The following is a 52092-nucleotide window of genomic DNA, read 5'->3' as shown; positions in this document are numbered from 1 at the left end:
ACAATTAACATGTTGGTGGAAGGGTACCACGTACTATTATTTATCGGGAAAAAGAACGCTACCTGGTCATGTGGTCCGCTTGGTTCCTATGCGAAGATATAGAATCGTGCAAAAGTACCATGTTAATTTCATGGAAAGGCAAGAATCTCATCCAAATCAATGCTTGCACACACACACACACACACTCCCATTGGCCAGCGCGCATGCAGACTCTAGAGGTCTAGGTAGCGATCTTTTTCCCATTATTTATATATGACTTCACCATGCCTTTCTAGGAAGTGTGAATTTATTATTTCATAAATTCTTGTGGGTATTGGTTGGGTATGGATTATCGAAAAATAAAAAATTGGGTTTAGAATATACTATGAAATCTGATTTTTCTTTATTTCCTTGCTTCAGAATGCTTCTAGACCCAATGAGGGATAATATCTCGTCCATAAATGTTCAAGTCAAAACGCAATTCAAATTAGGGGAGGGTTTCCCACGATGCCATGATGCAAGAAGGATTTCACATGCTACACCAATAAGGGTATGGAGAATGGTATAATCCATATAGGGTCCACATAGACCCATATTTCCAGAATAGAAGAGAAAGAGTTAATGTTAAAGACAGCAAAACGGTAAAGATCGTCTTACCCTCGCTCGGACAGGGGTAAGACGGTCTTTTCACCACCCTGCTGTGTCTGAGACGCACATGGCAGTACCGGGTAGGCGGAAATAGAAGATCTCGATTCTGTTATTAAACCCAATGTTTATTATGTAAGAGGGGTATGTATATTAGGATCTGCATAAGAGCGGTGCAAAGCTCACCAACTCCCAATCCAACAACTGGTTTCAATACTTCTTATAACACATGATGATGAGGAAAGAGAAGCACCTTTCCTGTATCATTTGTCTTACCGACTTCTGTTATGTTTATTGCTGTTTTTAGAATACACAAAGGAAGAACTTCTCCCTTTCTACTTCTTTTCTTTAGCCTTATGTAGTGTGGAAATCATGATTTCCCGGTTCTCGGATAGAAAACAGAGTTAAAAAAGGAGAAATTTAGAACTCACTTGTTCTAGGTGAGACTGATTTCCCTTTTGAAAAATTTTACTATGAATTTCTTTTTGTCAGTAAATAGATCCAATATTTAGCATGACTTAACTAAGAGCATTGTTGAGATGTTGGGGAGTTATAAAATTATAGTTTGTTCGGGTCTTTGGTGCCTTCATATATTCAAAGAGTTCTCTTCACCTAATGTCTTGTAGTTTTGAGTTACACCCTTCAATATGGTATCAGAGTTTATATGTTCTTTTGTTATTTTCTCTCAATTGTCTATCACATGTGAGAAAGAATGTTTCTAATTCGTTAAGGTTTTGGGTTAGACCCTCTAACATGATCCACGTGCTTTTGTTATCTTCCCTAAATACAGAGTCAGATATGCCAAATTAAAGAAAGGGGGTGTTGATATGTCGAAAGCTCTATAATCTGACTTGGGTTGGTTCAATGCCTTCATAAGCAAGAAATAAGAATCCACCATCAACTCATTCATCATTCGGTAAACAAGTGGTGCGGCTAGAGAGTCAAAAACTCAATAATTAATCAACCACAAGTGCCCAATAGCCAATACCCTGCGGCAGTTAATTTTCACCTTCACCACGTAAGTTAATTTTGTGGAGTTGTGGGGTTTAGTTCTTTGTTAAACTAGCTTATAAGATGGATTAGTAACAGTAGTTGGGATCCACCTTGGCCTATTCAAATTGCCAAAACACAAATCTCTGTTTTACAGCAAAAGCAGATCAAACAAAGAAGCAGCTTTGGTCGGTCAACTGACTAGCTAGGCTTCACCGGTTTCATTCTTCTTTGTTATTTTATTTTATTTTATTTTTTCTCCTGCAAAAAGACAGATGGAGACAACTATTATAGATTCTTGGGAGTACCAGACAAATGTATATCCCCAAGTTAGAATTAGATGCATTTCTGTGCTAAAATGGGTGGTTATATTTCACTGATGCATCTTATAATATCTACTCTCTCAATCCAAGTCGCTATCATGCCACTATGAATTGGTTGGATGGCAGCATTCTATACTCAAAAGAAATGGGTAACTGTTGCCGTAAAAAACTGGATTAGCTTGACGTGGCGTGAATTAAGTTTGACACGAGAGAAGATCAGAGTGAGGTTCGGGGACTTTCCGATGTCTAAGTCAGTTTTTTAACAACAATGAATCGAACGAATAGAATAATAACAACACAGAGAAATTTGTGAATAGTGAATTCGATGTATATATGTGCAATTAATCGGGTACTTATATTTATGCGTATCAGTGATCTTTGGAAAGAGAAATGGAAAATAAAAATAAAGGAAAACTTGCTGCAGAGGAGAACTAATTAATGAGACTTAAATAGGAATGAACTAATGTAATTAGTTTAGGTGTGGGAGAACTTATGAGGCAGGAACATGGATTTGGGTATTGGTATTGTATGGACAGATACTGGTATAAATACGTTATCAATACGGATCGGTAGCATCGGTATTACCGTTCCAATTGACACCCCTATGCCACCAACCTTAGAAGCTTAATTGTCAGCTTCTCATGCTGGTGGGGAAAAGATTCCATCCAACATATTTCTTTGAATTCCAGTTTTCACCTCTTTTGCCTCTTAGAAGCAAGTTTGGTTTTTGGAAACCCAGAAATAGAAGTCAAATAAGCTTAGCCAAACGTGTCATTAGAGCATCAACCATGAATCTTGATTGCAATGCTCACTTTTGTTCTTTGTTCTTTTTGGAATACTTAAATATATTTATATCTTCACCTAATTTCATTTCTTTATCATCAAATTATTGAGCTTTCCCACATCTTCTTGCGGAAATTATTGAGCTTCACTCTCACACACACTTAAACTGAAACATATGGAGAGAGAGAGAGAGAAAGAGGTAACTAATGTCCAGTTTAAAGTAGTCTTTATATGGGAAAGTAGGTAACTGGGGTTTGAAACAACACAGACGACTTCAACAATACTATTGAGATGTGGCAGGCAATGGTGTCTTTTGCGTATTTCTTCCTTTTTATGTGGGAAAGTTGACAACTGGGGTTTGAACTTTGAAACAAAAACAGACTTCAACAATATAATGGAGTTAGGATTTGAAACAATAGAATTAAAAGTTGTATAACCTCAAATTCGTATAAAACATAACCCATCCAGCCCCACCCGGCCCCCAAAAACAAAAATAAAAAAATGAAAAACTATTTTGATAAGTGGCATGCAACCCACAGGCCACACCCAAAAATGGTGGGTGCATGTTTAGATCTGTGGGGTTAAAATTTTTTAGATAGGTAGACCCGGCCCAAAGCCACCTATTCATTTCTTAAGTTTAAGTCCAAACAAAATTTGACCACATGACAAAATGAAGTATGAAAAATTCAGTAACTACCAATAGGGTGCAGGAGATTATGAGGGGTACATAGATGGGAAGATAAATGATTAAATTTGAGTTTGAAATTTTATCTATGTATTGTAGAATAAAAAAACTTTTAGGGAAGAAGATACATGCATGGTTGCACGCAACCTGCGCCCAAACACAGAATTGTGCAAAATGTCTCCCCCACCCCTTGAAGTGAAAAAATCTGAACCCTGTTGATGCCCCACACGTGTTCTCATTGGTCCCGCACTTGTGCAGGGGCTACATAGCTTGGCAGCGATCTTTTTTTTTTTTTTTAAAACCCGAATATTACCTGGGACCCGGGCAAGCCCCTAGACTATTATTGATATCAAAGAATACACGGGAGGGACATACCGCCTTACCCCAGCCCTTGGAGCTGAACACTCTTTGTCCTGCCTCCACTCAAATCCCATACAAACCTGCCTTATCCTCCCTATGGATCACCTGTAGCACACCTCCGGGAAGGAAGCCCTGATGGAAGGTGCTAGACGAACCCGTATCACAAGCTAGCTTAGCTAGCCAATCAGTTGCCCTATTACTTTCGAGGAAAGGGAAGGCCACGGAGACCCGGCCATCTGAAACCAAAGACAAGACCTCCTGGAACCAGTACCATCACTTCCATAAGTTACACCTTTTCTAATTAACCATTCTAACAGTGGAAGCAGAGTCCGAGTTAACCACCACATCACTGAAGCCTAAGGCCTGGCAAAGGGCTAAACCATCCCTCAGGGCTCTCAGCTCAGTAGTCGAGTTCGTACAAATACCATAAAAATTAGAGAAGGCTGCCAGAACTTCTCCCTTCGAGTTCCTTACCACTCCCCCACCCCCTCCTAAACCGGGGTTGCCCCTGCAAGCGCCATCCACATTAAGCTTAACTGAGACAAAAAGGGGACACCAGTACACTGGAGTGGGGCGGGACTGCCTGGATGTAGGAGCCCCAAGGCCAAAACACTGAAGAATCAAGCCGTTTCTGACCGAACCTTGACAACTAAGCTTGGGAGGAAGTTGAATCTCTCTAACCCAGGCTTTAATGCACTCAATCACCGAGTTAGCAGTGCATCTCTTTTCCCCATGCCTTCTATAGTTTCTCTCCTTCCAAAGCTCCCATACGATCAAGGAAGGGAGGATGCCTGTAATATAAGCACAAACACTAGTACAGCTTGCCGACTCGTGCCAGTGTAAGATTCGACCATGGACATCCTGGGAAGGAATCACAGGGATGTCAAAGAGCCTAGAGAAGTACCCCCAAACCTTGGCAGCCATACCACCAGTCACAAGACAATGGTCAGAGGTCTCGCTCCGTGGATAACCACAACAGTTACACTTGGAAGCCAAGGGGATGCCAACCAACATTAAGGAATCATCTGTGGGCAGCGATCTTCTGCCCAAATTTTTACCAATAAAAAATAGAGAGATATACATGTTGTGTGCTTATATTGGTACCTTACACGCCAAATCAATAACAAATAACAAAACAATATACTTAATAAGCAGAGAGGAGGGCTCACATATTTAATGAGAGAGACTATGAGGGGGACGTAAACAATGTTCTTCTTCCTTTTCCATTAAACAAATTTGTTAGAAAGCCTAACTGAATTTTAATTTTTTATTGTATTATTTTTACTTTAAATGCTATTGTTCTAGTATTTTTTTTTTGGTAAAGATGTTATTGTTCTAGTATTGGTGACTATAATTTAAACACTTAGAAAACAAAAGAGTGCTTCAAGTATATAGAATGAGTCCTAATTATTCTGAATTGAATTTTTAAGCGAAAAAGAACCCAACTAACAACCAGAAGAGAAATCGTATGGATTGGGTTTCTAGTCTCGACTTCCTAAATTTTTGGGATATTACAGCACCCTTCATGCAATGCCCCAATACCCCCCCCTCCCTTCATTGGCCCACTATTGATGCAGAAAGGGCCACAGGATCCATCAGTAATTTTTTTCTTCCAAAAAAAGATCCCTCAATGTCAGAGTGGCATTCCTTTCCATTTCGGAATCAATCCTCTCCAGTGTAAAGTGTAAACCCCTCCAACGTGCATTCAACGGTTGAGAGCATCTGGGGATGACTACACCCCAAGAATCTCCAGCCATTGGATGCGCACTAGAGCGGTTGACACGTTGAAGAAGACCTATTCTACCCATATAATTAACCATGAGACCCATACTAACACTCTCTCCTCCTCATAAAAATTATAAACCTCTATCACATAAATTTATCTATTTTCCTCTCATTGGTGCAATGTTCCACTCTTAACATCTTTGAGAAATTTCTCACGCCACGCCCTCTCACGTAATTAACCACTGGGACCCACATTACCCCATCAGAATAATGTGAACCAAACCCCCCCTGGCGCCCGCCCCCTTGTTCGTTGTTCCCGCGGTTTCCTACTCTGACAGGTTTGGCCGTTTGGGCAACCTCGCTGCCCAATAATTTTCAAAGGGGGAAAAAGCGGCCACAGCGCCAGCTGCCAGCAGCTCAGGGGTATAATTTGTAAATTGAAATACAAAATCAAGTATATAAACATAGCCTAAAGACCGACGTTATGTCACGGCCTTAGACCTTACTAAGCAACCGCGCCGGCACTTAGCACTCACACTAGCACTAAGTCAGCCTTTCCACAACTCTAGCAAGGGACTTGGGAAGAAAACTTAGAGAACACAAGAGAGTTTGAGTGAATGGAACTTGTATTGCACTAGAAAGCTTGAGTACAAAGCTTGAATACTAACTTGCTTGATGCCTTGGCCAAATGAGGCCACCTCTATTTATAGGCAACCAAGCCTACAATGAATGGCTATGATATTTACATGTGTCCTCCATCCAACGGTGGAGAACCTTCTAGAATAGAGTCTAGAATAATCCTAGATATTTACAAGAATGCTCTAGAAGCTTGCTAGATCTTTCCTAGCTTCTAGAGGTTCTTCAATACTTCTAGAATGAGTCTAGCCTCTTCCAGTATGGAGAGTTCTAGACCTTGGTTCTTCCTTGGCCCAAGGTCCATGTCAATGGGCCTTGCAAGTCTTAGCCTTGGGCCATAATTAGGCGGGCTGTGACATTCTCCCCCCACCTAAGTTGGCGCGTCCTCGTCGCGTCCTCCTCGTGGAACCTTCGTATTTGCTCCCGAAACCGCCATAGAGAGTCCGCATGTTCCCAACTTGCTTCGCTCTCCGTAGCTCTTTCCACTTGACTAAGTACTCCCTACTAGGAGGTACTCCTCGCTTCGCGCACAACTCGGTCTGCGATCATGTACTCGACCTCCTTATCGTAGGAAGTTGTGACACTCATTGGTGCCCTCGTTGGCGTTCCACGGCTTGGTCTTCCATGTCTCCATGATAAGGCTTTAGCATGCTTGCATGAAAGACTGGATGGATCTTGAGCTTAGGAGGTAGGCTCACCTCATAAGACACCTTGCCTACCTTCCTTGTGATTTCAAATGGGCCCTCGTACCGACGAACCAGCCCCTTGTGTACCTTCCGTAGGGACTTGAATTGTTGAGGTAGAAGCTTCTGAAGTACCATGTCCCCAACTTCAAACCTTGCGGCCTGTGCTTGTCGCCCACTTCTTCATCTTCTTAGTGGCTTTGTCTAAGTATGACTTAGCCACATCCACCTTCTCTTGCCACTCCTTGGCAAACTTGAACGCCGATGGGCTCTTCCCTATATAGCTTTGTCATCACCGTATGTGGCGTTAAGGGTTCTTGTCTGTGGCAATCTCAAATGGACTTTGATTGGTTGCCTCGCTCCTTTGGAGATTGTAGGAGAATTGGGCTACATCAAGCAACTTAGCCCAATCTCGTTGGTTAGCACTCACGAAATGCCTCAAGTAAAGCTCCAACAAACTGTTGATGCGCTCCGTCTGTCCATCGGTTTGTGGATGGAAGCTTGTAGAGAAGTGTAGTGCCGACCCCATCAACTTGAACAGCTCCGTCCAAAACCTCCCTGTGAAGCGAGGATCTCGATCGCTGATGATCGATCGTGGCACACCCCAATACTTGACGACGTGCTTCAAGAATAGTCTTGCTGCCTCTTCCGCCGTGCAGTCTCTTGGTGCCGCCACAAGCGTGCCATACTTAGAAAATCTATCCACAACCACCATGATTGACCCACACCCTCGACTTGGGTAGGGCACTCGATGAAGTCCATGGAGACACTCTCCCATGCTCTCTCGGGTATTGGGAGTGGCTCCAACAATCCCCTAGGTGGTTCTTTGTTCCACCTTATCTTGTTGGCACACAAGACAAGTCTTCACATAGGCCTCTATGTCATCACGCATCCGAGGCCAATAGTACGCGCGCTTCTAACAATGCTCGCGTGCGCTGTGGTGCCACTGGGTGACCAGCCCATTTGGTGTCGTGGCATTCCCAACCAAATTTCTCCTCAAGTTGTTCCATTTAGGAACATATAGTCTTCTCTTCTTGGCGTAGAGCAAACCATCTTGCTCCCAAAACCTCCGTGTCTTGCCTTCTTTGGCAAGTGCAAGTAAGCTCTTAGCCACCGGTCATGTTGTAGACCTTCCTTGATCAAGCCCATGAGCTCTCCTTCCGGTTGGCTAAGGGAAGCTAACTCCGCCTTTCTACTTAGCGCATCAGCCACCTCGTTGGCCTTGCCCGCTTGTACTCGAAGACGAAGTCAAATTCCGCCAAGAAGTCTTGCCATCTAGCCTGCTGGGACTTAGCTTCTTACGGGTCGAAAGTAGCTAGTGGCAACATTGTCCGTCTTCACCACGAACCTCGACCCCAACAAGTAGTGTCGCCATGTTCTTAGGCAATGCACCACCGCGGTCATTTCCTTCTCGTGAATGATGTATCGCCGCTCCGTGTCATTGAGCTTGCGGCTCTCATATGCAATGGGGTGTCTTTCTTGCATCAATACCCCTCCAATTGCAAAGTCGGATGCATCCGTGATGCACCTCGAATGGCTTGCCATAGTCCGCAAGGCAAGCACTGGTTTCTCCATGATGGCCTTCTTGAGGATCATCAAAGGCATCCTGGCATGAGTCTGACCATTCCCATGCCTTGTTCTTCTTTAGAAGATCGGTGAGTGGAGCTGCCCTCTTTGAATACCCTTGAATGAACCGCCTATAGTAGTTCACCAGGCCAAGAAAAGACCTTAGCTCGGTAACCTTTGTAGGTGCCTCCCACTCCTGTATAGCCCGCACCTTACTCTCGTCCATCCTTAGTGTTCCACCCCCAATCTTATGCCCTAGGAACATCACCTCCTCTTGGGCAAAAGAACATTTCTCCTTCTTAACATATAACTGATTGTCTTTCAGCACCTTGAAGACAACCCTTAGATGTTGCACATGTTCCTCTAGGGTGTTACTATAGACCACGATGTCGTCTAAGTACACCACCACGAACTTGTCGAGGTAGGGATGGAAGACCTTGTTCATCAATGTGCAAAATGTGGCTGGTGCATTGGTGAGGCCAAAGGGCATAACCAAGAACTCATATGAGCCATACCGTGTCACACATGTGGTTTTGGCTTCATCTCCCTCAGCGATGCGGACTTGGTAGTAGCCCGACCGCAAGTCTAGCTTAGTAAAGTACCTTGCCCCACCAAGTCTATCAAATAGATCAGCTATCAAAGGAATGGGGTATTTGTTCTTGATGGTTACCTTGTTTAGCGCCCGATAGTCGATGCATAATCGGTGACCCATCATGCTTCCGTTGAAAGAGAAGCGGGCACCATATGGAGCTTTGGACGGGCGGACGAACCCGGCATCAAGTAAGTCCTTTAGTGCTTCCTTAGTTCCTCTAACTCTGGCGGCGACATTCGATAAGGTGCCATGGCCGGTGGCTTGGCACCGGGCTCCAACTTCGATCGCATGGTCCACCTCCCTCCTAGGTGGAAGTCTCTTTGGCGCTACGGTGGCATGACATCCTTGAACTCCTCAAGGACCTTCTCCCTTTGGCTTGGGCAACACCTCCGTGGGGCTATTCTCCTTTTCTTCAAGTAATGCCGCAAGGTAGGTGTCTTCCCCCTTTTTGACCCCTTTCTCCATTGCATAGCCGAGGTAGCTTGGGGCCTTCTTTGGTCCCTTGCACCGTGGGACCATGCATGGTGCACCTTCTTCCATGATGCACACGGTCTTTGATGAATGGCATGGGTATAGCCTTAACCCTTCTTAAGAACTCCATACCTAGCACCACTTGAAAATCATCCATAGGCACCACCGACAAGTTCACGGTGCCTTTCCACGTCCCGATGCTCATCTCGACCCCTCGGCGACACCTTGATGGGACGAGCTTGGGAGTTAACCGCCTTGAGCCATCCTCCCTCCTTGGACACCTTTAGTCCAAGCTTCTTTGCCCTCCTCCATTGAGACAAAGTTGTGTGTGGGCGCTGTGTCGACCATAGCTCGCGAGGGCTTCCCGTTGATGTGCACCTCCACATACATAAGCCCTTGCGAGAGGTAGTGGCCTTGACCTCCGTCGCCTTGGCCTTGATAGCACCAGGTTGTTGTAGAGACCCCATGTGTGCTTCCTCTTTACCCTTCTCAATAGGGCATTGAGAGCTTTTCTCTTGGGGCAATCCCTAGCCCGGTGTGGCCCGTCACACAAGAAGCACTTGTCCCTTGGAGTGAACTTATCCTTCTTGTCAAACTTGGCCTTACCCTCCTTGCTTGTGGTAGCCTTACTATTTCCTTCCTTGGGAGGGTATTTCTTGGGACCTTTCTCTCCCCACCATTTCCTCCATTGCTCTTCTTGGCCTTATCACATAAATTTATCTATTTTCCTCTCATTGGTGCAATGTTCCACTCTTAGAATCTTTGAGAAATTTCTCACGCCACGCCCTCTCACGTAATTAACCACTGGGACCCACATTACCCCATCAGAATAATGTGAACCAAACCCCGCCCCCTGGCGCCCGCCCCTTGTTCGTTGTTCCCGCGGTTTCCTACTCTGACAGGTTTGGCCGTTTGGGCAACCTCACTCGCCCAATAATTTTCAAAGGGGGAAAAAGCGGCCACAGCGCCAGCTGCCAGCAGCTCAGGGGTATAATTTGTAAATTGAAATACAAAATCAAGTATATAAACATAGCCTAAAGACCGACGTTAGCTGCTAAGTAGTAGCTCCAACCCAGTTTATGAATCTAAAGTTACCATTAAAGAGCAGAGCACCCTTCCACTGGTCTCTCTACACCAGATATCATCCATGAACGCAGTCACCGGGAGTCGATTCTTTCTATTGCTTCTCATAGCAAATGTATCCTTCTTCAGGTTCCTCTCAGCTTCAAAGCAACAGTACATCTCAGCCGTAGGGGACCCAGGAATGCGAAGGGATGGATTGAGAATAGCTTTCGAAGCCTGGAACTTCTGCAATGAAGTTGGTAAAGAAGCTCCTGGGATGGGAAGCCCAAGAGCTGCTGATTGTTTTGATTTGTTATCAAGTAAGCCCAAAGAAGAGTAGGAAAGAAATTTGGGTTTCTTTCACCTTCCGTCAGAACTGCATTCCTATTTCTTCTCCACTCATCTACGATTACAAAACCAAATCAGCAATCAAAACAAGGGCTTTTCTAATTGTCGATGCATTTAATCTGATAAACAATCAAAAATGGGTTTTTTTTTTTTTTTTTTTTTTTTTTGTTCTCTTTTCTGTATGTTGTCAATTTATGGGATTCTTCCTACTCATTCTAATGTCTCTTCTGTTGTTCTTCTCTTTGCACTGGGCAGGTTCTTCCTTGAAGCATAGAGTGACCAAAGCTGATAACCAACTGGGTACGGGAAAACCATTCCCGGGTTTGAGACCAAAAGCTCTGAAAAACCCAGATCTATATGCGGTGGAGAAAGAACTGTATCTGGGTTCTTTATGTGAAGTTGCAGATGCCGGCAATCCATGGCAGTATTGGATGGTGATGTTGAAAAATGGTAACTATGATACAATGTCTGGATTGTGTCCCCAGAATGGGAAAAATGTGAAGCCTTTTAAGGAGGGAAACTTCCCCTGCTTTGGTAATGGGTGCATGAACCAACCAATCCTATATCATAAAGAGACAGTAGTATCAGGAAAGGGCGAGATGAGAGGGAGTTTCAGTGGTACTTACGATCTGGGTTCTGATATCCGAGATGGGATAAACGGGATCTCCTATTTTGAGGTAGTTTGGGAGAAGAAAGTCGGAATTGGGAGCTGGACTTTCAGACATAAGCTCAAAACATCAAAGAAGTATCCATGGCTTATGCTGTATCTCAGAGCTGATGCAACCAAAGGTTTCTCCGGTGGATACCATTATGACACAAGAGGAATGCTGAAAACTGTAAGTGAGAAGACTACTGTTTTTTTCGTTTTTTTTTTTTTTTTTATCTCTTTTCCCTGACCTTAGGATTCGACAAATACGTATCTGCACGATTCTATTTCAAAACACCATGTTTTTAATTTTTTATTTGAAAAAAAAAAAAAAAGTGAAAAAATGCTAACCGGTGCTGTGCCTGGGCATGACATACCTGTTCACAGACACAGCTCGAAGTGAGAATGGTGCTGCCCCTGGTCCTTTTTGCCAGGACTAGAGGCAGTGTCAAGCTGTGTCTAGGTGCAGGTACACGTCCAAACACAGCACCGAATGTACCATATATTGGTTAGGTAAAGGTATTGGCTAATACGAATATGTATTGGTATTGATTAATCCCAATACAAATGATTTCTAAAACCGTGGCCAAGGTTAGAGGATGAGAATTAATGATAAAATTCATCTCATCAATAGTTCAATCATAAAATCACATCATGGTAGGCGAATAGATTCTCTCTCCATCCTACTTGACGAAAACTTTCTCCAATTTCCTTCTCTCTTTTTTCTACTTGCATTAGGTGTAACCAATCGAGCTTACACCTAACACCACCTTTTTTGTAAGAAAAATGGAAAATGCTCTAGAGACTCTCCTTTTTAATCTCCCCTTCATGTAATGTGAAAATATATTGGGGGACGAAATTCTCTCAGCCGCCAGGGTATGGTACATTTACACCCTCAATATCTATCTCTATCCTTCTCATTTAAAATGATCTCATTGCCCTCTCATACAGTTTTACCACACTTCATTGGTGCACTCCCATATGTTGCTTGCTCAATGAACGAAACATCACTCTCAGTGCACCACTAGAGGCTGACTGGATCTATTTTCTCTTGCTTCTCAGTCAAGAGTGAAGACACTTAGATGAGACCTTCATCAAATATGTATTATGTAGTGGATATGGGTTCTCACCTTCTCCCCAAGGGAGGGGGTTGTAATGGACCAGGTGTTATCTGGGACCGATCCCATGCTTTTTCCAATTTAATTATTCCTGAATCCGTATAAACAAGACTTGAGGACTATCCAATATGCTTTACTAAATATACACTTTGTAAGGGCATATATGTTTCAAGTCTTGGAAACTATGGAACTTAACAGGGATTATGCTGTCTTTTATGATAACCATAAAATGGAGCCACAAGTTGAACTTACGCCAGATGCCTTCTTATGTTAGTCTGATGTTTGAACAAGTACAATTAAAGAGTTACCCATCTCCCTCTCTATTTGTTAAGACCATACATCAATTGACCATCCATCTTAGATGCCAAAAAAGGAAAATAAGATAGTTCAATCTTAACAAACAAGAGCTTGAAAGACAATATCTTCTATCCTATTAGGATTCTTCTTTTTTTTGGGGGTGGGGGGGAGAGGAATTTGTGATGGTCCTGCGGCTCCTGCCCATTTAGTTACATCAATAAATACTTTTTACTTCCATCAAGTTGAACTGGCAGTTGAAGCAGAAAAACCAGAAAGCAGACTTACCTGTTCTGTTCTTTGGTCCCTGAACTCCTGAAGTATATCAGCCTAGAACATTGAGTTGATTCATTCAATTCCTCGTATTCATACGTAATAATCAAGGTTAACTAACTGATTCCCCTCTCTTACAGCTTCCAGAATCACCCAATTTCAAGGTCAAATTTTCTTTGGATGTGAAGCAAGGGGGAGGCCCAAAGAGCCAATTCTACCTAATAGACATTGGCAGCTGCTGGAAGAATAGTGGCGCTCCCTGTGATGGAGATGTGCTCACAGATGTTACCAGATACAGCGAAATGATCATCAACCCTGAAACACAAGCTTGGTGCAGCCCCACAAGTCTCGTCAATTGTCCACCATTCCATATCACCCCAGACGACAAAAAGATTTACAGGAACGATACTGCAAACTTCCCATATGCAGCTTATCACTACTATTGTGCTCCTGGGAATGCTCGTCACTTGGAGCAACCTGTCAGTCTCTGTGATCCTTACAGCAATCCTCAGGCACAAGAACTGGTACAGATACTTCCCCACCCAATATGGGCAGCATATGGGTATCCAACCAAACCCGGGGAAGGGTGGGTTGGGGATCCCAGGACTTGGGAGCTCAATGTCGGAGGTCTTTCTAGCAGACTCTACTTCTATCAGGTCAGTACTCAGAACACCCCAAACAAAACCAAAAAAAAGAAGAAAAAAAATGTATTTTAAATTTAGCTACCATTCTTCCTTTGCAGGATCCAGGTACCCCTCCTGCTAGAAGAATATGGCCTTCAATGGATGTGGGAACAGAAATATATGTCAGTGACAAAGATGAGATGGCTGAGTGGATTCTTGGCGACTTCAATGTTCTCCTTGCATCTGCAGCATCGTAATCCAAGTTTATGTACTTTCCATGTGTAACAGAGCTTTCATTAGTCCAGAAGAGGGGCACAAGAACCCATCTCTCTCTGCTGTATTTTCAACAGAAAATTGCAACATACAGTCACCTGATAAAAGTTTCAGAGATTAAGAGGCAAAAAAAAGGCCCAAAGGGTTGGCTTCTTCATCCTTGAGGATTGTGGTCATCATATAACTGACATTATGCTATATTCAAAAATATCAGGAAACTCAGAACGTAATGAATCAAGTTTGAATTTTTAATATTTGTAATTGCACATATTGCACTTTTTAAGAGTTGGACAGTTACAACCACATCCTTCAAGTTTCTCAATAGAATGGAAGCTTGCATTTACTTACACATTGATTCTGGCCAAAGCTGGTCGAAGGGCAACCAAGGGGAGGCTGTAGGACCTCTTCATTGTACTTGACTGATATAAGGCAGAGTCCTTGTGGAGGGGCAGATAAGGCATACTTTGCAAGTTCTTTCCGATCTCTAGTTAACAAAATTTTTTGGACAATATCAGGAGGAACTGCCTCCTTTCCAATTTGAAGCAGCAAAGCGACCTATAGGGAGGGGAAAGAAGAAGGTTTTCAGTTTTAACCATGTTCTAAACTTGAGGCTTTGACCTATTGTAACAAAAAGAGAATACAAATATCAAAATAACACACTGCTACCAAATTTATCACCACTGACTTAATCTGGTCATAATTAAAGGGAGTGTCTGAGTGAAACCTCTATAGGTGTACGTAGAACTAGACACCACCTTTTAATTACCCTTTGTCTTATCTCTCAAAAGGTTTTTAAGATGGGGGTATAAAAGGATTTTTAAAAAATAAGTTGAAAGTGACGTATCATTATGTCATTATCAAAAGTTGTCATTGTCATGCACATTTTTCGAGTATGCATGTGAAATGACACTATTACCCTCATTTGAGAAAAAATTGTGTCATACCAAAAGGGCAAAAAAGTAAGGTTACAAATTATTTGTCACCTTGAGGGGTAGCAATAAGAAAATCCCATTAAAGAAAGACATCGATGCAAGAAGGATAACAACAACGAAGAAAAAAAAGGAGGGAAGAAGGCAACAATAAGTTTTAGGGTAGATGTTAAAAAGGAGGGAAGAAAGATTGTTTACCATGTTCCGCACTTGTCTATACAAGAAACCAGAGCCTTCAACCTCAAGTTGTAGAAGAGCTCCCTAGAAAAAATAAATCAAGCATTGATTCAATAACCTATAGGCTATCCATCGAGAAAAAAAATTATAGGCCTCCTATAAACTATAAATTGGGCAATAAACTAAAAATTAGATGTAGAGACCATGAAACTTTCACTATTATTATCTAAGGTACAGCATTCTTATTGAGGGTATGTCCTCAAACATCTAGTATTCAATCAACTTCTAGGAACAGTACTGACCAGAGATTATCAACTGGCTGCATTGAATAATATTAGTTGATACAATTCAATTATATGGCCCCATCAAAGGTAGCATTTCAACTTCAAACAACCAAGGTCAAGTATACAGACCAACTGGTTCCTATTTCCTGATCACTGAAGACCACAACATGGTGCAGCAAGGACCCACATTAAACTAAAAATATTATACAGGGTTACAAAATTACCTTTTCGACAACATCAAAACGGAAAATACACTTCACAGGATCTGGCAATCGATCATTGTGGGATGCATTAGAGAAAGCAGAGAAGTCATGCTTTCCAATGAAATGCCTTGCAGCCTCCCTCATGACAATCGTGTTCAGTCTATAAGTGCTATGATATGCGTAGAACCGCTGTAATGGGTCCATAATGGTGTCATTATATATCTTATAGTGATAAACCTTGCTCTTCGCTGAAAATCGAGCATGGAAATCAGGTAGTGCTGGACTAATCTCTCTAACTCGGATATCAAAAGGAAGAAGACCATTAAGCGCTGCATGAATGCTCTCCAAACTGTTATAGTTGAAAGGAGTAACAAAGTGTGCCACCTGAAATCTTAAGAAAGCATATGTTTGTTCATTACATGCATAGCTTAGGACTAGTAACAAGTATGGCTTTTAATAGAGTTGATTGGAGAAAAAGGATCCATCTAGCCGACCCTATTTAGTAGGGATAAGGCTGAGCTGAGTTGAGTTGTATATGTTTGTTTATTGAGAGATACTTGTTCCAGTGTTCAGAAGGATGAGAAAGCCAGACCTGACCCCAGGCATGAACTCCAGTGTCTGTCCTACTTGCACCAACCAATCCAAGCTCCTTTCTTTCTAGCATTGTTATCTGAGTTAAAGCTCTTTCCACAAGGCACTGTACAGTTGGTGATGACTGCTGATATTGCCAGCCTGAAACACAAGAATAACATCAGCAATCAAATAATAAAAATCCCAAAAGACATCTTTGGAATCAGGGCAACCCAAGCAAAAATTCTGACACCTAGTCTTAGAAAAGCAGCTTTAAGTAAACAATGGAAAGCAGCAAGCAAGTTGTGCTCTTGTATTGTAGGAAATCTTAGGGTCTGAATGTTGTTTATGTCCTCTATTGGTTAATCAGAAACAGCATGTAGTTAAAAATTAGCTGAAAAACAAACAATTGTACATCTCTTGCATAAGAGATACTGAGATACTAATGTTTCTTTTTGTTTTATGTTATACCTTAACATGATCCAGTCTGCGTATCATTCTAGTCCATAATTTCCTTCAATTATTTCCTTAACTTGCTTTACTAACATGTTTTTTAGTAAGCTATACATGTTATACATGTATCTTTGTCCTTACTCTCACTCATAGTTCTGCTCTTAACGAACATAATATATCACATTCAAGACAAATGTGCAAGAACACGTGAGGAAAAAGAATAAGAAAACGTAAGAACAAAGACAAAACAATCATAATTAGGGCTTCTTTCACCTTTTAGTACGAACTTGGGATATAATGATTTGGAAATGGAGATGATCCATCAAATACCATATCCGTGGCCATGTTTCTGGATTCAGGAGATTGCTCTATCGGAGACTGCATGTCCATTGTCGACAACTGGCACTAGTGTTTGTGTGTCCATGATTAGAGCTCAATTAATAGAGGAATCTACCCAGTACTAGTATAAAAGGGTAATGGAGATTAAAAAGAGAAAAAAGGGAGTAGGTCATGTAGATACTCTTAGTACATCGTATAAAACGCATTCTCCTTCCTTCCCTGCTGTCCTCTACTCCTTTGACCAAACAGGCAACTTCCGGGAACTTTCAACGTCATTTTCTGAACTCAATGTCCAAGCATGCAGGGACAGGCCCAGAAGTTCACAGATCTCCAACAAAATGGCAAAACAGTGAATGGAAGAGATTACAGCTCTATCTTTGATGTGTCTCAGAAGAAGTTAAAAAATGCATAAAGAAATAACAGGGTGAAGAAAAAAGGAACTTTAAAAGAAGAATAAGGAAACAGAAAAATAGATAACCCATCCCACTCGACTCAAGAAAGAAAATAGAAAAGTTAGAGAATGTTAGAAGTATCGAGTGGGTCCCATTAGTGGGTCTCATGCGTTAATCCCAAGAGCCCCTATGGATCACGATGAGTATTTTATTATTTGGTTCTTTCCTTATTTGCCCCTATCCTTAATATATACTTCGTATCTCATTCATTATTCTTATTATTGAAGATTGTGGCTGCTGTTCCATTCTCTTCTTCTTCCTTTCTTCTCTTCTCATCTCTTCCCTTCTCTACCTTCATTATTTACATGGTATCAGAGCAGGGATATTAGGACTGGTACACAGCCGTGCGGACTTCTCCTTTTCTCTTTTTACTCTCTTTTTCTTTTCTCTTTTCTGCGATTTCTGGTTCTCCTAACCAGAGGTTTGCAATTCTAAGAACAGGGGTGTTTTTTTTCTTTTTTGGATGAGTAAAAATTCATTAACCAAAGGAAAGAAAAGAAGGGGGGGAGGGAAATACAAGCACGAGCCAAAGCCAAAGCCTTGCCTAATCAAGACAAGGACAAACAAAAAAAAGGGGAAGAACCCCAACAAAGAAAGAGCACTAAAGAAAGGGGAGAAACCAGAACAAAATGATCCAAAGCCAACCAAAGCGAGGAACTATCCAGGATCATTTGGCTCACAACAGAGAGCATGATCCCTGATAACCGAGCTTAGAGGCATAATCCTCTCCGGACAGGCCAAGGAATAGGCAATGTAAGGACAATTCTTAGGAAAAGGAGGGGAGCTAGGGTTACGGCGGCGAAAAACTCGAAGGGATGGGGGGGCAATAGGCTGGGGCACAGGGTGGGGGGACCCAGTATTGGAGATTAGGCCCGAATGAGGGTGAGCCGGGACAGAAGGGTTAGAGCAATGGGTCAAATTGCAAGAAGGAGCTGGCCCATTAAGGCCAGCAGGCCCATTAAGATCTGCAGGGTCAGCCAAAGAGGAGAGGTTGGTGGGCTGGGCCAAAGAAGGGGTAGGGACCACAGCGGATCGTGGGATTAAAAAGGGTTTGACAAGCCTTTTGAAGGAGGTAATCCCCAGGCTCAAAGGGTCATGCCTGGGGGAAAATGACAAAGGATGGCAGCTGGGGAGAGAGACGTCAAGGAGAGGGAGAGGGTCCCCAGACTGCAGAAAGGTTACAAGCTTTTGGGGCAGGGTAATATCAATCGCCAGAGAAGGAGATCCTGACGCAGAGGTCTCCTTTTCAAGATCGACAGCAGGGTTCTCCCCCAGATCGCGACTGGACAAGGCATAGTGATCAAAAGGAGAAACAAGGGAAGCGGAGGGCTCAGTGTCACCATCAGAGCTTGAGGCTAAAGCTGCAAAGCTGTTTCTTCCAAGAGGCAAAACAGAGTTTGGGTTTTGCCCAGCGGACAAACCAAAAGGAGAAGTCGAAGACGGAGATCTTCTCGGCCAATAGTGATTCCGACGATGTCTGGTTCTGGTTTTTCAACAGGAGGGCAATCTATGCACCGGAATGGTGCTTCGGTCTTTAGCAGAGCCTGGATGGGTCACCAAATCAGCGCCAGAAACAAGGATGCTATTAATGGTAGTGATTTCTTCAGGAACCAAAAGGGAGTGAGTTCTCCCACTGGGAAGCTGCCGATTCTGAGCAAGAGAGACTTCTGATACAGCGGTACCTTCAATGGTGGCTTCATCCCCAGCAACAGAGGCCTTTGGTTGGCAAAGAGAGGAGGCATGGCTGAAAGTTTTGCAGATCAGACAGTGGGGCGGAGACCAATCGTAGGCAACATGTTGCACAAAAGAGTGACCATCTTCAACAACGGTGATGGTTGAAGGGAGAGCTTCATCTGCAGAAACTTCAATGCAAATACGGGCGAAAGCAAGCCTATCCTTCCTACTGGTTCTGGCATCTGAATGCAGGGCGTACCAAGGATAGACCCGACCAAACGTAGGCCTTTGGTGCACCAGTAATGGAAGGGAAGCCCAGGGAAGGAGATCCAGAGTGGGATAGAGGAGAGGTCAACACGCTGGAGCTAGATATGTCGAGTCCATTGGCACAGCAAAAAAAAAAAAAAAATTGGTTTTCGACCCACCAGCCAAGGCCCTCCTTCCAGGACACGATTCTTATTCATGGAGTCAGAGAAAAGACCCTAGAGGTCTCCATTGTTTGGAAAGAGAGAGCTTTACAATGTGGAATGGAGGGCGTTATCAATGAAATGACCAACGATAGCATTTTCCCACAAGGAGGCTTCATCATCAAGGAGACCTGAAGGGCAGAGAGCAATCTTGGATCCATCGGCAAAGGAAGGGGAGATAAAGTACAGAGGGAGAACCTCTGAAGAAGAAGAGGGAGCTGGACCGAAAAGGGACTTCCAAGCGAGGCGAAGAGGGGAGGTAGAAGGGGCGTGGGATGGCTGTAGAGGTTGGGAAGGGAAGAGAGGAGAGGAGAAAGAGACCTGGCCAGAGGGGCCGGTCATGGAGGCCAAAGAAAGCAGGGGTCACATGACGGAAAGAGAGAGAACTCAATGAACAGGGGTGTTTTCACCCCTCCTTTTTGCTGGTTTGTTGGTTGCGGTTTTGAGGATTGAGATTATGGATTAAATTTGCTTTTATATATTAACATAAAAACAAAGTAGATTTTGGAAGGCTATTTTTGGTGATGTCTTGAGAGATTTGATGGTGGCAATGGATGAATTTGCTACTCTGAGAATTTTCTGATGATTTGATTGGTCCTTGCGATATTTGATTGGAGCAATTTGTGGCCGCCAGTGATTGTTTGTGGTGTTTCTCGATTTTTCTGTGGAGCTTGGTGTTTCCCAATTTTTCTGGTTTGTGGTGTTTATCGATTTTTTCTATGGAGCTTCCTGATTTTTTGTGAGTGGTGGAATTGAGGGTTTTTCACAACCTCACTATAGGTGATGAGAGTAAGAAGAATATGGTTACAGAAGTTGTTTCCTCATCCTCCAATCAACTCACGGAGAAGAAACTTGAAGGGGTCACAAATTTTCAACAGTGGAGGAAAATTGTGCACCTTGTGTTGACAGGTCGTGATCAGCAGGCACATCTGACGGGAAATAAACCTGCTGATGATACAACTTCGGAGACTATTGATGCTCGAATTCCTAGCCAGATGTTGAATTCGATGGAGAACCACATAGTTGATTTGGTTACTCACATCGACACTGTGAAGGAACTTTGGGAGTATCTAGGAGTTTTGTACTCTGGTCAGAATAACTTGTCTCGAATTTATGAACTATATCAGGACTTCTATTGGACAGCAAGGAAGGGGAGATCTATCACATAGTACTTTGCTGATTTTAAGAGAATGTATGAAGAGTTGAATTCTCTCCTTCCCATCTCCTCTAATGTGAAACAAATGCAGACTCAAAGGGAACAATTGGCAGTTATGGATTTTTTGGGAGGCCTTAGACAGGAATATGATTCAGTTAGATCACAAATTCTTGGGGGTGAGACTATTACATCCCTCACCGATACTTTTGCTCGAGTGCTTAGGGTATCTCGAGATAGCTCTCATGATGCTGCCCCTGTTGTTTAGAGTTCTGCTCTGGTCTCACAAACAGGGACTGGTGGTATTGGTCGTGGAGAAGGTGGAAGTCGTGGAGGAGGCCGTGGCCGTGGCCGTGGCCGTGGAGGGGGTCGTGGCACAGGAAGGGGTCAAAACCAGCAAGGTTTTGGCCAGTCTGGTACTACATCTGATGGTAATGTAAGGACTTGTCATATTGTGGTCAGCCTAGGCATATTCAGAGATTTTGTTGGAAGCTCCATGGGAAACCAGCTCAGCAGCAGCAGTTTGCTAACTCAGTCACTACTATGGAATCAGCCCCTCAGTCTCAACCATCTGAGGGTAAGGTAGTTGTCATGTCAGATGAGGAGTTTGCCCGGTACAATTAGTTCCAGATATCACAGCCCACTTCTTCCACTGCTACTTTGCGTGTCTCTTAGCTACATCTCGTCCCTAGATTATTGATTCAGGGGCATCTGATCACATGTCTGGCGTGTCAGGTATCTTTTCTTCTTTGTCCCCTTAATCTTCCAGTGTTACTTTAGCCGATGGATATTTAGCCAAGGTTAAAGGCACCGGTACTGTTGTTCCCAATTCGTCTCTATCCTTGCCTTTTGTCTTCTACCTTCCCAATTTTCTGTTTAATCTTATGTTTGTTAGCAAATTGACTAAAGCTTTAAATTGCTTAGTGACATTTTACCCTAACTCTCATGTCTTTTAGGATCTTGCTACGAAGAGGATGATTGGTAGAGGACGAAAGTCAAGGGGCTGTACTTACTTGAAGGTATTGGTTTGGTTAGCTCTGGTTCGGTTGCTTGCTCTAGTATTGCTTCTCATGATCAGATTCATTGTCGTCTTGGTCATCCCTCATTGGAGAGTCTTCAAAAATTAGATCCTAGTTTTGTTTCTATTTTTAGTCTTGAATGTGAGTCGTGTCAGTTTGGGAAACTTCACTGTGTGAGTTATCCCCCTAGAGTCCGTAAGCGTTTAGCTTTGCCTTTTTTTTTTAGTTCATTTTGATGTATGGGGTCCGTATCCTGTTACTTCCAACTTGGGATTCAAATATTTTGTTACTTTTGATAATGACCATTCAAAGATCACTTGGTTATATTTAATGAAAAATCGTTCTGAGTTGTTTTCTATTTCTATGCCTTTGTCTCTGAAATTCGCACTCAATTTGGTGTGTGTGAAAGTTTTGCGTAATGACAATGCTAAAGAATATTTTCCTGCACCCTTTTCGACATTTATGGTTCAGCATGGTATGGTTCATCAATCCTCCTATTCTAACACGCCTCAACAAAATGGTGTGGCAGAAAGGAAAAATCGCCATTTGTTGGAAGTTACCCGTTCTATGTTATTTAAGATGCAAGTTCCTAAAACCTTTTGGGTTGATGCTGTTATGACCGCCAATTATCTTATCAATCGTATGCCCTCATCCATCTTGAAAGGAGGGATTCCTCATTCTTTGCTATTTCCTAAAGAACAATTGTTTTCATTGCCTCCCCGTAGTTTTGGGTGTATGTGTTTTACTCGTGACCATCGGCCAGGTTTATCCAAGCTGGATCCAAAAACCATAAAATGTATTTTTCTTGGTTATTCTCGTACCCAGAGAGGATATCGTTGTTATTCACCTGTTTTGCGTAAATATTTTGTTACGGCTTATGTGCCTTTTTTTTAGTCCACCCCTTATCATGTTGAACCGGTTAATGCTTCTAAGTTGGATGATGGTTTTCCTATCTATATTGTTCAGCCTTCTTTGCCTCAGGGTCCTGCTCCAGCTGGTCCTATTCGTTAACCTCCTGTTATCAATGTTTACAATCGACACCTGAAGGTAGCTGCTGCCCCCCTGCTCTCACGGACACTGCCATGACTCCTCCAACTACAGATCCTAATGATAGTTCTTCTCCATCTGAACCTATTTTTTCTGATCTTGATATTCCCATTGCTCAACGAAAAGGTACTCGTAGTTGTACCAAACATTCTCTTTCTAACTTTGTTTCTTACTCGGGGTTGTCTTCCCCGTATCGTTCTTTTTTATCTACTGTTGAATCTCATCCCCTTCCCAAGTATGTGGCAGAGGCATTATCTAGTCCTGGCTAGAGGACAGCTATGGAGGAAGAATTATCAACTTTAGATGTGAATCAGACTTGGGAACTAGTTCCGCGTCCGCAAGGTAAGATGGCTATCGGTTGTAGATGGGTGTATGCAGTGAAGGTTAATCCTAATGGTTCTCTTGCTCATTTGAAAGCGAGACTTATGGCAAAGGATTATGCTCAAATGTACGGTGTTGATTATTTAGATACTTTCTAATGTAGTCATAGAATAGGAAATAATCCTCCTAGGAGCCAAGTAAAAATAAGGTATGGTCAAGCCTGCTGTTTGGGGCTGATTAGGGCAAAATTAGGGTTTAGAATGGGAATTTGGGAATGGGGTTTATATGGTTTTATTCTGCAGGTTTAGGGGGTCATTATGATATAAAAATATCTGGATTTGAAACAGTTTTGAATTCCTGCAGAAATTAGGGTTAGGGTTTCGGGTTTTGTAAATAAGAAAACAACTAAAATCTAGGTTCTTAATGGGATTTAAGGGCTGGAACCAAGGTCGAGTGTTCAGATGTATGGGAGGGAAATTCGATCCTGATATGGGGGGGGTTTTGCTGGTCAGAAGAGGGAAACCTAGAAATTTAAGGTTTTGGGGTTTGTGAGGAGCAATGGGGAATTAGGGTTTAGACTAATCAGATTAGCCTCAAAGCTGGATCGAGTGTGAGGGTTATTGCAAGGATGTCATGCCTGAAATTGGAGGGGATTTGGGTAAAAGGGTAGGGCTGGGCAGAACTTAGATGTTCTAGGGTTTATGAGAAAAGACAGAAATTAAAGGGAGATCGAATGGGGGAGGGAAGGAAACTAAAAACAGAAATTTAAATCTCAACTTACTATAGGATTCCACCGCAGTAAATTGAGGGATGAAGGATGAAATCTCCTTCGAAGAAAGACCCTCCCAGCCGTCACGGCATAAGGAGTCGCAGGATTCCACCCACCCTTCCACCTTGATAAGCCCACAAGGATGCAAACACTCTTGGAGAGCAAGGAGCAACAAGCAGCCACGAAAAACACTTTTTTTAAATTCAAATCTGTTGTGGGGGAGCCTCCCACGATTCTACTATTTATAATAATAAAGGGGGGCTAAAGGCCTTACAAATAATCAATCTAAAGCAAGTCCTAGTCAGACTAGGAGTGGGCAGTCCTAATCTGAGTCCTAATAATAAAGCATAAAACAGAAATAGACTTATACTCTGAATGGGAGTATAAGTTTAAAACAACAAACAATTAAAATACCTATCCCTCTAAAATCATGGAGGGGAACTAAGAGAAATAAAACATAATAAAAAGACTGTTTTGCCCTTCCTAAAAAAACTCTAAAAGGCTCCAACGAAATTCAGCCTAGTCAAGGCTGCTCTTCTTCTTCCTTCAGGGTTTCTTCTTCTTCTTCTTCCTTCTTGGAGCTGCATCACTTTCTCTCCTGTTGCCAAGCTTGCTTCCATTCGTATTTTGATATCTCTTGCTGCCTCCCATCGTTGGACTTTGTTTCAGCTAGATGTCAAGAATGCCTTTTTACATAGTATGTTGCAAAAAGAGGATATGGTTTGTTGATTAAGAAAGTCTTTGTATAGGCTGAAACAGTCCCCTCGTGCGTGGTTTGGCCATTATACTAAGGTGGTTCTAGAGTTTGGTCTATTTAGTTGTGGTGGTGACCACTCCTTTTATAGACACTCAAGTGCATGGAGGATTTTCTTTTTGTATATGTTGATGACATTATTATCATAGGTGATGATTCAGCAGGTATTGTAGATTTGAAGTCTTATCTTCAACAAAAGTTCCAGACTAAGGATTTGGGGAAGTTGAAGTATTTTTTGGGAATTGAAATAGCTCAATCTCAAAAGGAAGTGTTTCTGTCACAGAGGAAGTATGTTCTGGATTTGCTGACTGAGACAGGCATGCTTGGGTCCAAGCCTATTGACTCTCCTATGGATCCCAATGTAAAGCTGACCACTAAAGAGGGAGATGTTCTTGATGATCCTGAGAGGCATAGAAGGCTGGTGGGTAAGCAGAATTATTTGATAGTTACCTGACCAAATATTGTTTTTCTTGTTAGTGTGGTGAGCTAGTTTCTCTCTTCTCCTCGGACTCCTAATTGGGATGTTGTTATCCGGGTGTTATGATATCTCAAGAAGGCTCCGGGTAGAGGAATAATGTATCGTGATCATGATCATAACCGAGTTGAGGGTTTTTCAGATGCTGATTGGGCAGGATCTCTAGTTGGTAGGAGGTCAACTACAGGATATTGTACTTTTGTTGGAGGAAATCTTGTTTCTTCGAAAAGCAAGAAACAAAGTGTTGTGGCTCGTTCAAGTGCTAAAACAGAATACAGAGCGATGGCTCATGTGACTTGTGAGCTGATGTGGGTTCAACAGTTGTTATCTGAGTTGGATTTTAAAAGCTCAGTTCCCATGCAGTTGTGGTGTGATAACCAGGCAACCGTTCATATTGCTTCAAATCCTGTGTTTCACGAGAGGACGAAGCATATTGAGATTGACTGTCATTTTGTTCGTGAGAAAACGCAAAGTGGTCTGATTCTTCCAAGTCATGTCAGAATCGGAGAGCAACTAGCAGATGTGTTTACAAAGCCTTTGGGTAGTTGGCGTATTGATTATATTTGTAACAAGCTGGGCACGATCGATATATATGCTCCAGCTTGAGGGAGTGTTAGCAGTGTCGAGTGGGTCTCGGGATTAGCGCATGGCATTCTAGGATGTTCTCCATGATTCAGAAGCCTTCTTTATTGCAGTTACAATGACTGTATCCATTGTCAATAGCAGAAACAAAGAGGACGCAAGGAGAAATCAACAACCTATGAGGTACTGGTGTTAACATTGAAAATGAGGATGTTGCTTCAATCCATTTATGAGGAAAGTCAAATCTTTCAACAACTCCACAATAGGGAAATAGGAAAAAAATTGCTAGATGTTTAGAACCATACTCCTATCTTCGCCCTCTGTCTCACTCCTCACCATTTCTCTATGTTTAGAACCATACTCCCATCTTCACCCTCTCTCTCTCTCTCTCTCTCTCTCTCTCACACTCAACCAAATGCGCATTGGGTGGGAAAGGACTCAACTCTCCCTTCCTTTCCTTTCCATGTTATTCCACCCCACTACATGTGAGGTCCAATTCTTTAACTATTCCACCCCATACTCCCCTCCAAACAAACACAACCTAAGGGATTTGGTGGGGGTTTATAAGGCCTTGGGTTCCCTCAACTTATGAGTCGGCTCTTAAGGGTGAGTTCTTCTGAGTTTCGTATCATTAGGTTAATGCATCAATGTTTGACAATGGTGTAGTTGGCGCATCTAGACAATGGGAGTATGTAACTATTGAATCATGGATGTTAGTCGGTAGAACCTTTGAACGGAAGATAATCAATCCAACAAGAGGTGAGAGTGTGGTCAAGGACGTCTACACTAGTATCAAAACTCAGTCATAGTAAATCAAAAAAGTTCTTATTCTCCCTAGATGCTGCAACAACAAACTCAGCTTTATCCCAACTTAATGGGGTCGGTTACATGGATCCAAACAGACAAAGCAGGGAAACTGCGGTCTAAACAAAAAAGAAAAATGGAAAACGAGATGAAAAAAAAAATGAGAGGTGAAAGATTAAAGTAAGAGGAAAGAGGCACAACCCAGCCAGTCAGGAGAATCTCAGCTAGATGGGGTCTACAACATGGATGCTTGCCCTCCAATAGGCTCTATCCGAGGTCAAACTTGGTACAAGACCTAGACTATGCATGTCCTTCCTCACAACTTCTCCTATGGTCATTTTCAGCCTGCCCCTAGCTCTTTTAGCTCCTTCAATCGGGATCATATCACTCCTCCTTACTGGGGCGTCTCTAGGCCTCCGTTACACATGACCATACCACCTCAAAAGACCCTCTCTGAGTTTGCCATTGATCAGGGCAACTCCCAAGTCTACCCTAAAACATTCATTCCTTACTTTATCCTTCCTAGTTTTTCCACACATTCATCTTAACATCCTCATCTCTATTACACAAAGCTTCTCAATATGACATTTTTTAACTGCCCAACATTCTACCCCATACATCATAGCAGGTCGAACAACAGTCCCGTAAACCTTTAAGTTTAAACGAATACGTCAGCCCCACAACACTCTGGATGCACTTCTCCACTTCATCCATCCCACTTTTATTCTCCCTACAAGCTACATTACGCAAATGCACACCAGCGGTTGTATTTTTCGATTTGAATATAAAGTAAAATTACTCATGGAGCCTACTTTTGTAGTTCTCAAAACAAACCTATAATATTTTATCTTCCTCCCCTGTTCCTTTAACTAAAAGGGTGCATTTTATTCTGGGATTTTTTTTTTTTTTTTTTGGGGGGGGGGGGGGGAGGGGAGGGAGAGAGATGTAGAGATCCCATTAGTCCAATACACAAAATTTCTTCAGCAACCATTAGATATTACATTGAATTCCACCTTTAAGATGTGAAAAGCAACACTGAAGATAAATATTAGTTGGGATAAGATGAAACGGACAAAGAACCAACCAGAAAATTTGGTGCCATCGTATGCTATGATCATACGCCACTTATAGCCGGGAAGAGCGAAGCGTACTTCCTGGCTTTGGTGCTCTGTACCGCCGTCCCGATTCTGCTTACAAAGTCACATAGCACACACCCATTAATTTCGCAAAACCGAATTTGAGAAGTAACTTCACAAGTAACAAACAACACACACACACAAAGATAGAGAGAGAGAGAGAGAGAGAGAGAGAGAGAGAGAGAGAGAGAGAGAGAGAGACCGAGTTATCGTTACTTGAGCAGAGAAATGCATTCAGAGGTGGACGAAGAGCGACGACAGCGAAGCCCATATTTTGCGCCGTGGGAATTACTAGACGGAATGAATGATTCGATGACTTGCAGAGGATTGAAATGGACGCCCGGCCTAGCCTGGAGGGCCAGGCTTCTGGTTTTCAGCTACTCATGTTTCAGCCCGGGATGGGGCTGGTCTCTATTTTCTACCATACGCCTTAAGCGTGGCGATCCTGATCACTTTAATGAAAATGCCACAAACGTGCCAAAAATATCTGATCCAAACGGATCAGCTAAGCGATAAGACATTAGGGCGTATACAGTGCAAGAGACTCCAGCCAGAGGGTCATAATGTATACAGTCTTACCTCCTCGTTCATGGAGATGCTGTTTTCAGAGACTCGAACCAGTGACCACTTTGTCACTATGGAGCAATCTTCTGCTGCATCAAAGTTCATCCTCAAGCATAAGACGATGTAAGGGGTCGGGCAAAATCGTTAGCTTATCCTTGATGTCAAACACCTGGTTGAGTCTCATCAAAACAAAAAAAAAAAAACACCTAGTTGAGAGTCTTCTCTTCCATCTGCATCTATAACAGTTTACAATACAACTTATAAAGTATAACTTGATCACCCCACCCCACTTTTTTTTTTGCAGCAAACTTTTTTTTCCCCTTAAATAATGCTGCAAAAAAAAAAGGGCTATATTTGGATGTCAAGAAAAGAAAAGAAAAAAATTGAATTTAAACAAAGGGATAGACATATAAATCAATCATTGCATCATCAAAATTTTTGTCTCATTGTGTTTTTCTTTTTATTCTCTTTTCTTTTCTTGGCATCAAAGCACCTCAATGCATGTGCTACAACGGAAAAGGTTAAAGCTACCTAGTATCTTGTTTAAGTTCACCAAAAATGTTATTCTCTGTGGCTTCAATTCGTATTGGATATTCGTACCAATCAAGTTTCCATGTAGCGGTTTTAGCTGGCATGTTGGAAAGGGTTTGTACACAACGTGCAAGATCACCTCGTGAATTTGCAGATTTTGAAGCTCATCCCTAACTTTGTTTTATGATCCAACTTTTGGGGTGAGGGTGGGGATCTAGCAAGTATGCCTTATTGATCACTGTTATATATAGTGCAAATGACTCAAACCACCAAGTTCTAATTTGTGACATGCAGTAGTGATGGCAAAGTGATTAGCGGCAAAGTGATTAGCAAGTCTTAAAAGGAAAGAGTTTTCCTTCACTCACGTGAAGGGTTGACCCACAAATCTAAGATCATCAATACTTCCCCTTATATATTGAAGATCTGAAATGCCCTTGAATGTTCTCTGAAGTCCATCCAAACACAATGATGGCGTCGATAAAGAAATTCCTCCTTCACCATGGTTTTAGAAAAACTAAGTTTAGGCTTAAACTCTGTTTTTTCTTTGCTATTGTAGTATTGTGTATGTGTTGGGTTTTTTAATAAAATTTGCACTTTTCTTTTTATGCTGGTGGCCCCTTGGAACGTTTTGCCTTTTAGGTTGTTTATGCTTTATCCATTCTTCCTAATGGAGATTGGTTGGCTACTTGGCTAGCTCTTCCTCTCATTAGAAAGGAAGGGAAGGAAAAAAAAAAGTGCAATTTTTATAATCTTTTTTCACAGTAATTGTGTGATTAAATAAAAAGCTTTTTAAATCTAATAAATAAATTTTAGGAAAAATTGTTTTGTTGTGAGGCGGTCCACATAACAAAACTATGGTCAAGTGTTTACTTCCATCATATGCAAATTGAACTGAGAACGAATTTTGTGGACAAGTAGACCTCAAATTCTCCTACTTACATATCAAGATTTAACTTAAATAGAATTGACCATGTGGCAAAATAGGTTGTTGAAAAATATAAGAATTTGACATTAATGCAAAGGAGTAGTGAAGGGTGAATTAACATACATGGGAGTGTATGGCATTGTTTGTGGGGGGGGGAAAATGATTTAACTACGGATTTGAAATTTGTCACGTGGTTTAGCTAGATCACATATATATGAAGTATTCTTAGGTTGAATTTTCCATTTGGCCTTATCCACATGGTAGAATTAGCAATCCTAACTTCCAACCAAGGATCCCTTACTAGTCTACCAATTAAGGAAAAATTATTTGAAATTTATATATTTGTAATAAAAAATAAATAAAGAATCTATTGAAAGAACTATATTAGTAATACATTTAGGGGGGAAGAGTTTTTTATCCGAAAGTGTGGTTCATGTGTCAGCACAAGGGCTAATGGAAGCATGTGCGAAAGCATTAATACGGGCAGGATTTCCACCTTTCATGGGGAGGAAGTGTTGGACAATCATTTCAACCCATCCTTTGTCTGGGCGTTTTGCAGAGAGTCATTTTTCTCTTATTCTAACCAATGATTATATTTTTTTGAATAAAGAACGATTTCTGATCATGTGACCCTTGTGCCTAGACACAGTAGTATGTGAAATTATCATTTCACTCATGAAATAAAAAATTCCATCTATGTTCATGCCCTCGCGCTAGTGTAGGGCTATACGATCGAGTAACAATATCCTGCCCATAATTTTTTATGGGAAAAAGAAGCTGTGTGCAGCCTGCACCCATATATATGAAGGGTAAAATGACTGCCCTGCCTCGTGAAATGTAAAATCCTACCCCTGTTGGATGCTCATGCGCTCTCATTGGCCCCCACACAACCGCGCTGGTGCAAGGGTCACACTGATCCCTCTCCCTTTTAAAAAAAATAAGTAAATTACACGTCACCCCATGGTTTTCAAACGAAACTCAGATCACCCCTGATTTTTGAAAAAACTCAAATCACCCCTCTATAGTAACAATGTTAGTTATTAGTGTGAAAGGACTATTTTACCCTTGTATTAAAACATTAGAATTAAATTTACAATACTACCCTTCATTCATCTTCAACATTGGTCAAGGGTAGTTTAGGGATTTAAATTTATTTAACTAGTTGACATCATCACTTAAGCATAAAACTAACGATAAGGATTAATTTATCATATTGGGATCTAAACCAGGGATGATTTAATTTTTTTAAAAAACCAGGGGATGATCTTAGTTTCGTTTGAAAACCGTGTAATTTACCCTAAAAAAGTTTAATTTTTTATCCCTTTTCACTAGGAACAACTTCAACCCACAAAGTCCACATTGGAGAGCCATTCGATACCGATCCAACGGTTTTACATTTAATTATGACATTTATCAATGTCTCTAACACCCTCTACCTCAATTGTTTGCGCGTCCGAGGTGAGCGATGGTGCGAGTTTGCGATACTGACTCACCTGTTACCCTCATTCTCTGATTCCTTGAGAGCCGACGGAGGAAAGAAAGCGGAGGAGCGGGAGAAAGAAGAAGAATGGCCCTTTATTAATCTCACCTTAACTTAACTGTAAGTTTTCCATCTCCACCTTTTCTCTCTCTATGGTGCCCTAGGGTTTAGTTTGAATCGTAGCCATTGCACTTACTATTGAAACTGAAATAGGGCTCTTATACAGCTAAGTTCCTTTCAAGTTATAATAATGTTAGGGTTTCGTTTGTTTCACTTAATAATGGATGTTATAACCCAGAGAGTAAACTGTGATTACTGAGATTTCTTCAATCACCCTTACCTGCTCATCATTTTCACAAGTTGAATTATTACCTTTTCCTTTTTTCCTTAACTTCTTCTCGGCGATTTTCTTCCCTTCCTTCGGAATATGAACATTTGTGCTTTTTAGTAACTGTGTTATTACTAGCTCGCATCAAAATATTGTCTTTCGTTTTTGCGGGTTACAAGATGGGTTTCACTTGTTTGTCATTTACCCTCTTTATTTTAGGGGTTCTCAACTTTTCGAACATTCTGGGTGTATGACAATACGTGGATTTGATTTTGAACTGGTCCGTGGTTAGTTCGTGCACCATGAAAGAACTTAGTTTACTGTCCCTCTTTTTTACAAGGCTCTATATTCATGTGTAGAACTGTATCTGAATAAATTTGTGCATTCATATTGTTTGTCGCCGCTAGGCCATGGCTGGGAAGAAGATTATAACTATTTGTCAATCGGGTGGTGAGTTTGTGACCGATAAAGATGGTTCGTTATCATACACTGGTGGAGATGCCCATGCTATTGATGTTGATCAGCAAACACGGTTTAATGATTTCAAATTGGAAATTGCTGAAATGTGGAACTGTAGCATTGCTACCATGTCTATCAAGTACTTCCTCCCAGGAAACAGGAAAACTCTCATTACTGTTTCCAATGACAAAGACCTGAAGCGCATGATCAATTTCCATAAGGACTCTGTCACTGTGGATGTCTATGTCGTAGCAGGAGATACTGTCACCCACGATGTCTCCAACATGCCTGCCAGTAGGTAGTTGTTCTTGAATCTCCCCTAACTTTTACCCTTAGATTTTGGCTTGTGGCTTGACAGAACTCATTCATATATTTGATCATGCAGGTCAAGCAGGACCACCTTCTCTGAAGCAGTGGTTCTGCCAGATGCTCCTGTTGATGCCCCAATGGATGTCGTTGTTGATGCCCCCATGGATGTCGTTGTTGAAGCCCCAGATATCACCAATCTAGATGTGCCAAATGCTGCTAATGCTGCTGCTGATGCCCCAATTGACATACCTATTGCTTCTCGTCTTCCCTTTTCCGTTCTTTCTAACTCTAATGGTGGAAAGAATCATAAAGATTCAAAATCATGGGAAAATGCCATAACTGGTGTCGACCAGCGCTTTAATAGTGTTCACGAATTTCGTGATGCTTTACATAAATATTCCATTGCACATGGGTTTGCCTACAGATTTAAGAAAAATGATCCTCACCGTGTAACTGTCATGTGCAAAGCAGAAGATTGTCCATGGCGGATACATGCATCAAGGTTGTCAACCACCCAGTTATTTTGTATTAAGAGGATGACCCCAACTCACACATGTGAAGGAGGTGTTGTTACTGCTGGGTATCGGGCAACAAGAAGCTGGGTGGCAAGTATCATAAAGGAGAAGCTGAAAGAGTCCCCAAGTTACAAGCCCAAGGATATTGCCGAAGACATTCGTAGAGAATACGGGATTCAGCTGAACTATTCTCAGGCGTGGCGTGGAAAGGAGATTGCAAAGGAACAGCTTCAGGGTTCATTCAAAGACGCTTACAACCAATTGCCATTCTTCTGTGAGAAGATAAGGGAGACGAATCCTGGTAGTTTTGCTACATTCGCAACCAAGGAGGACTCAAGCTTTCATCGTCTCTTTGTGTCATTCCATGCCTCTTTGTCTGGTTTCCAACAAGGGTGCCGTCCTCTCCTTTTCCTTGACAGCACTCCTTTGAACTCAAAATACCAAGGGACTTTGTTGACCGCAACAGCAATGGATGGAGATGATGGTGTTTTTCCAGTTGCGTTTGCTGTTGTAGATGTTGAGAGTGATGATAATTGGCATTGGTTCTTACTAGAATTAAAATCTTCTGTTTCGACAACTCGATCCATAACATTTGTAGCAGATAGACAGAAAGGGTTGAGGGAATCTTTATCTGAGATATTTGAGAATGCGTACCATGGTTATTGTCTTCGTTACCTTTCTGAGAAGTTTAAGAGAGACTTAAAGGGGAAGTTTTCTCATGAAGTGATGCGTCTCATGGTTGCGGATTTTTATTCTGCTGCTTATGCACCCAGACTTGAAGGATTTCAGAGATGCTCAGAAAGCATCAAAGGTATTTCAGTGGAAGCTTATAATTGGGTTATACAAAGTGCACCTGAACATTGGGCAAATGTTTTATTTGGTGGTACGCGGTATAACCATATGACAGCGAACTTTGGAGAAATGTTCTACAGCTGGGTTTCAGAGGCAAACGATTTACCAATAACACAGATGGTGGATGTGTTACGTGGTAAGATGATGGAGTTGATCTACACACGGAGGGTGGAATCCAATCAATGGTTGACAAGGTTAACTCCATCAGTGGAGGAAAAGCTACAAAAGGAGACATTGAAAGCACGTTCCCTTGAAGTTATTTTCTCACGTGGTAGCACATTTGAGGTCCGTGGTGATTCCATTGAAGTTGTTGATATTGATCACTGGGACTGTAGTTGCAAAGGATGGCAAATTACAGGTTTGCCATGCTCGCATGCTATTGCTGTTTTTGAATGCACTGGTCGGAGCCCATATGATTATTGTTCTCGATATTTCACAACTGAGAGTTACCGATTAACTTATACAGAGTCTATACACCCAATTTCAAATATAGACAGGCTCACGCTGAAAGAATCAGCTAATACGACAGTCACAGTAACACCTCCTCCTACTCGTCGTCCTCCAGGCCGACCAAAGAATAAGCAGACTGGATTGAAGGAGGTAGTTAAACGACAACTCCAGTGTAGTAGATGCAAGAGTATTGGTCATAATAAAACAACGTGCAAGGAGTCCTCATAGGAGTGTCGGACTTTGTAAGTTATTTTTCCAAGTCTTCGATGTTCTCCAACTGTGTTAGCTTTATGCATCGCAAACATCATTTATGTGATACAGGCTGTTGACAATGTGAGCTAACTTATTCTGCAGTTCCTCACTTTATATTTATTTATATATATATTTTTAAAAACCGTTTTCTGTTTGGGAGCATAGCTCCCACACCTGCGCGAGACCCAATCAGCGCCTCCCATTTGGTTCAATTCATAGGGGGACAGAGAGGTTATTTTACAGGGAGGAGAAGAGATACAGACATGAGGGGGCTGGCACAGGAACTACACTCCTGGACAGAAACCATTTTCCTATATATATATATAGATGACCTCATGGTTTTTTATTTTTAAAGAAGGAAATTGGCTATGGTAGACAACGAATGATGGTATTGTTTATCGTGGATTCCATCTCCATAAATAGAAAAATGGATATGCTTGCTACCCCACCCTGCCTCTTGTGCTTTGTGGTATACTTTCCTGTTTTCTCTACATTCTGTGTGTACCTCGTTTCCTGGTTAATGATTTTTTCTCTCATGGAGCTACTATTTTTGTAACAACACTCGTTATCGCTGATCATGAAAGACAATATAGTGTAGATAAGATGTCACGTTCTCAAAATCCGGAAGGTCGGAAGGAATCTAAAGTGAGTACCCAGGTTCATGATATATATATAGATGGTAAGGATTATACATGCTTATTAATATGTACTGATTTGTGGACTTGCAATCCAAGGTGTATATAGATGCCTGTTACATGTTATAATCATCATCATCATTGCCAAATGATAATGACATGTAAGAGCATGGGTCTCACAACATATATAGGTTTCTTATTTAATAGGTGTGTGGTTTAAGATTACTCTGAAAGCATTCTGACTGAATGTTCATCTTGCATTGGCTGCACAGTAACTTTTTCCCGCGTTATGGGATCTTGGATTTTGAGGTGTTGAGTGTTGTTGGAGTCATTGGACTAATAGAAAATGAAAATCTTTCTTTAGCATGTCTACAAGCTGGAAATTCTAGTTATGCTGAACTGTATCAAGTGGCTACTAGTCTGGTTTGGGTTTTGGTCGATTCAGGCGTTTCACTGGGCTCCTTAGTTTCCCCTTATTGCTTGTTTCATCATATTCACCTCTAAGCTACTTTATTATTTGTTTCCTATAGAATTACCCGCAGGTGCCAATGTTAAGCAATTATTTGACATCTCCTCAGTTCTCTTCCTTATGTTAGATTTGTTGTGTGCAAAGGCAATTGATTTAGGTTCTTGGAAGATTTTGGTCACGGTATATACTATGTGGATTTACTCTTTTCTTTTAAGGTGATATGAAAGTATGTAACCCCCATTCAATCTCTGGATTAGATTTTCTTTATTCTGATACCTAAACAGATCCACTATTTCCATTTAATATTGCAAGGAAGTCATTGGTTAACCAAAAAATTGAAGTCAATGACTAACCAGAAAATTAAAGCCTTTGTTTAGGAAGTTGTGTATGAAAAGATCAACACGGGCAATATGTGGCAGAGTTTTGTGTAGGTAGGGAGGAACTCAACTATTGCAGGATTCCCTAAACTCCAAAGGGAGTATCATCAGATTATAATATGGTCATTGATTGATGCTGTTATGCAGTGCTAATCCCAAACCGGAGAATTGGAGATCAACTTGCTACAGGATTGCAGGAAAAAGGACAAGCCTGATTAGGAGAAATTTAAATAACTCAAAGAGGCTCGTTTGATTATGCTCAAATTCTGGTTGAACAATTATTATGGACTGAGGATCAGTCCTGTAGAGTGTCGTTGAAATCTGATAGTTAGATTCTCAATTATGGGGTAATCCTACATGGGGAAGAACAACTCAACAATTGCAGAATCGATGGACAGAATGGGGTTCCAAACCAATGATAAATTAAGCCTCTAACAGTTGAATAATCGGTAATAGAAAGTAGGAACAGAACAGCCAAAACAAATTCAGAAGATTTAACAAATCCTACTTGCAACAGGATTTCTAGTATTAATTGGGAAGTTCAGATTTTGGATCCTTCATAAGATTCTGAACTACTAGCAGAGCAGAGAACTGAAATCAGAATTCAAAGATCAATTTTAAATCAAGAGATTTGGAGAAATCCAAGTTGAAGTATGAAACTAGAATTAGATGGGCAAAAGAGGATTTTTAAAACAGTTTCGGAAATAAGGATTTAATAGGGATGAACAAATTTGGAACTGAAACTAAAATAGAAAAGAAATGAAAGAAAATATATGATCAGAAATCACCGCCTGATCTGCCGTGCTGAAAACACAACCAGTACCCCAACTTAGAATCAAGGTATAATATCTCGCGATATATCGGTATCTCGGTCCTACCAAGATACGCGAAATATCCGAAATTTTGCGAAATATGGCCGAAATACTGCATTTTTTCTGCAATATTTCGGGGGTCCATTTTGGTGGGTATTTGGCTATATCTAGGCCTGATACTTCATGGACACCCTTATTTAAGCTAAATAAACACATTTAAACCATAAAATTGCAAAAAAATGAATTCAAAGTGGTGTTTTGGGCTTGCACCCTTGATTGACAGTATATGGTCGCCGACCCTAATGTATTATGTATAAATAGTTAAATACACATTGATTAGGCAGTTAAAGACATAAAAAAAATTTAAACAAACTAATTAAAACTCATAAGACATAATTCATAAATCATATTCTCATAAACTCCATAATAGTCAATAACTCAATACTCAATAGCTCAAATGCTTAAAGGCAATGTACAAAGTGTCAAAGTCACAAACTCACAAACTCACAACAGATTTAGTTCACAAATCAGTGAAATCACAACTTACAACTTACAACTTACAAGTGCTAATAATAGTTGCTGTGTCTCCCTGGATCAACCCCACTCATGACCCGTTGCAGTCGACGTCCATTGTTCTTTGTTTGAAGGACATATGTGGACCACGGTATAGTATCGGAGAAGAAACGAGTGTAGTCATCCACAAGTGTCATGTAAATGGAGTTGTCAACATACTGTAGGTAACCTATCCTAGGATATGGGCTAGGGTTACCAATCGATCCAGTCTGTGAAGAAGATGATCCAGTGTGATATGATGTTAGCGCCGGCGGAAGAGGCGTTGGCACTGGCTGCATGTATGGCTGGTGAGGTTGGTAGCTAGGCCCACTAGGGCATGCAAAGATGTCATCTACAAAAGATGATCCAGTATGTCCCTGGGACTGGGACTGGTAGTCATAGTCCCCTACCTCACCATATGATCCATATCCATATCCACCGTAAGGTTGTGATGCACTATAATCCGATGAAAATGGAGTGGTATGTGCGTCAAAAGATGGGGCACGCCAATGCCCAGTCAGTCCTCCCTCCCTATCACCCATACTCAAACTGCCAACAGAGCTAGATAGGTCATCAATGTCCTTATAATCAGGTTGCAACTGTGTTTGTCGACCCCTACACTTCCTGCTGTATGGTTGTAGGGGGGTCTTGAGGGTGGGGCTGCGGGGGCACGTGCTCCATGGTCCGTATCCTGTGTGGCATGATCAAATTGTGTCTCTCCAGTGAATCGGAGTGGCTCTACAGGCGCCGTATCCTCGCCTACCACATAATCCTCTCGCATGCCGTCAAAATCTTCACCACCACCACCACCACCACCATCACCGTCACCATCACCACTATCATCATCATCTGAGGACCGAGACTAGTCAGCATCATCAGCAACATTGCCACCAGTGGGCTGGAATGGTATGGGTGAGGCTTCCCATGCATGTATCTGACCCTCGTCAGCCATATAATCATCCACATCAGCACCAATCTCGGAAGCTATCACGGGGTCGGGCCTACCTCCCTCCTGATCCAACACTGGCTCACCTCTATCCCTTACCCAATCCACAATAGGGTCTTCATCGTCTGAGTCAACTTGAAAGATGTCGGCAAGGTCAATAGTGCCCCTCTGTCCCTCATGTCCCATGCGTATGTGTTGCAGTTTCAGCCTCAAGTTGTAGTGCACATACACCATGTCAGATAGACGTTCAGACCCCAATCTGTTGCGCTTCTTGGAGTGGATGAGTGCAAAGGTACTCCAGTTCCTCTCACAGCCAGATGCGGAACATGTTTGGGCAAGGACTTTGATTGCTATTCTTCTTAAATTTCTAGCCGATTCCCCATGCAACACCCACCATTCAGCTGCATTACAAGTTTACAACAAAAAAAGACGTGTCAAATGTTGTTTCAACTTTCAAGTTTCAAATTTCAATATATATGTAATTTAAAACTTAAAAGAATTACCAGCATCACCGCGTGCTCTGCCTTGTATCGCAGCATCAGTTCCAAAACTTCCCAATGCATCCCTAAATATCTTGATCTACACCCATGGGAAAATTAGTAAGTACTTCTTCACTACTTGTTTGAAAGCATCAATAAGTTGAGTTTCCAAATGAATTCCAAGACTCACCTCATTGTTGCAAATTGCTTGTAGTGCACCATCTGACTCCAACTTCTTCACTACTTGTCATAGTTGTCACGTCGTCACGGCGATCCAAGTCAGTGGAGGGGTGTCATGTCGATATATCGACATGTCGCCCGCCATGGCGATCATATAGACCATGTTTTATTTGTTATTTCTCTATTTTTAATGTCATTTAGTATGCTATAATATATACACTATAACATCAAAAATTAACATGAAAGTGTACTACTAATCTACTATGGTTTAATTCATGAAAGTGTAATATCCATTAGTGTATATGACATCAGGGATTATCAAATAATTGATAGCAATAGTCTTGCTGATAATAAAGTTGAAAAATCATGAGAGTTGAGATATGATTCATATAAAAGTGACTACAAAAGTAACCAAAAAAAAAAAACAATTACAAGAACGTAATTTATATTGAGTGAATAAAGCTAATAAACAACCCATCTAATTAAAAAAAAAAATTTGCTGATGTGAATATGTGATTGTGTATTAGTGTTTTCTGTTTGATGTTTTTTTAATTTTTTTTATGTTAAGGAAAAAACATTAAAATAAAAAAAGGTTAAAAAAACATTATTGTTAAAAAATTAAGTTTTATAATTTGAAACAACCATGTCGCTCGATATGGCCATATGTCGTGGTATGGCGTCCATGGCGGTGCCATGGCAACAACATGGAGGCCATATCGGTCGATATTCGTATATCATCCATATCGGTGGTCGATATGCCCACTTCTCCAGCGATATGATGCCATGGCAGCGGTGTCGATATGGCGACGCTATGACACTATGCTACTTGTTTCACAACATCAATAAGTTGAGTTTCCAACCCAAGCCTATTATATTGATACTTGGGGTTCAAGTAGTATGTTGAAATTTGACATATAGAAATGAGATATTGTCAAATGCATAGGTAATTAGTAAATAGTAATACTATGAATTAGTTACATAAAACAAATTTACTCACCAGCTTTATGCAGTGGATGCATAAGTTGATTCTCCCAGCGAGCATTGATGAAATCCAAGAAGTGCTTGCTACTGCGAGGAGCCACACTATAGACACTATCTTTCATCAAGTCTATTGCAGCATATAGGACTGACATGGTTGGGCTCTTGAGAGCGGAGTCAGCAATATGTAGAACTTTAATTACTGGCTCCAAAACTTTCACCACTTTGCTTAGTTTTGTCCAGAAGTCCTCAAATGACATGGTTGCTTGTGCTTCCCTCCCACTTGCAGTATTGGAACCCTTCCATCCAAACCACTCCTTAGAAGCAAACATACTTCTCAGCCTGGCCTTCTTTGTCTCAATGCTTTTTAGGGCAATGTAGTTGGTGGCAAATCTTGCGATGCCAGGCCTAACCAAGTCACCCCTACATTTTTCCCTCAGTAATTTGAGTGCATAGGAGTGGTTGTATACAAAGTTGGTGACTTGTCTTGCACTTTCAACCACAATCTTCATCAACTTTAACTTTCCCATATCCTTTAGCATTAAATCAATGCAATGGGCTGCACAAGGAGTCCAGAAGAGCCGGTACTTACTGTTGTTCATCATCTTCTTACCGGCCAGCTTGAAGTTGCTTCCATTGTCTGTTACAATCTGGACAATGTTCTCAATGCCAACATCTTTTTCAACTACTTCCTTTAACAATCTGTAAATGTATTTCACATCCTTTATCTCTTTGGATGCATCCACAGATTTGAGGAAAACTGTCCTCCCATCACAGTAAACCATGAAATTGATGATGGACTTTCTTGTAGGCCTAGTCCATCCATCTACCATTATAGTCTCCCCATATGTCTCCCACATACTCCTCATCTCCCTAATATACTCATCAATCTCAGACTTTTGTTGAGGTAGATAAACATTCATTACCTCATATGGGGTGGGGCCCTTGAATCCTGGGCCAGCCTCTGCAATGGTATCTATCATGGTATCATAATGGGGGCCTTGTGCAGTGTTTGTTGGGATGGTATGGTATAGCATCCACTTAGCTATTGATTCTTTAACCAACCCCTTCATCCCCTTCCATGCTCCTTTGATTCTTGGTTGACTGCTTCCTTTCTTCTTATGCAATTTAGGATCTGATGCTGATGGTGGTACTGGTACTGATAGAGGTGTTGGGGCTGCCTTCACATTTTGTGATATTCTAAAAGGATTGAAAGATCTAGAACCTCCAGATGTGCCAGCTCCTCCACTACCCCCTACTCTCTGTCTCTGCCGATCATCTTGAAAACTAACTCTACTCCTTGAAACAGTTCATCGAAAATCCCTAGCCTCCTCTGCTGTTTGTATATCATCAAGTACTGCAATGTCCTCATCATCATCATCATGGTATTGTCTTCCTCCTCCCATTGAACTCCTCACTGTATCCTCAAGTTGTTCTCTTATCCTCTGCTTGTCAGCATTCCTCTTCTTCGTTCCCCTCAAGCTGTCACCAATTTCTCTAGCTACTTGAGTAGAGACGATATGAAAACCTACAATATCTTTAGATCCTCCAGTCAGATGTTGTTTAAGTCTACTGGACCCACCTCCCATAAACTGCATGTGACAATAGTTACATTAGGATTTTCTCTTATCCCCATCAATTGGAGTGCCATTTAACCATGTAATATCACCCCTATGTTGGTTGGCTGGTCTCTATTGTTCTCTCTGTTCTCTTTGCTCCCTCTGCCCCATCTGTTGACTATTTTCCCCCACCTTTTGCTTGCCCTTCGCACATTGTCTTTCACGATCCGCCATAATAATACTTGTTTACTGCAATGTAAGTAAAACAAATAATTAAAAACTTAATGTAGATGCACTTCAATTGACACTTTTAGAATACTAATACACTTGTATAGCTATTTAATATTTTTCCCCTAACCCTTATATTTTTCGCATAATTAAAAACAATTTTTTATATATAATTTTAATATAAATATTGACCTAACACAACAAAACCGAAAATTAGTAAACATAATATATTTCTGATGCATTTCAAAACATGTAGAAATTACTTTCATATTTTTTCATTATTTTTCAAACTTAAAACTCATATTTTTCCTTATTGATTTCTTTTCTTTTTAATTTTTTATATATTTTTCTTAATTTCCGAAAATTAAAATAATTATTTATGGGCAGAAATATAAATTCGACACCGTGAAGCCGTAGATCGGCCATTGGTGTTTAACATATATTTAATTCATTCCCATCTAAGTCATATTACACCTAATTGTTTCCTATTTTAGTTGTAGGAAAATCAATTTTTAAAACCAGGAAAAAAAAAAAAAATACGTATGGAAAAAAAATTTCGACACCGTGAGGTTGTAGATCGGCCTCCGGTATCTAACATATATAAATTTCATCACCATCCAACAACATTTGTAGATAGTATTTTCAAAAAAATAGTTTTAGAGGAATAGGATTTACCTTAAATAGTGAAAAAAGGCTTGGAGGATGAGCTTAGATGAGCCTCCGACGTGTTTCCGACGATAATGCGTCGAAAACTATGAAGAACAATGCTTGGAGAGTGGAAGAAAATCAAGGAGAAGAGAAGAAATGAGGAAAGAAGAAGGAAAAAACAGAGTTGTGCAGGTCTCAGTCGAAATATCGACCGAGACCTGCTATATTTGGTCTTTATGTAAGAGGTCACGTGACCTTTAAGTGAAAAACATAACTTTTTTTTTTTCATATTTCGCCGATATATCGGTTTTCGACCGAAATGTGCCGATATATCCCAAAATTTCGACCGATATATTGCACTTTTTCATTTCGTTTGGGCATTTCGTCTTGGCCAGGTCGAAATTACCGAAATATGGCAAAATTTTACCGATATATCGCAAGATTTAGTTCCATGCTTAGAATCACCACCAGGGACCTTATTGAGTCACCACAGTGGGGAGGATTTTGAATCATTGAAAAACCAGAGGCAACACACAATCTTTCATTTCTCAAATTCGTGTACAGGGCTGTAGCCCCTTCCAAACTCATATAAATGATTCAAAAAAAAAACCGGAAAGGCCTAAACCAATCCTGAACTAATAAGGTTACTTAAACTGACTATGAAACTGGCCCAAATAGGGATTGGATTTAATTAACCCCTATTCCAGCCAACTAATAACATCTAATTGATTCAATTGCTTTGGAGTAGTTGGACAACGTGATCTCATATGGAAGGCTTAGGCACAAGCTTGGAAGGCCCATAAAGCGATGGTGGCAGTCCAATTGGCTGAAAACAAGCTTTGAGTAGTTATATTATAGGTGCCTTTTTTTTGGGGGGGGGGGGTTGTTCATTATAGTGGACCTAATTTATAAGCCCATAAAGCATAGTTATCAAGGTGTCGCCGAGGTGTCCAGGCTCCTTGAGCGCCATGTCGGTGTTGCCTTGATTTTTTACCCACTAAAACGCCATGGTCTCCTTCCCGCCTTGATAACTATGCCATAAAGTGGGGGTAAAGTTAGTACACAAAATTAGTGATTAAGTGTTTGAGTTAGATTAGAATGCTCAATAGCTTTTAAGAGTTCTTTGTTAAGTGTATTTAATTTTAGTCAGTATAAAAGAGTGATTAGGAGTCCTTTTATGAATTTTAGAAGGTCATTATACATGTAATACACCCATGAATTAGAGATGTTTTGAGTAAAGGATGTGAGTTTTTTAGAGTTTTGTAGGTATTGAGCTTGCATATGGGATTGTTATCCCAGACCTGATCTCTTCTCTTCTGCTCCATTGATTACCAGGTTAGTTTTTGCAATTCTCTTCTCTCCTCATCAATTTCTAATTCTGATTCTGTTCTTAGCATAAAGTCCTATCTTTTCTAATTCATACAATAGTTAATAGGAAGGATAAGAACCCCTCAAAAGATGGGAATGATCCGATTAGCAGTTTGGGAGTAATATAGGTATCAATGATCTCACGGGCAGAGATCTCAGAAACAGTAAAACTGAAATTAAACTCAATCCAACCAATGGATTGATCTGAAATCGGATCAGACCTCAATCTCAGTAGTTTAAATAAAAAAAGCCCTAAGGTTTCATGACGATCCTGAAGATGGATTAAAAGTAATTTTGAAAACCAAAATTCTGGAATCCAAAATTTGCTGGTTTTGGGTGATTTGAGATAGCAGCCAAGATATTGATCTGATGCTCGCCAAACTAAGGTCGAAGGTCATCTAGGAGATGCTCTTTGAAGTCCCAAAAGTTGGGGCTGAATAGATTACCAAAACAGATTTAATTAACAAATCAAACCAGGCTGAAATAGACAGAAAAACAGAGCATCCGGTGGTTGATTAAAATTGAAATTAAGTTTTGATCTGACCTTACCTGATGTTAGGAATCTGATATAGATTGAAGAATAATATATCCTCTTGAAATCAGAGATCAAATACAAATCCAGCAGCCTTGGTAATCGACAGAACTCAAAACAGTATTCAGTTGCAGAAAAACAGAGTATAAACAGGAAAAGGGAAGAAGGAGAAGAGACCTATCTCAGGTGGAAAGAAGCCTATCACAGGCCAGGGTATCTTGCCCAATCTGACTCTCTCAGATTATCAAGTCTAAACAGCACTCAAAACTTTAATTAATCATCAAATCATATATGTCTTTAGCAGTCTTACATTGTTTATATAGACTGAAAAATAAACTCCTAAATTCCTAATCAAACTATGAAAACTGAAATATACTCCTATTATGAATAGGAGTGCTTACAACTTAGCTGAAAATAAAAAACAACTAATAACTAACTATTCCTACTTGAACTAGGAATGAAAATAAGCTACTACTGAGCCTAATCCCGTGTGCCTACCTTGTACCGACATTCTATGCACATTAAAGTGGTCCATTAGAGGGTGGGCCTTGGGGCAATGGTAAAGGTTGCTCCATTGTGACCAAGTGCTCACGGGTTCGAGTCTGGAAACAGCCTCTGTCTGAAAGCAAGGGTAAGACTGCGTACATTATGACCCTTCCCAGATCCCGCAGTGGCGGGAGCCTCGTGCACTGGGTACGCCCCTTAAAGTGGTCCATTACAAAGAAAACACATGGAATCAAAGGTCCAATGATGCAGATCCAAGCATCCGCAAGAAGAAGAAGAAGCCCTAAGATTAGGGCCTAGTATTTGGAGCCTTAGTTTATTTCCATACTTAGTTTATTTCAGCCTTAGTTATTTCCCATACTTAGTATTTTTTCTAGTTTAATTATAAACTTAAATTGAACCGGTTCAATTTAAGTGATTAGTTCCTATTGGTTGTTAGGTGCTTATTTCCTATTGGTGGTTTAGGAATCTTTTAAGATATTAGTTTTTAAATTAAGTGTCCCATCCCCTCCACGATTTAAGAAGGGGAGTGATTCATATTTGTAATAGGATTTGGGCCTTAGGCCATATTATAACTTAATAAAATCGTGGGAGGCTCCCCCACAATTCAGATTTCAGAAATTAAATTTTTGTTTTTGTTTGCTGCCTTTGCTGCTGCTGGCTTGCTCTTTAGTGAGTGTTGCCTTGTTGACTTTATCAAGGTGAAGGGATTGGTAGATCTCCAATCGATTCCTTGCGTCTTGTAGACCGGGAGGATCTTCTTCTCAACTCCTTTCATATTGTAGATTGGGAGACCCCATCTTCTTCAAGCTGCTGCCATTGAAGATATTCAGTTACAAGTAAGTAATTTAACTGTTTCAGCATTCGCATTCTTCTTCTAATCCTCCAACCTAAACCCCATGTATATCTATTATCATTCCCATTAAAACCCATCGATCCATTAGACTCTTAACCTCTCACAGCCTTAACCCACCATCAGAATCCAACCAAAATTGGATCACAGCCCACTCTCACCATACCCTACACTCGATCTAGCCTACAGCCCCATCCCTCCATTAAAAACCCTAATCCCCCTCACTTGTAGTAAAACCCTAAAACCCTAAAGCCTACCTAGACTAATCCAACCATCAGCATTCTCTCAAATTACAGCTGAACCACCTTACTACTGCCCCTAGCACTCGACCCAAAGCCCATCCCTGAATTCCTATCCTAAACCCTAAAACTCATCCTTCTCATCTTCCCCAAAACCCAAAACCCAAAACCCAAAACCCTAACCCCAATTTTCTGATTTTTTAAATTTTCTCTCAAACATCATCCAAACCTTCACTGTTAGCTTCCCCTAAACCTGCCTAGCTTTACCATATAAGACTTACCCCCATTACCCTAAACCTAACCCTAAATTTTGACCTAATGCCTCCAATTTGCCTAATTGGCCAGCAGTTTGAAAGGTCCTGATGTACCTGGCTCCTAGTAGATCCTTTATCTACCTAGGACTACATTAAGTGGTATCAGAGCCATGGATCAACATGGCAATCCAGTATTGATCTATCACTACCACCCCCACTTGATCCTATGGCTGCAATGTTAGAACTATTCAGAAGTTCATTGCTGAATAGAAGGCCATATCTGAAGAAATTAGAGCTGAACAGAGGACTATCACTGAAAGGTTGGAAGTAATTGAGCAAAGACAGGTCACACCTGTTAGGGACAGCAACACCCCCCTAGGAGAGGACAGATATCAAGTTCAATCAGAAGTACAAGGAACCCTGGGAAGAGATAGAAATTACTGAGACAGATCTAGGGATCACAGAGATCAGTCCAGAGACCACAGAGGTCACGGAGATCACAGGAACAAGCACAGATTTGACAGAGATGGGCATAGAGAAGACAAGGACAAAAATAGAGAAGAGCCTAGAAGGCCTAATTTTGAAGAGTACTTGAGATCATACTTCACTATAGATGCTGGTATTTTATGATTGGCTTGTTGCCCTTGATGATTACTTTAACTGGTATGACTTGCCTGAAGACAGGAAGATGAAATTGGCACGTACCAAGCTTGTTGGCCCTGCCCGAGAATGGTGGAGAATTGCAGAAAGGGACATGGAACTTGATGGCCATGCACCACTACATGGGATGAAATGAGATATGACTTGAGGGAGAAATATTTGCCTAGGCATTACAGAGCACAGTTACAAGATCAATTCAACTCCCTACGCCAAGGGACTTTGATTGTATCTAAATACATGCAAAAGTTTGGTGCTCTTTCTTCTCGAAGTGGCACTAGAGAGAGTACAACTCAGATGTTATCTCGGTTTCGACTGGGATTGAGGGCTGATATTACTAGGGCTATCGGAGTAGCTGATGTCAGAGATGTCTGGGATTGTTTTGAGAAGGCATTGAAGGCTGAAGAATTATTGGCTGGAAATAGAAGGTGTGGTTCCTCTGCTGAAGACATCAAAACATCTTTTCTAGCATCCAAGTCTACTACTACTGGTTATATATGAACAGATTTTTCTGTTGGCAGTTCTTCTCGTCCAACACTTCTCGTCCAACAGCTCCCCTACGTGTTGATGATAAGGGTAAAGCTCCCATGGTTAGTAGTGATCCCCGCAAGTGTTTCCACTACAATGAAACGGGGCACTATGCCAAGCATTGCCCCCAAAAACATAGGCCTGTCAATGTAGTTCCAAAAGAAGAGGAAACCCTTGATGATAATGGTGAACATGGTTTATTTGCTTATCCCTCAAGTGATGATGATGACGGGGCTGGTTATTATGAAGACTTGGATGATGCTACTCGAGGTGTTCATGTTATTACTCAAGTAGTGATGGCTGATACAGTAGAAGATGAAGAGGTGGTTGAGAATATTCCGCAGGAAATCAATGACATTTAAGATGCTGTTCTTGAAGAGGTGGAGCTTGTGTCTCAAGTACTAGATGAGAAGGTTACTAACACTGAAGTATCTATGGATAGGGCATTCACAATTGATACTGATTCAGAGGTCAACATAGAGTTTGTTATGCCACCATGGTTCTTTGAAGAGAAAGCTCCACGCCTTGAAGACTTTATTCCTAATGTTCCTGTCTCACTAGAGTTTTGTTTGGGAGTGGTTGAAGCTGCTACTCACAAGTTGTTTCCCCTTCATCACTATCAAATTCGAGGACGAGTTTTTTCAAACCAGGACAGTACTTGGATTCATGCAGATGATATCAAGAAGCTTGACACCCATTCATCGGAGATGAATGTTTTTAAGCTGGGAGGAGCTGATGCAGATCCAAGCATCCGCAAGAAGAAGAAGCCCTAAGATTAGGGCCTAGTATTTGCAGTCTTAGTTTATTTGCATACTTGGTTTTTTTTTTTTTTTTCCAGTTTAATTGTAAACTTAAATTGAACCGGTTCAGACCATGGTTCAATTTAAGTGATTAATTCCTATTGGTTGTTGGGTGCTTATTTCCTATTGGTGGTTTAGGAATCTTTTAAGATATTAGTTTTAAATTAAGTGTCCCACCCCCTCCACGATTTAAGAAGGGGAGTGATTCATATGTGTAATAGGATTGGCACCTTAGGCCATATTATAAATGAATAAAATTGTGGGAGGCTCCCCCACAGTTCAAATTTCAGAAATTAAACTTTGTTTTTGTTTGCTGCCTTGCTCCTTAGTGAGTGTTGCCTTGTGGACTTTATCAAGGTGAAGGGATTGGTTGATCTCCAACTGACTCTTTCTATCTTGTAGACCGGGAGGATCTTCTTCTCAACTCCTTGCATCTTGTAGATTGGAAGATGCCATCTTCTTCAAGCTGCTGCCATTGAAGATATTCAGTTACAAGTACGTAATTTAACTGTTTCAGCATTCACATTCTTCTTCTAATCATCCAACCTAAACCCCATCTATCTCTATTATCATTCCCATTAAAACCCATCGATCCATTAGACTCTTGACCTCTCACAGCCTTAACCCACCATCACAATCCAACCAAAATTGGATCACAGCCCCCTCTCACCACACCCTACACTCGATCTAGCCTACAGCCCCATCCTCCCATTAAAACCCTAATCCCCCTCACTTCCAGTAAAACCCTAAAACCTACCTAGACCAATCCAACCATCAGAATTCTCTCAATTTACAGCCGAACCACCTTACTACTGCCCCTAGCACTCGACCCAAAGCCCATCCCTGAATTCCCATCCTAAACCCTAAAACTCATCCCTCTCATCTTCCCCAAAACCCAAAACCCTAACCCTAATTTTCTGATTTTTAAATTTTCTCTCAAACATCATCCAAACCTTCACTGTTAGCTTCCCCTAAACCTGCCTAGCTTTACCATATAAGACTTACCCCCATTACCCTAAACCTAGCCCTAAATTATGACCTATTTTCTCCAACCTGCCCAATCGGCCAGCAGTTTGAAAGGTCCTGATTTACCTGGCTCCTAATAGATCCTTTATCTACTTAGGACTACATTACCCAATGCATACATAACCCAACCCATGGCTTATTTCCACTAAATTAAGCCCTGTAGATGACTTATCTACATTGGAAGATGTCCAAATATCTGCCGTATGGCATTTTGCACTCAAATTTTGTGGAAGTGTTACATCATTTGTTAGCCTAGTAAATTGTAGCCCAATCCAATTTTTTTATGTGGAGGTATAAAGCTTTAAAAGCTGGTGTATATTTTCAACTTAGCAATGTCTTTTGACCATGTACAAGGGTAAAAGCTCAAATGCTTTATACTTAGTGGGCCATATGATTGAGATGGGACCCCAATTTTGACACATGGATAATCCAAAACATGTATGTTGAGATTTTAAAGAGAATGGGTTGAGCTTTAATTGACCTTAAGTCAAATGCCTGAATGCTATGCTTGCATGATTTGTAAATTGAATCATGTCATGCTGCCGAATGACATATAAGGTTTTAATGATTCTGGTGGCGATGATCCATGATTCCATGTGGAATGGCTCCCACATACACCATTCTTTCAGAAAATACATGGATTTTCCACCACTCTTCTCGAAAAAATAGAAACAATGGGAGTATCGGTTCTTTTGAACTACCACGTGATAGATTCTATCTCATAAGTCCAAAATCAAATAAGAGAAGGAGAATTATGTTTCCAAAGTTGGGTCAGGATTGTCTAGTAGCAGTACTGGGCATAGTTTTTAAAACCAGATCAGGCATTGAACCAGACACTTGGTTCTGGGTTTTTGCCAGTTTTGACTGGTGAGATCATTGTTTGATAAATATTAAAAAAAGAAATAAAATTTGGAAAAGTCTGAAGAAGAACAAAAGAAAGAGAAAAATTGGTACCTTCTCGCAATAAGAGCATGGCTGGCACGGTGATTGGTGTTATCATATGTATTCAAGAGGTCAGGCTTTGATTCCTTTCATACACCACAAAATATTGATTTGTTTGCCAAAGAAAGACATTGAGCCAGATGGTTCAGAAAAAGGGATGGTTTGATTCCAGTTTCTGACAAGGCGGTCCTACAGAACTGAAAAAGAGGCAGGTTTTGGTTCTATCTGGTTCAATCACCATTGTCTAGTTTTCATTTTTTAGAACTATGTTACTGGGAAGGTGAGTCAGAAGTCCACTAGTTTTGGATGTTACCTATGATTTATTACTTGTGTGGCTGATTTTTAGACAAGCTCTTGTTTAGTTTTTTTAGGTTGTGCTAAACCCTTGAGGGTGAAGGGAGAATGCAATCAATTCAGCTGAGTAGCCAGGCCTTTTTCCTCATTCCACTTGCTGGGATTCATATTACCTACATCCTATGAGAAGCCTATATGTTCTTGCTGGGAATTTTGCTCATTTGGTTTTTGCTTGCATGAGCTTCTTTTGTGAACTTTTCAATATTATGTTATGGTGTTTGCTTTTGCTCATTCAGTTGTTTGTTTTGGGGTTTTTATCTATTTGTCTTGGAAAGAAACTAATCTTTACTGTTTTTTACTTTTTACGTATCAAAATCAATAAACTCTTAGGCCTGATGGAAATCCTCTCCGCAGTTCTGATTTTTGGAGGTTATCAGTGCACTTTACATGCATCTAACTTGGTGGATGTTTACATCTGTAATAACCTTGCATCGCTTTTCTACTCAGTCTTGCATTGTGCAAGGGTGTGGTAATTTTATTTCATTCGATGGAGGCAGAATCTACAGTAGTCCTTGGGATTTGTCCACAGGATTCTGAAACTGTATGTGATGTAACCTGAGTTTCATGTGGAGAAAAATACAGACACAATATCCCTACTACGTTACGGATGTTATACAGATGCCAGGGTTGCTATCCACCATTGGCTCTGTAATTGGCCTTCTTGATGGAAAATCAGCCTGGTCAGACTCTTTTGTTAATTTTCCAACTAGTCAAACCTTGATCTAATGAATTTCACCATTGGGTAAAGAGAGCTGCGGAGCTGCCTTATGTGTTTGTATGAGATCCCTACTGCTGGACTGGCTTGCTCTCTTTAAGAGTTTCTAGGAATGAATAGGGTTGATTTCTGTGATCAGTGGTGGTCAACAGCTGAATTATGGTCCATTTCTAAGATAAAGTTATTTATTTATTTTTATATATGGTTGGGGGGGGGGGGTGTTGTGTGCTACTGGATCTCTTGATGTATATGATATGTTCCTGAAACTCTGAAAGGGTTTTATTTGGAGTTGAGTTTCTATTTTAGTATTGGGTGGTTTCAGCTTGGATATGTAATTGGACCGCAAGAGACTTGGATGATATGATACTGTTAATGTATGTCGAACATGCTGCTTTTGTACGAGTCTTTTTGCTTTTTTTTTTGTTTTTTTTGAGTTTCTTCTGAATAAATTTTCTGATTTGCTTGCTGGAAAAAGCAGTCTGCTGGAAAATTCACTAATGGTGAGCTCCCAAGCAGACCACCTATCTGTTTATTTCACCTCTTTCACGGCCAGTCTCCTCAAAAATGAAGACAATTTATTAAATAAACTTGGTTGATTTTATACATACTGATCTTCTTGGTTGCAACTTTCTGTCAAGATCAAGAATCCATTAGTCATTTTGTAAGGTTCTTGAGGGCTCAAGGGAGAATAGACTTGATGGAGCAGAAGAGTGGATCTCTTTTACCACCTGCTGCAAGTCTTCAGATCCCAAGCCTAACTATGTTGCATGGAGTTGCAGTTTTTCTTAGGAACATTTCTTTCTGTAAAGATATTTTGTTTTCGTGAATTTCCAATAGAATAATCAGTCATTTAGCAGTGGAATTATTATACTTATTCGTCTCCGAGAACACTTCTTCCTGTAAAGATATTTGCTTTTGTGAATTTCCTATCGGATAACTAGTAATCATGTGGTAGAATTATTGTACTTCTTCGTCGTCCCCTTTGAAACCAAAACTTCTCAAACCCTATGCAAGTTTATCAAGTATCAGTTTTTAGAGGTAGTCTTATCTTACTGATTGATGCTTACATCTGTGTTATCTGTGTGTATTTCTTCTGTATTTAGCCGTTC

At 41.0% G+C, this 52092-nt stretch overlaps 3 protein-coding genes across 6 annotated transcripts; 2 read left to right on the top strand and 1 right to left on the bottom strand.

Annotated features, from left to right (window-relative positions):
- The first annotated feature begins 10492 nt into the window (after positions 1-10492).
- On the top strand, positions 10493-14329 carry LOC122671180. The gene is made up of 4 exons (XM_043868283.1): positions 10493-10820; positions 11104-11684; positions 13320-13835; positions 13922-14329. The coding sequence occupies exons 1-4, from the start codon at positions 10586-10588 to the stop codon at positions 14057-14059; spliced, it is 1470 nt and encodes a 489-aa protein (XP_043724218.1). The 5' UTR covers positions 10493-10585; the 3' UTR covers positions 14060-14329.
- Positions 14303-28066, bottom strand: LOC122671181 (tRNA pseudouridine synthase A 1). Of its 2 annotated transcripts, none has more exons than XM_043868284.1 (6): positions 27886-28066; positions 27632-27734; positions 16261-16400; positions 15690-16052; positions 15203-15265; positions 14303-14630 (listed from the first exon to the last, which is right to left on the bottom strand). In XM_043868284.1, exons 1-6 carry the CDS (start codon positions 27952-27954, stop codon positions 14394-14396), a joined length of 975 nt encoding a protein of 324 aa, XP_043724219.1. In that variant the 5' UTR covers positions 27955-28066; the 3' UTR covers positions 14303-14393. The 2 variants fall into 2 exon arrangements, with proteins under 2 accessions (XP_043724219.1, XP_043724220.1); XM_043868285.1 differs by having other exon boundaries at positions 14552-14693.
- Positions 28067-31221: 3155 nt separating this feature from the next.
- On the top strand, positions 31222-51768 carry LOC122671729. Of its 3 annotated transcripts, none has more exons than XM_043869119.1 (4): positions 31222-31303; positions 31919-32268; positions 32356-34338; positions 51622-51768. In XM_043869119.1, the coding sequence occupies exons 2-3, from the start codon at positions 31922-31924 to the stop codon at positions 34322-34324; spliced, it is 2316 nt and encodes a 771-aa protein (XP_043725054.1). In that variant the 5' UTR covers positions 31222-31303; positions 31919-31921; the 3' UTR covers positions 34325-34338; positions 51622-51768. The 3 variants fall into 3 exon arrangements, with proteins under 3 accessions (XP_043725054.1, XP_043725053.1, XP_043725055.1); XM_043869118.1 differs by lacking the exon at positions 51622-51768 and adding an exon at positions 35097-35346 and having other exon boundaries at positions 32356-34373; XM_043869120.1 differs by lacking the exons at positions 31222-31303; positions 51622-51768 and adding an exon at positions 35097-35346 and having other exon boundaries at positions 32124-32264; positions 32356-34373.
- Positions 51769-52092: the final 324 nt, after the last annotated feature.

Source organism: Telopea speciosissima, chromosome 8 (genome assembly GCF_018873765.1).
Source record: "Telopea speciosissima isolate NSW1024214 ecotype Mountain lineage chromosome 8, Tspe_v1, whole genome shotgun sequence".
Classification (NCBI taxonomy): Eukaryota; Viridiplantae; Streptophyta; class Magnoliopsida; order Proteales; family Proteaceae; genus Telopea; species Telopea speciosissima.
Note: the sequence above shows the minus strand (reverse complement) of the source record. Positions and strands in the feature narration are given on the sequence as shown.

What these genes read in the sequence shown, in the direction of transcription:
- LOC122671180 (XM_043868283.1), top strand. Translation starts at nt 10,586, where the DNA reads ATGAACGCAGTCACCGGGAGTCGATTCTTTCTATTGCTTCTCATAGCA. An exon ending in CAAGAGGAATGCTGAAAACT is followed by an intron (nt 11,685 to 13,319) that starts GTAAGTGAGAAG and finishes CCTCTCTTACAG; the next exon opens with CTTCCAGAATCACCCAATTT. An exon ending in GCAGACTCTACTTCTATCAG is followed by an intron (nt 13,836 to 13,921) that starts GTCAGTACTCAG and finishes CTTCCTTTGCAG; the next exon opens with GATCCAGGTACCCCTCCTGC.
- LOC122671181 (XM_043868284.1), bottom strand. Translation starts at nt 27,954, where the DNA reads ATGGGCTTCGCTGTCGTCGCTCTTCGTCCACCTCTGAATGCATTTCTC. An exon ending in CGATGGCACCAAATTTTCTG is followed by an intron (nt 16,401 to 27,631) that starts GTTGGTTCTTTG and finishes CTTGTGTTTCAG; the next exon opens with GCTGGCAATATCAGCAGTCA. An exon ending in ATAGACAAGTGCGGAACATG is followed by an intron (nt 14,631 to 15,202) that starts GTAAACAATCTT and finishes CCCTCCCTATAG; the next exon opens with GTCGCTTTGCTGCTTCAAAT.
- LOC122671729 (XM_043869119.1), top strand. Translation starts at nt 31,922, where the DNA reads ATGGCTGGGAAGAAGATTATAACTATTTGTCAATCGGGTGGTGAGTTT. An exon ending in TCCAACATGCCTGCCAGTAG is followed by an intron (nt 32,269 to 32,355) that starts GTAGTTGTTCTT and finishes TTGATCATGCAG; the next exon opens with GTCAAGCAGGACCACCTTCT.